The sequence below is a fragment of the Aythya fuligula genome, chromosome 3, assembly GCF_009819795.1.
Source record: "Aythya fuligula isolate bAytFul2 chromosome 3, bAytFul2.pri, whole genome shotgun sequence".
NCBI lineage: Eukaryota > Metazoa > Chordata > Aves > Anseriformes > Anatidae > Aythya > Aythya fuligula.
In genome coordinates, this window is record NC_045561.1 from 31,526,899 (window position 1) to 31,598,987 (window position 72,089).

Genomic DNA, 72,089 nt, shown 5'->3' on the forward strand with positions numbered 1-72,089 from the left:
AGAATGCAAGGAGAGTGAAGGGAAATATCCTCTCTCCCACACATATGTGTAAATGTGAATGTGTCCAGAGAAGGGCTACAAAGCTGGTGGAGGGCCTGGAGCACAAGTGCTGTGAGGAGCGGCTGAGGGAGCTGGGGGTGTTTGGTCTGGAGAAGAGGAGGCTCAGGGGAGACCTCATTGCTCTTTGGAGCTACCTGAAAGGAAGGTGTGGGGAGCTGGGGGTTGGCCACTTCTCGCAGATAACTGGTGATAGGACTAGAGGGAATGGCCTCAAGTCGCACCAGGGGAGGTTCAGGTTGGCAATGAGGAGCCATTTCTGCTCAGAAAGAGCAGCCAGGCACTGGGACGGGTTGCCCAGGGAGGTGGTGGCGTCCCCGTCCCTTGGGGCGTTCAAGGAGAGGTTGGACGTGGTGCTTGGGGACACGGTTCAGTGGGTGCCATTGGTGGTTGGACCAGATGATCCTGGAGCCCCTTAGGGCCCCCGTGACCCCGTTCTTCCACCCGTGCTTCTCAGCCACACGCCGGCTGCCCCACGCGTGCCTCCCTCCGCCGTGGCCCCTGAGCGCCGTGCCGGGGCCCGCCCCGCCTCGCTCCTTGCCGCTCCGCTCCGCTCCGCTCCCTTTCCCTTCCTGCGGGCGGCTCCGCGGCGCCGGGATTTCCCTGCAGCCCGCCGCCAGCGCCGCCTCCCCGCGGCCGCCGCTCGCCGCCCGCGGCCCCGCGCCGCGCCCCCGGCACTCGGCGCCCCGCCGCCGCCCCGCCCGGCCGCCGGCCGCTCGCTCGCAGGTGCCGCCGGGGGCGGAGGGGCGGCCGCAGGGACACGGACAGGAGAGGAGAGGAGAGGAGAGGAGAGCGAGGAGCCGGGCAGCGGCCGTGAGTCGGGGAGCGGGGCCGCGGGGGGCTGCCGGGGGGCGGAGGAGGAGGAGGGAGAGACTGGTGGAGGGCTTGCGGCGGCGGCTGCTGCGCTCCCAAAAGGGGCAGGGGGCTGGTTGGGAAGGGACGGGCTCCCCCCCCCCCCCCCATTATCCTTTGTTGTCCTCTGTGGAGCGCCTGGGGCGGGCAAGGAGCAGCTGTGTGTGTGTGTGTGTGTGTGTGTGTGTGTGCCCACCATTGTTGTCCGCTCACAAGCAGGGGCCCGCGGGCGGGATGCTCGCAGGGCTACCAAAAAAGGCAGCGGGATGCTGGGCACGGGTTTTTTTCCCTTTCCCCTACCGAAAAGGAAAGCGCAGGGGCAGATGTGGCATCATCCCACCGGGCAGCGCGCATCAGCAGGTGTTTGCTGTTCCGTGATGTATTGTTAAGAGGTTTGTGCCCAAAGGGTCCAGGCAGGGATAGCGGTAGCAGGAGGCTTTGCTCCAGCTCTGCGGCATGTTAAAAACAGTTTTTCATCAGGAGAGATCCGCAAAGTATCAGAAAATCCCCACGTCGGAGGCACTCCTCGCTCTGCACATTTGTTTCGTGTTACGGCGCGCGGAGGAGAGGAGCCGAGCAGGTTGCTCGGCCACTGGACTAGCACGGAGAGGGGGGATTTTTCCTGGCCTCGGCGTTTGCCGGCGATATCTGTAGAGGGAAGGAACAATGGGGCCTGTCTCCTGCCCACATTAACCATAATCACAATTACTGGTCACCCAGAGCACCTTGTTTCACGCACAGGAGCGAGGATCAGGCTGCAGAGGCTGCCTCCGTGCCTCTGCCTTCTTCAGCAGTCCTCAGAGCCGGCCAGGATCACCAGGAGGTGGCCTGGGTGCCTTGTGGGAGCCCAGGCGATGGCTCTTGCCCGCCAGGCAGCCCGCAGCCACGCGTCCGTCCCCTGGGGCGGCACGGCTCTGCACCTCGCTGTCGGGCTGCTGGGGCTAAATGTCAGGTCGACTTCAAAGAAATGGTTAAAACTACTCCAAACCACGGATATCGGCTATGCCGTAACCAAAGAAAGCCACGTTTCGTGGCTGAATGTGTTTTCTGCTCAGCTTTTCGTAATGACATACGCTGCTTTGGTTTATCATCTTCTAAGCTGGGTGACTCCTTACAGAAGAAATTCTGGTCCTCTGCCCAAGTCTTGAGAAATAGTTTTGGGGTAGGGGAGGGAACTGTGCTGGCATTTTAAAACAAATTTCCTTCTACCACGCATCCTTCTTGCCTTCAAGCTCTCCTTTGCTTTGTTGATGCTGTGTTCAAGAGGCTCACTGGTCCTCTCTGGCCAGGTCTTCCCGTTGCTCACCCTCGATGACAGAATTGCGGTAGATCTAAGTCACACAGTGTCCGTTTTTTGGCTTTCTGTAATCCTATAAAAACCCACAGGCTTTCACCTTACTGCATGCAAACATAGCTTGAGGGGGGATAAAAGAAAAAAGGAAAAAAACAAAGAAAAAGCATCACTTCTCTACTTCTCTCTTATCATGATCAAGGCAAAATAAATATGTTTCTTCAAGATTCAAACCATCTCAGCAGGAACTGGCTGGCTCTCCCTCCCCACTGGTACAGGCGGACTGACTGGGTGGTCTGTGCCTCAGGGGTGCTGCTGCATCCCCGTTGCTGCAGCTCTTGCAAGGGTAGCGCTTGGCTGAAGGTGTATCCTCTGCTGGCTTCCCTGGGAGGTGTGTGTGATGGAAAGGCGCCTTTCTCAGATAAACTCGGCTCTGAATTTCGATGCAGATGTGGGGAGAATCGTATGTGGGTGTTGGATGGGGGCTGTTTCGAAGTGATTTCTTCTCGCTGCAAAGCAGGCCAGTTACTGGCCAGCGAACACACCTGGCTGCTGCTGGTGGACGAGGCTGGGCAGAGCAGCAGGAGCGGATGCAAAGCACCACCTGCACAGGGGAGGCTTTCCTGTGAAACAGGAGGGCAGAACTGGGTGCAGCTACTGAGTACAAGTTAGGTGATGTTCATGCAGAAGAGATCTGATTCTAGTGCTGTGCTAAATAAGAGGTACTTCTGGATGATGCTCACGAGGGTAATCATTACTTACAGAGTATCTTACGGTATTCTGTGTTTTTTGAACAAAGATATTGATCCAGCATGGTGACTGCAGGGGAAAAGAATGTAATAGGAGTGGCTGGAACAAGATTCTCCATAGTTTAAGGGTTAAATCAAGACACAGAAAAGCTGCAGAAATCGCTCTGCCAAGATGAAGCGAGATGATTACAAGCAGACTGAGCTGGCCAGAGTGACAAGGTATATTTACACCCTCACTTGGGTTTCATTGACACTTATGGAATAGTCAGGTGTAGGAAGAAATGTTTGTCTTACGATTCAGCCACTAGTTAAGTCCACAGAAGCACAGTTAATTAATAATTTTTGTAAGCTAGTGTGAGATTTTTCTTCTGAGAGGGTAGTGAATTGTTGAGTGTGTTTTATTCTTTTTCTGTGTGTGTGTGTGTGGTTTAAAGTGGGGAGATAAGCCGTTTACAGGCTAAGCCTATGTTAGAGTAGCACATTTTAATACTTAAAGCTCTGAAAATGTGAAAATGATAGTTAAATACTCTAGACTAAATTATACTTTCAAAAAAAAATTGGCCTCACATTAAAAGCTACTCTGATCATGAAGATGTGTTTAGCAAAAGTAATTTGAAATATTGTTATACTTATCTTTTGAAATTATGCAAGTTGCACAATACTTTTAAAACACGATGACTAGTATCTGATAAATGCCAAGGAGCCACATGAAGGGTTTCAACTTCACCATGTGTGGTTCAGCAACATGTAGCTCAACTATGTAAATGCCATGGTAATGTTGTGTACTTGCACTGAATAGTAGAAGAAAGTTTGATACACTGCTTTGATTTCTATCATAAACACGGAACAAGTCAGATAAGAAATTAAATGGGATGATGTAGCGAGGTGTTGTGCTGGGGCTCATTCTGAATGATCCAAGTGAACTTTTCTGTGGTTATGTGCAAACAGCAGCTGACCTTCTGTAGAGATAGATGCAAGTGCTGCTGACAGGCTGTGGGCAGTGAAACTAGGGATGGCTTGCTTAGTCAGGGCTCTGCAAAGCTGTCTAGATGTATTTACATGGCAATTTTTATTTATTTATTTTTAAGCAATGCGTAGGGAACTTCCTAAAAATAAATACTTCTTTATATCTTTACCAGGAAGGTCTAAAATTTAGGGCTTGATGTATTTTGATTACTATTTATTCTGTCCCTTTGAAATACCAGATGTGTTGAGTCTGTTTCTCGCTGTTCTGTTGTAGATGTCTTTGTGTATCTGGATATTTGTGTTGTGCCTTAAACAAAGGAAACAGGTTTAAAGTCTTTATTCTAAATGTTTTCTTTCTTGCCTAAAATATTGGATAAAAATAGTAAATAAAAGCAAATGGTTAGTCCGATTTATTTTTTTTCAGTTAACTTTTAAAAAAGTCTTTATGTTATAACAGTGAAGTCAAGCAAACCCAAAAACCTATGTGAAAAGTTAATGATGGTAAAAGCAAGTATCCAGAAGTTGGAAAATGCTTGTGGAAAGTGGCGATAATGTATATAAGGGCATTATACTGATGTGTTACTACTTGTAGCCCTCTTGCCTCAGACAATATGTGAAACAAATGGGGTGAGAAGTGACAAAAGAAAGGATCTGCCTGACATGCTGGGCTGAGGCTGAAGGTCCTGCTCTGGCATAGCGCTTATGGGTTGTGCTGGGCAATGTTTTAATGCAGATGGTGAAGGAACCAAATAATGGTTGCACAATAACATAATCTTGGGATTTCCTAACTTTGCATTCTTTGACTTTGCAAGCTGAGTGTCCCACATAGGATATTTCTAATTACGGGGTTCAGAATTCTCAGTGATACTCTGCAAGGAAGATCAAAGGTGCTTTGTGCCACCACTGTCAGCATCTGTGAAGTATTCCTCCAAAGAAGTTGTGAAACTCGCTTCCTAGCCAGCAGAGATCTCTGTCATGAACCTGAGGAGAACAAACTCTGACACCTGTGAGGATATGAGTAATCTTGCTGCAGATCTTCAGGAGGAAGCAGAGCTGGGGGAAAGGAAAGGCAGGAAGGAGATGGCAGACAAAACTGGAGGCTTAAGCTTTTTAGTCAAACAGTGGCTGATGAATCTTGTTGCTTGACAAACACTTGATCCAGTTCTAGTAGAGCATCTCAGAGTTTTAAGAGCATGGTTTTCTCAAGTAGAATGGTTGTGTTGACTCCTATGTAGTAGACGTTTTCTTTTTCTTTTTTTTCTTTTGATTTTGTTTTTTTTTTTTTTTCATCCTTGAGTGGTGCTCTAATACCAAGTGATGTACAAGAACGTAATGCCAGCGTTGCTGTTTTTGACACACACATCTTTCCATTCTTGCCCTCTTGTTCATCTTTTTTCCCTTTTCATTTATTTTCATGAAGCACATGACAGCACTAATTGATGCTTCTCATTAGGAAAGCTTTTAAATTTTACAAAAATCAATTTGTAAAGTAATTTAGGACCTTAAAAAAATCCTTGTGAAACTAGAACATTTTTTTAAATGTTCCTCTTAATGCTTACTAATCTAACCTTTTAAATTGTATTCACGAGTTTATTGTGATCAGGAAATGCTTCCATTCTTTCTTCCTTGTATGCATATCTGTAGCTCTAGTTATGTAAAGCCTAAATTGCATGTGTATAGATGCATCTACATCTTTTAGAAAATACTTAAGATCTTCATGAAAAAAAAATCAAACTTTACCTTTTTGTCTCATTTAATATGATTTGTTGTATGCTTTGATTTAGTTTAACTTTACTTCTATTTATTCACGAGATCAGATAATTAAGCTCTGAAACTCAGGCCAGGATTAAACCAAGATGCAGTGAGGCTTGAGGTGAATGTCCTGTTTTGCTTTTTCTTCCCTTTCCTGTGCTTGAGATGTACACTGTAAATACCCTGTCTTCAATGTGGCAGGCCACCACTAAGGAAGCACCTTGTTCAGACATTCTTGCCACTGTTTTTCATGATGAATTCTGTTCCAGAACAGCCATATGTATCACTTTTTGGTCTTTATTTTTTGATTATTTGATTAAATTGCCTTTTGGGAACTAAAATATAGATTCAGTTTGTTTAAAAGGTGCCCCCAGACAATGGTTAGGTCAGTCTCAAAGTTTAAGTTTCAAATTACAGCTTAATCGATTTTTTGATTTTACAAGCTCCGTGACATTTAAAGCTTTGATAGGACTCATTGGTTATTTGCGAGTACCTGTTTTTGCAATCATAACCAATAAAACCACAAGCTTCCCTGACACCAAAGCAGAATGCATCACAGAGTGAAGGAAAAAGAAAATGCAGGTTCTGTTTTGTACTTTGGTGCGACAGCCAGCCAGACCATTTCTCCCCAGTGCTGCGGTCCTTGCAAAGAGACGTCCGTTCAGGGTTTGCATGACTTGTCTGTATTCATTTGGAGGATGGTATGGGGCTGTGTAGATTTTGTTGTCTCCCTTGTTTTGAGGATGTGTGGTTCCTAAGAAGAACATTAGGGGTTGGCTCAATGCAGGGAGACATAAACAGTAGGAGAGTGAAATGGGGAAAGGAAGAATAGTGCTATTGATTGTCCCGCATGTCAGATGCAGCTCACATGTTCCTGCCTCAGATGCAAGGGATTATTGCTCTTCATCAAGTGGAAGCTGGTCTTTTGCCTGCTCATTTCTCTGTAGTATAATGACCTTGGAAGAATAACCACAGTTCATAAGAGGGTAAGAGGCAGTGTGTCTGGGGGTGGTGTGTGCATATTCTGTGGGCAACATTTTTCTGCTTGGATATTTAGAAACCAGATGGGAATGTGGAGGTAAAGAATGGTGCGGTGTGTCCACACAGGCTGTGTGGACGTATGGAATTGTATTTTACTTCAGTGCAAACGCTTGGAGTAGAAAGATGGAAAGGGGAGGGGAAGGTGATGCTCACAAGTTTGAAGCTAACAGTGTTCCCTGCCCCAAAAGAGGCCACAACTGAAGAACTGTTTTTTGCGAGATGCTGATGTTGTTGGTTTACATCTGCATGGTTCTTAATATACTAGATATTAGTTCTTAATGTAGTAGATACCTGGCTTGTAATTAGGGCTCCTGATGCTACAATAATACAGATTAGTCATCTTGCGTAGAAGTAAAATGTTGAAAGAAAGAGGGTTCAGATGTCTAGTCAGTTTGAAAAAAAAAACCTTAATTGAACAAGTTGGATTGTTAATGTTACCAGATCTGCTCTTCCTTGTTTCTTCTTAATGATATGCAGAGTAATTAGTGGTACAGATGATATATTGTTAGGAACAAGATAGCTGACAAAGCAGACCAGCAATTTGTGTGGCAGTTACTCTCTTTCCGTATGTCCCTTCTCACTTGCACAATATGACTTGAGCTGGGGAGGGAGGCTGCGTTTCCTTTTGTTTTTCTCTGCAGCTGGTTTTGTCTACATGTCCCCTCAGGCATGATGAATACCCATCTCAGTCTCCAGAATCTGTTAGATAAGATCCAGTAAGGTCAATAGCAAAGACAACAAAGGCATCTGTTTTATAGCAGAGGGCTCTGCAGTTCTCTTCAAAATAGAAAATTCTGGTCCCAAAGAAGAAATGTTACAATAGCAAGAACCCAAGTAGGTTAGGAATCTGTAGGAGTTCCTATAGTTGAGAAGGACCAAAAGAAACCATGGCTCCCCAAATGAAAGTGATAATCAAGTAGCTTATAGTGCAGACAGCTTCCATCGTTTGGCTGAGAATTAACTTCAGTTTTAGTTTAAGTGGTTATTTTACCTTCGCACTACAAACGTGCCTATTTTGGCAGAAGAATGTGCATCATGTCTAAGTTTTTGTGTTACAGTATAGCAGCTGGATTGTTGGGATGTGCTATGATGACCTTATAGAGGGAAGAAACAGGAGTGGCATCTAATGAAGCAACAGCAGAGGATTTGGGAGTTTTTTGGCACTGCTGTTGGGAAGAAGTATATCCACTGAAATGTAAATCTTTAATTGTATTCAAGTAGTCTCTGTCAATGAGAAGACATAGTCTGCATAAAACTGAAGAGTTGTAACGTAAGAAACATGTTTCAATGCCCAAATGAGCAATCTAAACACGGAAATAGTTCCTATTGCTAAGTACTAGCTGATTCTCCTGTATCAAGCCTGCCTGCAGGTCTTTCTCCATTGTATCTGTGCATAAGGGTTGATCCCTTCCCCACTTTGACCATCCTCTGTCTCTTGGTTCCACCTCCTTAGTTCTTCGGCACAGGTTCAGTCCTTCCTGGGTCTGGGCTGATGGCTCTTCCTTTGAGTTGTTTGTGGGGATGCAAGGTGAAGTGTAGGGTGGTATTTTTCGTAGAGAGGTAATCTCAGAACCCTATAGCTGGCAAACACCAGGCTACTGAATCTTGCAGAAATTATGATTTTTAACCACTTTAAAATTGACCGTCCTGAAAATTCACAGACAGGAAAAGACACAATTTTGAATGTCAAGACTAGCTTTAAAAGACGTGCCAGAACTTTTTAGCAAGGCTGTGGATTGTGATGGGAGGTGTATGGATGAGAACAAGGGGCATTAGGTTGCAGCAGGGGAGGGGAAATACCTCATTTTGGTTTTGTCTCATTAGAGAAGCAGATTACCAACTTATGTTAAAATTCTCCTACCTCTTTTAATCCTCCCAATAAATAAACATATACAGATTACTGCAGACAGAAGAGAGAAAACATTGCCTTGAATGGCAAAGTCTGATATTTATCAGCAACTCAGAAATGAGCCTTAAGATGGAAGTTCCTAAGACATCTGAAGGCAGACAAGTTAAAAAGTAGTTATCTGAGAAATGGGGTGCGTGTTCTGGGTAATGAACCTGTTACCTGCTGAAGCAAGGACAGCTTGTGCAGGGAGGGTATACAACAAGGATTCTGGGCTGAAGTGGCACCAGGTGATTTTTGTGGTCCTTCAGTTCAGTGTGATCTTTCAGTCCGTCTGATGAGGGAGTCGTCAGAAGTTACTGGGCTGTCAGAGTTGCCAAGTTTGTAGTTCTTGGGTTAATATCCTTAAATGATAAATGTACTCCTGAAGTCAAATTTTACAGCAGTGACTATATATAGGGGATGTGGCATGAAAATAAATGGTATTTCTGGTGTGTTGTCAAAATTCAAGTCACAGCTCATTTTTCATTGTTATTTTCTCCAGAACTGAGTATCTAAAATTGGATGCTGAATTCTGTTTGGTCACGGATTTGAGAGATCTCTTTTTTGGAAGTTGTACTTCAAGATGTTTCATTTCCCTTATTCACTTTGAATGGGCTAAGCTGTTGTGAAACGTGTGCCCTTCTGCTTGAACGGCATCGGAGGAGAACCAGCTTTTAAAGCCTGCAGATCTCAAACTGTTCATGACAATTTGACAGCAAAGAATTTATTTAATTTTCTGTGCAGGATTTGAAGTAGTGTCAAATGTAGATAGCTATTTTTCTTTTCTGCTTTGTGCTGAAAGACTAGAACTTTCCAAGCACAACAGTTTGAATGAGAACTCTGTTTTGATAACTTTCAGGAAATTCACCCTTTCAGTCTTCGTAATTATCTTTATGGCCAAGAAAACATAATTTGTGGACAAAAGGGCTCTAAAAATTTAGTGTGGCTTTCCTTAGATGAAAATTCTTTCCAAAATATTTAATTCTGAAGAGAAAGTTAATGTGTTCAGTCAAGGGAAAATACTGTTCATACCCTAAATGATAAAAGCCAGACCAATCAGGAGCCTGTCTATCACAGGTTTTAGGCCTTTCTTGAATTGCTACCCAGTTCTGGCTCAGTATGGTTCCTGGATCTGCCTGAATTGTTTGAATTAGACCGTGGACAGTTTTTTTGGGGGGAAAAAAATGTTTAAAAAAGGCCAAATTAACAGAGAATCCACCACAAGCCTTTGATTGCCCTTACTGTTCAGAGAAGATATATTTTCCTTCTTCCCTTGCTTTCTCTAGCTTTATGCTAGCAACTATAAGCAATAGCATGGAAAAATAAAATCATGATTCAGTGGCTGGGAGCAGGATGCCCTCTATGATTATATTTGTTTTCCATATGCAATGTTACAGCCCATGACCAACTCATTGCTTCGTTCTCTAAGTAGCTGAAGAGATTCAATTCTCCATGTGTCTGTTTCTCTAAATTACCTAGTCCATTAATCAGTCTCATGGCCCTTCTGAAACCCCTCCTTTGTTTAGTGACATCCTCCTGGATTTGTGGCTACCGGAGCAGGTCGGATGATGGCCAAATGGGGGAACTTTCCTGTCCCTCGTCAGTGCTCTTATGCAGCAGGGCATTGCACTAGCCCCTTTTGACCTCAGCACAAGAAGATCTGCTTGAGCTGCTTATCTGTTTTGGCCTGCAGAACTCTTATTACTGTTTTTGAGCACATTCTTCTATCCTGAAAGTGTGGCCTGTGTGATTTGGTCTTAAATTTTAGTCTTGAATTTGTGACTTTGGCTACTGTTAAAATTCGAGCATCCTGCTGATGTTCATGTATCAGAGAATCAAGATCCCTCTTCCTCTCACTCTTACTATCTCCCAGTTGATTTTTCTCACCTTTCCCTGCTCTCCCATCCCCCAGTACAGGTCATTTTCATGTGAAATGGATAATTTAAAGGGAAAAGAGTTAAAGAGCAGCCACTGGGAAGGCAGCTTGGAAGTCCTCCCGCTGAGCAGAATGCCCACGCAAGTCAAGACATCCATAGTGCCCTGGGAAATGGAAATGCCCTGGCTCCTATTTGTAACATCTTTAGTCTGACTGCCAGCGACATTACTCTTTACTGTAATGGGCAGAAATTCCTATGAGATCCGACATATAAAGCTGGTATGTAAGAAGTCGTAATTGGTCTGCTCTGAGATACCATGACAGGGGGAGTAAAATATTTTGTACTTTGAGTAGGTGCGCTGGACAGAAGAGCAGCCTTGTTATGTTGGCTGTTACACAGACCTATCCTTTTCCCATTGCAGTTGTATTGGTTTTGTTATCTTGTCATCTATTTAGTGAAACAAAAAGCCCAATTCTGATGTGATTTACTGTGGTTATAGCCTCCAACGATTGCACGCATTTAATTACTGCTAACAGAGAGAGAAGATGTGGACTAAGAGGCTCAAAAAGTCAATCTGGTTGTCTTTCAAGCTATCTGAAAAGTGTCACCAGTAGCTGCCATCTGGTACAGTGTTTCAAAATGCTAATTTGGTTTCCTTGTTGCTTCTTGCATTTGCAAAAAGAACAGAAATAGGAGCTCGTTGTCATTCCTGGGGTGGGGAGCTGTTGCTTTCCAAATGCAGCATGTGAACTAAGATGTTTCTCGTGTTGGTAAGCTCTTCCCCGCGCTCTGCTGAGGATATGAACGCTAGGTCTGAACAAGGAGCATGTGGCTGTTCCCAAATGACCATAAATGTCAGCCTTTTGATGGAAAGTCCAAGAAGAGTATGTTGGTGTCTGGAAAAACACACAGGAAAACTTGCTGTATCTTCTCTGACACGAGAAAGTTAAATAGCAAGAGGTGTAAAGGGAGTTGCATGATTCATTTGGCTTAGTCAAGTTCTAAAACAGCACTTTAGCTCATATTGTTGCATAATTAGTCACTAGAGCACAACAGACAAAATTCAGGTAGATTAAAAGTCTGTCTAGATACAGGTATCCACAGTATTCTTGCTGTTAGAATTGAGATTTAGTTTTAACAAGTAATGCTCTTCCAACCTGTGTTGGCGTGCTGGGCGATATTGCCTGCCCTGGGCATGCAGTTTGAAACACCCAGGGAATCTGTGGCAGGATTTCCCTTTCAAGAAATAGCTATGCTTAATTTGAGTTACTACAGGACAACCTGTATTTAGGGTGTTTTGTGTTCCGAGAGAATTTAAAAACCAAAAGAAAATCCCATTTTCCTGTGTGGAGTAGAAAATATGCTGATGGTAAAGGAGGCATTGGGAAAAAGACATACAGAACATCAATAGCAAAGAGATCTTGGTGATCTGCTGTCTTTCTCTTTTGGATTCAGAACATCCCTTACATTACATTTAATGTTGGAGGATGAGCAGACAGGTATGCATGTTTTCTTTCTTACTTTAGGGCAATATGCTATTCATTAGCCCAATAAAGCAGTAATGGTTATGGATGTAGTTTAATTTAAGAAGCGTAGGAATATAGCAGTAGGGATGTTGATGAACATCCCTAACATCTAACATGGGTCTTGGTAGCTGCTGGCAAACAATTTAATGATTTCCTCCAGTATAAATCAGAGCCTGGTAAATCCAGGTAGTACCCATGTGCAGCCGAAAAGAAGGAATGGCAGCTTTGTTATAACAACTTTCTTGCTGAAGTTACTGTACTTGTCTTTTACTGGCAATGTGTTTCACAGAATTTTGGTTATGGTGTTTCTGTTCCTTCCCACGTGAGCTATATCCAATGGCTCTGTGGACCTGTCTCTACATTATCCGTGGATTTCTTCCTGTCCGGTACTGAAGCAGCAACACTGAGATGTTGATGCTGTCCTCAGAGGGAAGTTTTCTCTTGAATTTCTTCAGTATTCTGTCTCTGTTGGCTGTGTGCTCTTTTGTAATTCAGGGAGCTGAAGTGTGTCAGTTCCCTGTGCTTCTGCAGAGGCTCTATCTGTTAAAAGAAGCAGTATGGACTTTCGCAAGAGAAGAGAGGCACGCTGTGCCTTCAATTAAGGCAATCCTGTTGCATTATTGCAGTATTCAATGAAGGATATCTTGCCTGGATATGGTTTCTGCTTGCTCTCAGGTCAAAGAAATTAACCTCAATTTCTGCTCTGCTTGCATACACTAAAGGAGATCAGGAATACCTGAGCATTTCCTTCTGTGGCTTGGATTGTCACCACCTTTACATTGCTTTTATTTGCTGAGGTTTGTTGTTTTTTTTTTTTCCTCCAGTGTTTGAGCAGCGGTTTTTGTCTGGGTGTCTGTCCTAGGCTCTACAGCGTGTCACGTTTTCTTCAGATGAATGGTAAACCATGCAACTAAGCAACCTATCAGTCCTCCCCCCACGACTTGACTTCTGACTCCCTGGAGCTTGCAAGAGCCATTAGAAATTTCTTTTAAATAGCTGTCAGTAAAAGCAGAAGTTCACCTTACCTACTTATTAAAGGATTAAGCAAATAAAAGTGCCCTTTACATGGTAAAGCAGGTCTCGGAATAATATTCTTTTATTTGTCTGTCTACACCCCGCTGCCTTCCATGCCAGGCGTGTGAATTGGTACATGGACTGCTTGCAGCGTGTGGCAATATCTCAGGCTTGGTTGAAGAGAGAGGTGCATCCATGCCCACGGGGATCGCTGCTCCTCTCCTCACTTGGGTGCTGTTACAGCTGTCTAAACGAGACGCCTGATGACCAAGCAGAGTTATAACAGTCTCCCAGCAAGTGTCGCAACGCCGTGTGAGGCCTTGGTGTATGTGTGCTCTGCTTCAGAACGAGCTCCTCTCAACTCTGAACTAATTAGCGCAACCTAGATAAAGCATAGGTTAGTATATATAGCTGGTGTTTGCTTCGCCAGACCTAAATGTAACTTCTGCCTTGTGCAACTGACCGATTTTCTGCGACCTGTCAGCACAGAGCTCTGCATCCTGCCAGGAGCAAGCTGATGGGTACTTGCGAGAGGCAAGCCGAGGCATTAAGAAAAGCAGGGCACTGTTTAATTCAGGTGGAATTTGGCTGTCAGAAACCTGGTACAAGCCTTTTCGACATGCTGGAAGCTGGGGTGCCCCTGCTGCTCAGGCTTGATTCTACAGACAGTGGTTTTGGCAGTGGATGGTACAATTAATGGTCAGCTTCAGACTCTGTCCCCTTCGATATCCTTTGCTTGAAGCTGCGTAAGGAACATGGGGGCTGGCGCTTAGGAGAATATTTAGCAGAGTTGGCATTTAGAGTTGGCATTTGTAAAGGGGAGCGATTTACCTGCAAATGCTGGGCTCTGCCTCTGAGGTGGGAGGGAGGGAGAGAGAAGAGGGAACTCGGCCCCGCTTGGCCTAGGAGGACTGCTGGGTGGTGTCATTGGTGCTACCTGAAGTCTAGCCTCGTTTCTATGGAAACAGATGATTAATTTGGGGTTTTTCATTAATGTGGGTTTTGAACAAATTAAATGTGACCAAGGTCCCAACGAGGATCTGAAATTTGTTTTCAACTGAAGGGCTCTTTATATAAACGAAGCCCAATTTACATAATTAAGGGCACGCTTCATTCATGCTGCTCAACAGGACTGGGCCTTGAGACAGGGATCGCTTCTTGCAGGGCCTCTCTTAAAAGGTGAGAGCTGCTCGTGCCCAGCTCGTGCTTTGGCTTCATATGTGTGTGTGTTCGTGCACAGCCTTTCTGGGGAGGTGGTAGCTGTTTTATAGCAGTCTTGAGTTTGTTGTGATCCTCATCAAAAGGGCTGCGCATCGTGTATTTCCTTGCAGGCTAGCAAACAACTGGGTGTTCCCCTCCCTCTCCCTGTGCACCCAAAGGATTTGCAGTCTTTTAAGGTGTGTGAGAAGCTTGGTATAGATAAAGCTCATCATAAAAAGTTGTAACTTGTTTCTCGCAACAAAGGCAAGTTGTTGTTTTGGTTGAGCACGGAGTTACGCCACTGCATTTGTCAGTGTCAATTTACGCCAGGCTTTAAATAGGATCCTCTGCAACGAGTTTGTTTGCTGGTAGTCTGTAATCCTTTCAGGCTAGCTAACATTAACGAGAGGCTGCATTGCTGTGGCTGGCTTTCTTTTGATCATGCACAACCCTAGTCAGGAAATGGGTGAGGAGCATGAGTCATGATTACATTACCCTAATGCGACTGCCTACTAGAAGTTTGCTTTTTGCCGCCAATACTCCTTCCCTTGACGTTACTTCTAAAAACAACATGTGCATTTTGGAGCACTTTGAAATACTGACCTTTAAACACGGAGATTTATGTTCTCGTACAGTCTCAAGGCAGAACTCTGAGCAGGAGCCCCTGCAGAGTGCAGAGAGAACAGGAACGTGTTCAAAATGCTTTTCCAGAAAGCTGCAGAGGACAGGACTTGACTTGCAGTACATTAGGTCTGCTCGGGTTCAGTGGATACGGCATCTTTCCCTGACCCGTTTAATTATTCCGTCACGCTGCCTGCACGCGCAAGCTTGAGGTCCAGGCTTCTCTCTGTACAGATGCTGTCATCCCATACACCATTTGGCTTAAGCTGTGCCATACATCTGTGCTTATCTCTTGAAATACGGCTGCAGTAATGGGAAGATAGGTGCTGAGTAGTGGCTGAGGTAAAACCCTGAGTGTCGAGAAGGCATTTTGACTGGGACCTGAGACTGCAGTATTTTAGCGTAATTAAATGCCTGGGGGTTAGTGATTGAAAGAAATATCAGCTGTTAATCAGTAAACTAGTTTCAGTACTGAACTGCCACTGTGCCACTCTGAATATTGTCAGTATACCTCTGCAGTGCTTCCAAACGTGAAAAAAGCAAGTGCTGAGTATATTTGTTCCTCTCAAATCTGTTTGAGACTGTTCAGCCCTGCCAGGTTTGAAGAGCAGTATGTGAAGCACAGCTGTTGGCACAGAGAGCGAACGCACTCCAATAGTATTCGATATATTCCAGTGGGGGGAAAAAAAAAAAGCCTGATCAATGCATTATAAGCAACCCAAGCTGACAGAACTGAGCGCCTGTCAAAAAGAGATGGCAGGAGGAAGTGGGGAGCACCGAACTGCCCCACGGTGTGATGCAGCCCTGTCAGCTGGGGCAAGCCGCAGGTGTCACTGACAAGCTGCAGAGCTGGAATATGACACGTCTTTTGGCTGTAACTTACTCTGCCAGACCCCTACCTCTGCTGAAATGCTGCCTCCAAGTAGAGGAGCTGTATTGTTAGGAGCATAGCTTAAACTCATAGTGAAGATGTCATTTTCACGTTTTCCTTCTGTTTCGTATAAGAATGGTAAAACAAAAGCACTCACTTCAGTTGTGTTAACAATCTCCTTCAAACCGCATATGGATAATCAATTTTTAAAAGTCCTATTTACTCCATGATTTCTCCCCCATCCGTTAAAGAGGGCATGAGGTGGACCAAAAAAAAGGAAATTCAATGAAGACTTTTGTAATTAATTCACTGACAAATTTCCTTCCTTCCATCTACTCCAGCCCCAAGCTCTTTCATAGAATCATAGAATCATAGAATATCCTGAGTTGGAAGGGACCCTTAAGGATCATCAAGTCCAACTCTCGACACCGCACAGGTCTACCCAAAAGTTCAGACCATGTGCCTAAGTTCACAGTCCAATCTCTTCTTAAATTCAGACAGGCTCGGTGCAGTGACCACTTCCCTGGGGAGCCTGTTCCAGTGTGCAACCACCCTCTCTGTGAAGAACCCCCTCCTGACGTCCAGCCTAAATTTCCCCTGCCTCAGCTTAACCCCGTTCCCGCGGGTCCTGTCACTAGTGTTAATGGAGAAAAGGTCTCCTGCCTCTTGACAACCCCTTACGAGGAAGTTGTAGACTGCGATGAGGTCTCCCCTCAGCCTCCTCTTCTCCAGGCTGAACAGGCCCAGTGACCTCAGCCGTTCCTCGTACGTCTTCCCCTCAAGGCCTTTCACCATCTTCGTAGCCCTCCTCTGGACACTTTCCAACAGTTTCATGTCCTTTTTATACTGTGGTGCCCAGAACTGCACACAGTACTCGAGGTGAGGCCGCACCAGCGCAGAGTAGAGCGGGACAATCACCTCCCTTGACCTACTAGCGATGCCATGCTTGATGCACCCCAGGATACGATTGGCCCTCCTGGCTGCCAGGGCACACTGCTGGCTCATATTCAACTTGCTATTCAACAACTTTGATCTCATCTTGATGACCATGCAGCTCTCTGGAGGAGGCCTAAGAAGTGCAGCAGAGCAGAGGATTCATCCTTCTCTAGGCGATAAAACAAACAAGGCCTGTGAAGTTGATATTCTTCTGTAGCTCTGTGCCTCTACCTCATCATTAGCCTTTGCATATAGAGGGTTCTCTGGCCTTCAAGTTCAGCTGAAACTAGTTTATCAGCCATTTCAAGATGGTAAATACTTATTTCACGTGAAACACTTTGAGAATTGAATAACAGCAGAACCGGTGATTATAATATGCCTACGTCACTCATGTGTTTCAAGGAGATGATAAAGAGTATTTGACTTGGAGAAGAAGGGTATTTGAGAATTGGAGGAGGAGTGGGTTAAGGGTTGGAGTTTGAGTGGGATCTTGCAAGATGCTTTTATTTTAGGTTGTCTTTTGTCAGGAGCTGCTAGTTAAGGAAATAGTAAAATAGGGACTTTTTTTTTTAAAAAAAAAGAGTGACAATGAACTCTTGATTATCTATGGAAAAAAACTCATTTTGAGATGATACCAACCATGGGAACTTTAAGCCAGGAGCTAGTGAAGCTAGCAAGCCATTTTTGCATCAGAAGTGAATGAAATCTGTATGCAATTCCACAGAAACTTTGTCTTGCAGAAGAGTTAAGAATTGCCCGTCCCTTCTGCCAGAACTCTGCGCTCTGAGCTGCTCAGATGATTTGCTGCAGCTGAAAGTAGCAGTCCCACTCCTAGCCGTGTGACCTTGAACCCTTTTCCTAGTTAGTTTTCACCCAGTTCGGTGTGCTGAACTGGCTTAGGAGGGGGTCAAGTGAGTGCGCACAGAAGGGGGGCAGGGGAGAATGCCTTTCTGACAGCAATAGTTATATTGGGCTTGAACTCTCTCTGGAAGTGTTACCAGCGGTCACGCTGCAGCTGTTTGTAAGCCCTTGCTGTAAACTGAGTCAGCGGGGAGAGCTGCAGCCATGACCAGCTCGCAGTGTGGCTTGCAGGTCTGCCTGCTGCGGAGAGTACGAGGAACCGCAGCGCAGAACTGGGAACAGCAGCGAGGAGTGGGGAATCGAGGGGGGGGGAACTTATAAAACCAGCTCCGAGAGCACAGCTTGGCTGGGGAACTACACCCTGTGTGTTAAAAGAGAAAGCTCTCCGTGTAACCTGCTTAAAATTAGAAAGGGTGTGGATTCATAAGCCTTAAACTGATACCGACGCTGGCTGACATCAGAAGGGGCAGTTCTGCCGGCCTCAGTCCACCTGCCCTAATAATTCTCCTGCGTGGCAATGCCAGCACTTACCTGAGCATGTCTCAGGCTGCATCAGGGAGCTGATCTGGCTCAAGACTAATCCTTCCTTCTCCGTTTGCAGGTGAGGTTTTAGCTAGAGCAGTAACCCCATCTTTATAAGCAGCATCTCGACTTGGGTTGTAGGGGTGGGTTGCTTTTTTTGCTTTTTTATCTGTGTTTTTTGTTTGTTTTTTATCCCATTTCACCATGGGGTTTTGTAGTTCTCGGTGAACTGACGGACAAGTTTTTAAGCTGCTTCATCTTGTGGTGTATGAGTTGGTCATTCCCAGCTGTTTGCTCATCAAGTGTGCTGGCTTTGTAGGATGAAATGTGCTTCAGTGCGCAATCTGGCTGATTTAGCACAACCTCACCTTCACAGGCTGTGCGAGTTAAGGTGCTAGGCTTTGTACTGATGCATACCTGTGTCTAGATCTGCGTGGTCTTGCACATGCCCGGTTTTTGAAATCTAATGATGAAATCAAACTGTATGGTATTAAATCCGTGTATATGATTGTACCAGCCAGCAAAGCTAAGGAGACAATAAAGAGAGACCTGCTTCAGTCCGTGGAGCTGAACAACAGAATACAGTGAGCTCATTAAACACCTGTCTCTGGTGAAGAAAACACAAAAGGCTTTTATTGTTCTCAAAAAGATGCAAATGTCTCCAAGTTAAAAGAAGGCTGTGGCTAAAGCTTGTTGGAAGGTAAAAAACAATTGCTTAGCAAAAAAGAATTGGTATTATTTAAAACATTCAAATGAGTGGTCAAAAGCACAACTGCAAAAACAGACTGTATAAGGTATTCGATTTCATGTTGCCTCAGCCAAATTTTTAGAACATTACTCCTCTGTAGTGTCAACAAAACACACATTAAACACGTTGAGAATCTCAGAGTAAATGTCAGAAGGACATTGGCATCAAAGAGGAATATATTTCTATTGAAATTATGCAAAGATCTTTTTATACAGCACTGGGCTTTATAGTGTTTCCATGAGCAGCCTGCAAATAAGCATAAAATTGGTGTGGTACAAATTTGCAGGTGATGGAGGGGGAGGAAGTATAGTGATGAGCAAGATGCTTGAGCACGCTCAAATAAAATGTTTTCTCTTTCTGAACCATGGCCTTGCATTTTATCCTAAAGCACATAAATCCAGCTTATTTGCTGGAGAACAATAGCTCGGAAAGTCATAGGGTTTTTTTCTAAAGCGTAGAGCCATACTGGACAAATCATGTAATATGAGCATTGCCATCGGCTGTGCTGTAGAATTTGTTGATTAGATGAGTATATGCATAACAAATTTCTAGTTCTGCTAATACAGATTATTCTGCTTGGAGAACTGGTTTTTGTTATACTAGCATGAGCTCTTAAAGGGTTGGTGATAAAACGCTACATCAAACAGCCTGTAAATACAGAAAAAACTATTCTAAAGATGGTGAGGATAAAAGCAGAAATACGATCTTGTTTATAAACAAGGAGCAATGATGGGAAGGAAGAAGTGATTTTTATCTTAGTGTATGCTGTTAGGGAGAACGATATCAGAATGTTGTCACTAATTCTGATCTGATCTGAAAAGGATGTTGGAAGATTGGAGAGGGTTCAAAGGAGAGTAAGTGCAATACTTCAAGGCTTAAAATTACTCCCCCACCATCACCACATGAGGAATTCCCCCTGCTCACTTCGATCAAAAAAACCTACTGAGAAATGACTTGGTTAATATTCAAGTACCTTAACAGGGATGAAGGTTTCTGGTTGATAAAGGGCCTTTGTGATCTCAGACTGATACATAACAAAATAGTAACTGGGGCCAGTTGCTTAAATTAGAGAACAGCCCCAAACTAGGTGACTTCAGCAGCCCCTTCTAGCTGTGCTGGTACAGCTGTTTGTTTTCACACTTCATTGTACCCTTCAGTTATTTCAAGGCAGGTTGGCTTTGTTTATTTCTTTTTCTTACAAGATGAAATAAAAACTCTTAAACATGAAATACCTCACCCATTTTGATATTATGGTTTAAAGTTGAAGGTGCCTCCTGCTTAATATGATTTACTCTGGCTTGATCCATTTGAAAGGATATTATGCGGGGAATAGTTGCAAGATTTGAGGCAGTCAACAACTGAAAATATTGAGTTCTTTTCATTCATAAAGATGGGCAGTGGGGGGGCGACACTGGAGAAAAGGAAGATACCTGGAGGAAAAGACATAGTATTCAGCCTGCACCATCGGTGTTTACATTACATGACAATCCCTACCTCTTCAGGTGGGCTGCTCATTGTGAGTGTGTTATTTATTCTTACATGGGGAGAAGTGTTTATAGAAAGGGAGATGAAAATGTGTACTCCTGTGAGTTTCTTCCCTTTGAAAGGGGAAGTGAGAGGGAACCTATGGCTGATAATAAATTCCTCTGCTTTTTTAATATTTATTTTTATAGCTGAAGTTTTCCAAGCCTTCCTTGTCATTCATTAGTAGATGTGTATAATGGAACATACTCCTATTTCCTCACCCACCCCGCCCTCTTCACTTACCCCTGAGGAGACATTTGTTTCAAAAATTCAAACTACTTCAAGTAGTAGTAATTTGGATTATTGAACCACTACTAACCTGCCAAGATGTACCAGGTGGAACTCTAGGACTATCTTTGACTATCTTCCATCTCTGTTGCAACACTGTGTTTTCATGAATGATTTGAATATATGCTTATTATATCTGTAGGTGATGCTAAACCCACATGCTGAAGAGGCCAAGATTAAAATTCAAAATGATCCTGATGGTTTAAAGTGTTTGCAATTAATAAAATGCAGCGCAGTGAGTGTGAAGGCTGTGCTGCAGTGGCAGTAGTCATGAACGAGATGTAGAATAACTGGCTAGGCAACAGCTCTTCACTAAAGGAGCTAGGTCTTTAGTGGACCACAAACTAAACATAAGCCAACAGCGTTGTGATGCTGAAAGAAAAACGCAGCCACTCTGTTAAGAGAGAACTTGAAATTGCAGCTTGAATATTGCGTCTACTTTTGGGCACGTTGAAAGTGCTGCCCTTCCAAGGAAAGAAGAGCATTAAAAGGAGGTTGAGGGAAAGCTATCCTAGCTGCAGAAAACATGACCTGTGTTGGAAGACTGAAATATTTGTGGTGTTTAGCCTGTAGAAAACAAGGCTGAAGGAGTTGCAGGACATAAAAGAATGAACTGTATTTAGGGCACAAATTAGAGCAGGGAAGACTGGAGGTGCATTTTCCCCTGAGGACTTGCCTGTGTAGAGTAAATTAATGTGGGCAGTCTGCACTTGTAGGGATTTTTAAGGGATGGTGGACAAACATCTTCCGGGAGTAGCAGAAGGGCATCTTGGCCTTTGCAGGAGGATGGAGAAATGAAGGAACTGCACAGGGGGGTCCCCTCTTGACCCGTGTGTCTGCAGGTCTGGGCAGAACTGCTGTTGTCCTTTTCCCTTCAGTTTCTAAAAAGTGGATGTGCAGATGAGATAAAATAGGTTAGATTTGATCTGGGAAACTAGGGTGAGTACAGTTTGAGAAGATTAGTTGTACTGAAGGGCGATTAGCCTCATTGTTTTTATAGAGTAATTAAATCTGTAGCTTTAATCAGAAAGGCGCAAATTCTTTGAAGGAGGGAGAAACAAAGGGGTGATGACTTTTAATCCAATCAGGGAGGATGGCTATAATACAGATGAATTCAAAGGCTGGGCCTCTAATAAACAAGGTAGACTTGGATGAACAATCTGTAGGGGAAGTGTTACCACCACCTGATTTGGTTAAAGCCACTCAGAAAGTGGTGGCTGTAGAAGCAGACGGACTCGTGGCCTCACCTGGAGAGGCTGCCAGTTGGCACAGGCGCCCGAGTCTGTAGGAACGTGAGAGGTAAGGTTCTCCTGCGCACCATCTGTTGCTTTTCTTGTATCTGAAGCCTTAGTTATACTGGGAGTTGGTTTCACTCACATTCGGGAATTGCGACTGCATGAATTCAAGCCTCTGTTTAAAAAAAAAAAAAATGTGGTTTGCACTGATGTCATTTCAGGAGTATTGGAAGTATCAGCATTGCCAGGAGGTTCTCAACAGTTTGTGCTGGTGATGGCTACTGATAGCTAAAATCCAAAATGAACCCCTAAAGCCTGATTGGCTTATGCTTGCAGATACTGTGTTGGGTAGAAAAGTTTCACCAGTTTATTGCATAGTGTCTCTCTCTTTTGCTGTGTTACCGTCTTCTTATTTGGATATGTAAATAATAAACAGATCGCCTTTTCTCATGGTGACTTGCTCTGCGAGATAATTTGCTGCTTTTGTATGATATGCTGGAGATGGGTTCCTGTAAAGTTTAAATGTTTTTAACCAGTGATGCATAAGGCAGAATACTTGCAAGGGATTGTCCTGTAGAAAGCCTGTAGTCTTCCAAGAGCACACGCTTGCTTCTTGTCCTGCTCTGTGGAAACAGGATTTTTTTTTTATCATTTCTTTGCCTGGGACACTGCTTGAGGATCTTGGGATTTGTGCACAAAGAAAATTTTGTACCTCGACCTTTATTTATCTCTGGCTTTGTAAGCTTAGCTGTTGATATACTTGCAGATAGTCTGTGGAATAAACTGAGGCATCCATTGAAAACTTCGAGCTGTGTGGAAGGTGATGATTGCAGAGTGGACATGTTCATGAGGCAGACTGAGAAGTGCCCCTGAAAACATCAGCCTTTGTTACCAAGCAAAACACTTACATGAGAGTGTGAAGTGACAGGAATGAAGAAGAGCGTGAGCTGCAGCCAGACTAAAACTAATTTTCACTGGGCTGGAGTTGCTGTCTTAGCTCATCTCAGATCTTGTTTTCTTCCCTAAACTGGAAGAAAAATCCTCTCACATTATTCTCGTAAGTGAAGGTCTTCCACTGCAGGCTGTCAGTCAGGGACTGTAGCTTTTTGGTTATTCATCTGTTTTTCTGGTAACTTCTTATTCAGCTTTTAAGTTTGGCTAAGCAGTCACTTAGTTTCTGAAATTAATTTAGTCAAAAACAGGCTCTTCTAAAACAGCTAGATCAGAAGAAGGTGCAACTTTACCGTGTAGCCTGGTATCAGGATTGGAGCATGTTCTGTCCCTTCTCCAAACCGGCGTGTACAGGTGATTTCATTAACCCTTGTTGAATGCAGGGAGTGTGTGAGGTTCTTGTGAAAATTTGTGGACTGATTTTCTTTTTTTAATTTTTCAGGAGTTGGGTTGGAAGCTTGGTCTCTTTAAGCCTTTCTTCGTTTGCTAAAGTCTAATTTTAAACTTCTTTTTTTAACCAAAGACGACTTTTTTTTTTTTTTTTAAACACATGTTAAATACTGATATAGGTTCTTCCTTATTTAACTATAAAGGAGATATGAGTGACAGCAGTATTTTAAGATGAATGTTTCCAGATTGATGATGTATTTCAGCTGTTCAGAGGCTTAAAATCTGTACTGCTTTGGGCAGTAGCTGACTAAGAGGATAGGTATGCAGAAAGGAAGTGCAGTTGCTCTGAAGCCTACGTTATGCTGTATGGTGAAGGACCCTCTGTTGGGAAGGGAGCCCTAACCTTGTATTTACCAATTGTAATCTTGGGTTTTTCAGTAGGGTGGCTAGTGAAATTTGCAGCAAGGGTAGCCTTTGCTTTTAGCAGACCAAATGATGCTTGCAGTAAGCACAAAATTTTGAATGTTCTCCTCTTCATATGCAAAACCTTTTTGGCACTGTCCAAATGGATGGCAAGGCCTTCACAAGTGCAGGGGCTGCAGTACTGGAGGGGGGATTATAATTCCTGGCACAGGAGTCTCTTGCAGCATCCTCTGAAGCAGTGTGGTTTTACACTGCCCCTTACTGGGACTCTCTCATAGTGCAAGAACTAAAAGCTACTGGATGCCCAAGAGTTTGCTCTATTTCAGGGGTTTGGGTTGTGTTTTTTTTGTTGTTGTTTTGGGGTTCTGTTGCATTTTTTCCCCAAGGTATGAGTTAAATAACATGTAGTACTCTCCTGTGTATCAAGATGCATTATTTATAATAGTTGTTTTACAGTTCATTTTAATTTTTCTTGATGTTTCATTGTGTTCTTAGGGTTTGTTTGAAAACTTGCGGAGTTTGGTGATAATGGCCTTTGATACAGATCCAAACTGGTGGAAGCTTTGAATGGCCTAGGAATTGGTCTTTGATTTTTGAACTAGGGACCATTAGGCTTGATTTTCAACCACAGGAGCACTGGATTCCATGTATTAAAACTACGTTCCACGGATTAAAAAAAAAATAATCTGAAAGAATGGGTGATTAGGACTAGAGGCAATTCTCTGTTATTCCTGGAGAGTGAGAGAGAGCTGAGTTCTCTGGCTAAGCATAAAGCAACCTCACCATTCAGCTTTGTTTGCCAAGAATAAAACTGTTGAGTTGAGGATGTGTGCCACAAGCAGAGATCTTCATTTTGGTATTGTAAGATACAAAAGGGAGTTAAGTCAATGAACTTTTGATACGTAATGGGAATCTCCTAGCATTCTGTAGATCCTGATGAGTTACCAGTTTGCTGTGTAGAAATGCAAGCAACTGTAGTTTCAAAATTGAGCTTAAAAGTATGGACTGTCTTCTTAATTTATAGAACATTGAGCTTATTTTGTGTGACAGCTATAGCTGTTGTACTTTTGTGGGGAGTGATTTTGAGTAATATCTGAAGTACAGTGGGTATCTTGTGGGAATCAAAAACCAAAATGCTAACCTGGCTAGATTCCCAGCGCCCCTTGTGACACACAGTTAAGCACCCCACTGAAGAAACTAATTATTCAGGTTAAAGGATTTGTGAAAATGCTTAAATACTTCTTGGCAATCTGGCTGTATAGCCAGTACAAAGCTTTAAAACTGATGGTTCTTGCTGAGCTTAATTTGATCAAGGAATATCTCTACAGGGGCATGCATAAAAGGAAGCCAAAGTACAGACAGCTTTCCTTGGTGTATTGCACACAGCATTTTTCTGTGCAAAAACTGCCAGCTGAGTTACAGAAGGAGCATGGAAGAGGACAGTGTGAGGCATTTGGGACTGAATATTCTGGTGTGAATAATTCAGGAATGACCTGTGATGCTCTGCTCCATGGATTGAGTAGGGGAAGTTACAAAGTTGGCCAGGATAAAAATGCTTTTATTCTGAGATTGCTCAGGAAACAGGAACTGGTACATTAAGAATGAAACACATCAGTAAGGCATTAATAGGGAGTATTTTTCCATAACTTGTTGACTCACTAGCCTGTTAGCCTTCGTGGGCTGGTTATCTAAATTTTCAGAGACCACATTCAACAAGGAAGCCTTAGTTTTAAAATGTTTCATTTGGGTGCACAGAGCAGCTCCAAGTCACCACAGCCTCACGGCTAACACAGTTCATGAGCTCCTAATTGCTATGAAGAATCCCTGTAGTTCAAACACTGTAGTCACAAGAACTAGTCTCTTCTAAAACACCTACATTTGGATATTTCTAAGTAGAGACCTGGCCCGATACTTTCTTCAGATGCCTAAAATTGTCCTTTTTAGTGGGCACATTGATCAGAAAAGTTATTTTTGACAGCGTGTTCCAGCACTAAATGAGGATACATGAAGTTCTCAAATCCAAGGTGGTCTCCTTCATTTCAAAAAAGGTTGCCTGAATGATTTAGTCTTCCTGGGTCTACCAAAATCTTAATGTTGTTGAACGGTATAGTTTTATTTCTGCATATGCTCTTGAAGAAAAACATTCAGATTGCCAGAATAAGGAGAAAGATTCAGATCGTGATGTTTATCACATGAACTGTGCTCAGCAACCATGTCTAAGAAACTCTGACTTCAAAACAAGCTATGAAGTCAGAGAAAGGTTAGCTAGCCTTTGTTAATCTAAGCCCTTTCATCCTGCTTAATGAAGGGAAGCAACATCATAAAGCTAATCTGCAGGCTGGAACTGTCAGTACCATTACTAATTTTATTATTTTTTTGTAAAAAACAGGGCTGAATGAACCATAAAAAAATAATAACCTGATTTTGTATCCCATGCAGGTTTTCTGAAGTTCTGGAAGTAGCAGGACGTTTGGTTGCTAGCTGACCTGGAATTTTTGCTCCACCTTGGAAAGATCTGCAGTGGGAGCCGTTCACCTTCACAGACCCTGTAGTTTTCTGCCTCAGAAGAAAAGGAGTTGACGTGCAAGAGTGGTACAAGGTGACAATGTAACATAGGTGACGCTGAAGGTCTCCTGAGAAGAACTGACCTTGTAAGAGGCTTCTCCTTCATCTTCCTCTGCCTCTTTTTTTTTTCTTTTTTTGATAACTCCCCCTTTAGTATCTACAAGCAAGATGCCAGCCAAGACACCCATCTACTTGAAAGCCGCTAACAACAAGAAAGGGAAGAAATTCAAACTAAGGGATATCTTGTCTCCAGATATGATCAGCCCGCCACTTGGAGATTTTCGACACACCATACACATTGGAAAAGAGGGACAACATGATGTTTTTGGAGACATCTCCTTTTTGCAGGGCAACTATGAGCTATTGCCTGGAAATGAAGGAGAAACCAGAGTTAGCCAATCTGATGGCCACAGTGAATTCTTAAGGGCAAACAGCACTTCTGAATCCATGTTTACAGAAACTCCATCACCAGTGCTCAAAAATGCTATTTCCCTGCCTGCCATCGGGGGTTCTCAAGCTCTGACGTTGCCCTTACTGTCCCCAGTGACATTTAATTCAAAACAAGAATCCATCAAGTCATCAAGAAATCCTAGGCTTAGCTGTGAGCCAGTAATTGAAGAAAAGTTGCAGGAGAAAAGTAAACAGATGGAGGATGGAGAATCGTACAAAGATGACTTATGGGAGCAAAATGGTTCTTCATCACATTTTTCTAATGGTAGAGACAGTCACTCATCCAGCTTTTCTGAACGATGCACTGATTGGCAAACAGTTGATTTATTTGATGACAGTCAACTTTCGTGTGAACTAACCAAGACAAAGTCAGAAGAATCCCTTTCAGATCTTGCAGGCTCTCTTCTCTCCTTACAACTTGACTTGGGACCTTCACTTTTGGATGAGGTCCTCAATGTAATGGACAAGAATAAATCTTAGAGCTGGTACTCCTTGCTTTCTTGTAAGTGATTCAGTTAAACAAAACCACCACCAACAAAAAAACACCATTCAAGAGTAGAGACACTTAAAAATCAGCTGTATTTGCAGTTGTTTGACGGGTTTTCTAAAAATATTCATAAAGTACTATTTTTTTACCTATTGTTTTTCATGATTTTTATTACACTAAATTCTCCTATCAGGAAGGTAAATTTTAATAACAATTTTCAGCAAACATAAAATGTTTTTAAGTACCAGTATAATGATCAGAAACTTCAGAAACAGAGTTTGAGGATGATACTGATTGTGACATTTGGTTAGTTCACTTCTACAGGCTTCTGGATACATGAGACTCTAAGTGTCAGAGAGGAGATGGGTATTATTCACTCTTACAAACTATTACAACAGCACGTTACATGTAGGCCTCTTTCTAGAACCTTGTGTGGGGTCTTGATTGTTGTTATTTTTTTTCTCCCTAGTTCCATTTCTGTTACACCTTCACAGTAACTATTTCTGCAGCCTTATACTACCGCTCTATATTCAGATGTGAACAATTTGAAGGCTTTTTTTCAGCTTGAACACCTGGTCCAGAGTCATGGCTGTTTTAAATGAGTATGCACAAATTTACACAAGTTGAGGCTTTGGGCCTGATATTGTATATGAAATGATATGTTGTAAACAGGTGACACATGCAAGATATTATGGTTAAATTATTTTAAAAGTTAAAATATATTTTTTGCGTGTATCTTGGCTTTTTACTGCAGAGCCTACACATACAGTATCTCATCAAAATAGTTGCTTGACATTATTGGTGCTCTTCTGAAAATTGTATATTTGTGTGTTTGAAAAGAAATATGTATTGATATTCCTTGCTTTTTTTCTTCATTTATTGCCACACATGCTTAAACTTGCAACCGATTATTTTAACTCTTCAAGAAGGCACTGGTTATTCACAACGCTTGTGATGTGTGCTGCAACAGCCGCTGTTTTGGGAAATGTGGATCCTTTAATACAGTACATGGATTGCATAGATATCTTGTGCAATACAATAAAAAAAATGAAATCGCTATGGCTTTGTGATTCAGTACATAGCCTCACCAAAACACAAAGTTTTGTTTTCTGCTGTAACAAACAGACTGCAGTAGAGTTGCAAAAATATGGCATCAAGGGGCAGATCAGATTGAAATACTATCCCAATTAATTTGACATCTGCAATCCAGTATGCTTCCTGGGGTTATAAGGGCAAACTCGGTGCAGGTAGGACCTTCTGGGATATAGGTTGATTTTTTTTGTTAAATAACAGGAAAGCAAAGAGCAATACTTGGGTATCACTTTGGCACAGTGAAGTTAATGGCATGGTTCCCGCAGCTTTCAGTGAAGCCTTTAGGTAAAAATCCTGATGCAGTTTGTGAACCCGTCCTGGGTCAATAACCACATGGCATCTCTATCATCTGATCAGAGCACATAAGTCATGGAGGATTTAGTATGTATTATCTTCATCATCAAAATTTCTAGGGAGTCAAAGGTCAACTAATTCCGGTACTTCCATGTGTTTTAGGAATAATTTTGCCCATGACAGTAACTATTCCTGCTTCTGCTCAAGCAGTTGTATTAGTGTGTATTGATGAGACATCTGCCTCCCATGTTACACATATAAATGAGGAACTGTGATGTACAATGCCTAAAAGCTGTGCTTATTTTTAAGATAATTTTTAATTTTTGACATCATATTCTGTGTATAAGCCTGCATTAATTTTTGAGTGCATTCATGGTACAGGAAAGGTGCTTCTGTGACTATAGTGGGTTTTGTATTTTAGAAAGGAGGCTCAAGGATCTGCTTGGCCACTTGTTTCTAATAGGATCTGGGGTTTAGGACCTAATGAGAATTTAGGCCAAAACTTTCACTGGAATAAACCTGTCAGTCATTAGCATAGGGGAAATTTGGGTAATAGGTAATTTACAAATAGGTAATTAGGCATTTTCTATGTAGACTAGCTTCAGTATCATGAACAGAACAAAGTAGTTGTTGAATTAAGATCAGTATCTTGCAGGACTCCTCCAAGTATTTCCAGGAAAGCAGAAACAGATTCTTACAGCTGCTATTGCAGTTGTGTTATTTTTGCTTTGTCTTTTTTCACATGTGATTTCCTGGTTCCTGAAAAATGACTCGACATTTCAGGAGTTTTCAGTTTCTATCACCCTTTCTATGTAATTGCTCTTCTAAATTTGTAAATCCTTAGCTCTTACTATGACGGTGGGTGGTCTGAGTTAAATGATTATCACTCCAGGCAGAAAGAACCACTGTGGTGTGGAGGAGCCTTTGCTCGAGTAAGAGCAGGAATTTCACACTGGCAACGTCAACTTCATCTTTCTTAAAGCATTTTTGTCACTGCCTTCAGAAGCTGAATCCCTGATTTTTTTGCATCTGATCAGTCTTCCACATAAAGCTTGAGGAGAGACAGTGTCAAAATGTGCCCACCTTCTGTCTTGACATGGTCTTCTGTAAAACAGTGCTCTGTGTAATCTGATCCAGCATCTCCCTTGTTACAATACAGGTTGCCAGATGCCAGATCAAAGCCTTGGATTTCTGGTGTGTGAGAAATTCTGCCTTCCTGAAGCCTTGATACAATTATACGTGGAAAGCTGACTATCCAAGGCAGCATTACTCTGGTTTCCTTAAAACTGAGATACTGCTGCAAATTGGCCTTGGAACAAGGGACTGGCAGGAGTTGCCTTGGATAGCACATCAATTCTTTGTGACCACTACCCTAAAAAATCCAGTGAAGTCCTAAAGATGTAATCTAAATGTGCCCAAGGAAGAAAGCAAGCCACCCAGATATGCTTGGTTCCTGCAGCAGTGTTAGCTGAGTTCCACATTTGTGCAATCCTACAAACTGGGCTATGCACCATGCCATACACAGACATACCAGCAAGTCCAATATCGTCTAAATCAACCTCCCATGTCACAGTTCCCCTGCCAACCTAACTGGGGTGATCAGTATTGTGCTGAGAATGTCATGTAACAAGTCAAATGCTGAGCCCACATTGATCCCTTTTTCTTTTCTTTCCTTTTTTTTTTTTTTCCCTAATGAGAACCAAATCCAAAGCTTTAGAGGAAACTGAAAAGCAAAATAAACCTCCAACCCAAATCAGAAATCAAAGGATGGAAAACAGCCTGATGAGGGTGCCAGAAAACTCAAGACAGGGGTTTGATGCAGTCTAAGCAGTGTTTTTTTTGTTGTTTTTTTTTTTTTTTCAAAGTCCATTGTATAGGTAAAAGAAACTAATGACTTCCACAGCAACCTTACTTTCTTCCCCACATTGACAAGCTCTACATTAGGAAAATTTGCCAGTCATTGGCATTTGCTTGCATTCATGCTCCTCAAACTTAAACACACAGAAGGTCCCCACTTTGCTTCACCTGTTTCCCCATAGCACTACAAAGTGTATATGCAACAGAGCCATCTGGATTTGCTGGGAAAGGGGTATAAATAACTGCACAATATGTGAACACGACAGAAAAGGGGAGAAAACATAAAGAAAAGTCTCAAGAGTGACAAACAATACATCGTTTAAGAATCCCTTCCTTCCTTCCTAGGCCTTTTTCCATTTCTTGGTGTTAACAAGGAAGCTAGCTATCAGGGGTAGGGCTGAAAGGACGTTCTCTAATTTGTGCAGGAAATTCTCAACAAGAATAGTTTGAGGCCAAGTTTCAGGAAAACGCAGGAGGACTTAACTCCTAGAAGGCGTATTAGCTCAACATTTTTTCATTCCTGCTCGAATCAGTGAGAGAAGGGACGCTTCAGATGGCCGCCTCTGCGAGAATGTCAGTCGTGACCAGAATCGGCAGCAGCTGTTTGATGTGACACATAAATAACCCAGATGCAAGCCTAGCAGGAAAGCTGTTGGACCCTGCAAAATGAGGCCAAATAAAGTTCAGATGATACAAGGGGAAGCGAAGATACACACTAGACTTTATTCTAAGGAAAGAAATTAACAGTTGTTATAGGCGATTTAATTAAATTAGCAGCGACCTAATTCTGTTCTGCTGGCATTCATTGGCTTTTCCTAGGAGCACAAAGTACAGCTGTTTCCTACAAATGCTTTCATTTGGTGTGTTTTGAAGGGGGTTCCTGAGTCCCAATGTAGGGCTGGATCCATCTCTAACTGCTTCTCTCTACTTAGCATTTTACAAGTGCTAGGAAATCAACAAAGCACCTCATACGTTGCTTACTTTTTAATATTGTTATCTATTATGTTCTCTATAATGATTATAAAAGGGCTGATTTTCTCCTGGTATAAATTAGCATCATTCAAAGTCATGAATTCAGATTTCCACCAGAGAGAAATAAATTTCCCAGAATATTTACGCGAAATAATATTCTTTTTCACAATAATACTGCAGTATGACCCTACACATCCTTCAGGCCATTTCTTTTCATCATTGTCTAAGACCATTCTTTTTTAGCTTGTGCACAATGAAATTAGTACTTCAGCTTCGTGGATGGGCAACATTTAGCCTGTGCTATGTTTTCTTTTTTTCTTAAGAAATTTATATATCGAGGAACCTTTCTTCTAGGAGAACGTCCTGTCAGGGTGCCACAGGAGCTGTGACAGAGGTGGAGACTGGAGCTCCACCTCTCCGTGGAGCTCAAGCATCGCTGGGGCAGGGACTGAAGGTGCTGGGCTGAGCTGGAAGGGGGCCCCCAAACCCATGGACAGGGCTGGGGGCCCCCATGTGAAGTCCCGCATGAATCAGAGCATGCTGAGCTGAGCTTGAAGGGGTCTCGGGCATCACGGGACACTGAGAAGATCCAAGGGACACTGAGAAGATTCAAGGCACATAGGTCTCAAAAAGGAGGGAAGACTGAGCCTAGGCAGGTGATGAGAAGTAAGGTGCAACTCACTCAGCAGCCTCTGCAACTGCTTCCTGCCCACTTCTACAGTTCACTCTCTGTACATGCCTTCAGTACGCTCAGATACTTCCAGAAAACTCAATGAGTAAAAACATACTATTTCTTGCATTGTTTTTTTTTCCTTTACATTTTTTTTTTCATTCTTCAGACAAGCATTGTTTGCATTTCTGTGGAAATAAGGGGCTGAGTTGCTAGGGCAGAAGACGACCTTAGGCAAGCAATGAAAAGCAGTCAAGAGAGGCAGACAACATTTTTTTTTTTTTGTTTCCCTTCAAAACAATAATATATGTCAGCCTAGTAAACAGTGGCCAGGAATATTGCAAAATACTCTACCTGAATTTTATATATATAGGATGAGCTTTATGTTACTCATTAGCTGCCTACACATGTGGTGAATACCTAAAATTTGCACCAAGAATAATATACAAGAAACCCATGCTAACTTCTATATGTTTAGGCAACTGGAAGGAAAAAACACAAATTAACTGAAAATGTTTACTTCCAGCTCTTTAGGCACATGTCTAGTGGCAATATCAGACTCCAAAGATAGAAATTTATACGCTTGGAGTCCCAAACAGCTATCATTGCCATCTATTTTACAGTGCTATAGCTGGTGTTTGTTTTCTAATATTTATTTATATGAAACAGAATTCCAGCCATTACATTCTGTTTCTGAATGACACTGTAGGATGTCAGCTGTGTCTCCCAGGGCTTCCACCTATTCCTTTTTGGCAAAGCAGTCTGCTACAGGAACATCTGGATAGAAAAATTTCTGAGGACAGATTTTCTTTCTCCACCTTAATTTGTAGTGAACCATATCTGGTGGGTTGGAAAAACTGTGCGAATGGACTTACTCATGATATTTCTATTTCCTCTCCTGGCAGATAACTTGCACATATCATCCATTCATGGTTTACATATTTATATTTAATCATCAAGCATTTTCTAAATTCAGAGGAGCTTCACGTCACTTGTTGTTTTATCCAAACTCTAGCTCGCACTAGAAAAATGCAGATGGATACAGCAACTTAATAAGCTGACTGTAAATGGTGACCTTCTACATCCACATGATTGGAACAGCTTTCACTGTGTTTGGCTCGTGAAATGAGTTTTGAATGTAAGCCACAATTATGTTAAACAGGATTCTATAGCGAGCCCTAACTCCTTGTGATAGCATTGGGGAAATCCTAACTGCACTGAGGACGTGCACGCTGAGGAATGCCACTTCTCCTACTGGAAGCGACGTGCTTTCCAACACTGATAGCCACGTTTGCACTGGTGCAGTGAAGAGAGTCCAGGGCAGACAAACAACCTAATAAGAAGGAAAAAAACAGCAAGGGAAAGGTTCCTTTTTGACTACAGCACTAACGTGAACTTCTAGGCTCTCTTGGCTCCAGCACAGACTTCAGCTGTGGGCCTGGACTTTGGCAAATCATTTAATCTCTCCATACTGCTGAGTCTTCCATCTCTAGAATAAGATAGATAACATGGTACTTCTACCAACTTTTGTCTGTTCTGTCTGCTCAGATTAAAAAAAAAAAAAAAAAAAAGTAGGCAAATTGTTCTGAGGACAGTGCTTAGCCTACAAGGCATGAGGTGGTTTACCTAAGTACTGTTATATGGAACTAAGAATGCTTTACACTGTAGACAGCATGATATTGTAAATATGTATGCTCAATAAATTTTATAATTTTTTAGTGATAGATGCCTCAAAATCACATTTGCTTTAAATGCCCATATAAAAGCCCATGTAAAAAAAATGCTCCTTAATAGCATTTGAAGAAAAAAATCTAGGCTTTTCTCTCAGCTTGAAATATGATCAGTCATAAGGCAATATGATTACATGACTTGGAAAAGAGGGCAAGTGATGACTTCAGGAAATCTAGTATTCAGGGATTGTCAGCAAGGCTTCTAATTTATTTGTTTCCTTATTATTATCTTTTCAGAACTGTGCTGGGGAGCAAGGAGTGTCTTTTCCCATGCCTGCAAAGCACTTAGTACAATCCGGCTGTCACCACAGTCCAAGAAATAGTGTAACACATGGCCAGCAGCAGAGGTTCACTGTGCCTTGACATAGTCAGCAGAGAGGTCAAATCTGTGCAGATCCAGTTAAGTGTGAACAGGTGTGACCAGACCACCATGAAACACCTACCTGGTTAAGTCCTAAATATAGCAGGAGACACTCAACCCCAGAGATATTTGTAACCTTAAACCACCCTGTAGCCACAGAGTATCTGACATTATTCCCTAGAGCAAGCAAGCAAGAGAAAGAGACATCTTTCTTTAATCTTTGCCACATCATGAAAAATATTTTATGCTGTCAATATTGCGGATTGCTCCCTGATGTGTCAGTAATCAAAGGATATTTTCCTTCCCTACTGTTATTGAATTAAAGGAGGAAAACTATACGTAGTCTGCATAGGGGGTAGCATTCTTTTACCAGATCACTTTATCAGAGTGAAGGAGTCATAGCAAGTGCACTTGCACTTTGCACCTCACGTGACAAGTAATGGCTGAAGCCCAACATGTGGCTGTGCCTCAGTCTGCAGGATTACCAAGTGCTGCTGCTTGCTAAGTCTCCATGTCTTCGTACCGAGACCCCCGTAGGCTTTTCCACTTACCTCAGCAATTCATTCATTCAGACCGTGTTGGCACTGGGCTTATGGAGGTGCACGCTGAGGCTAAGCTCCTTCAGTGGAATAACACAAAGATGTAGCTAGAGCATGCCTACCTTGTATCATACACTCACAGAGCCACCTAGGTTGGAATCGACCTCCCAGATCATCACGTCCAACCATGAGCCAGACCTACTGAGTCTCATCACCAAACCACGTCCCTTAGTGCCACGTTTACACATCTCTTAAATACCTCTGGGGGCACAGGGACTCCACCACTTGCCTGGGCAGCCCATTCCCAAAATTTGTCCACCCTCCCCATGAAGAAACTCTTTCTGGTATCCAATCTAAACCTTTCCTGGCACAACTCAAGGCCATATGTTCAGTTCCTTCTCCTGAAAACTGAACATAAGAATGGAAAATGGATGTGTGCTGGACCACGCACCTTGCAAGTTGTCACTCGAATGAGTGTTTCCACTGTGCCTTGCTTTCTGTATATCATATAACATGACAGGAAGCAAAATATAAATTACACGCTTTTCCATTTGTAGTTCTCCTCCTGCAGTTATGAAAACTGAATTTGGATTTAAAAACCACTCTCTCCACTGTTAACTTGGATTTCCAAGGTGCAATCTGAAAGCTTCCTTACTACATCAAATCATAACTGTTTAGCCCTCAGCATGCTAGAAGATGCATCATGGCTAGAAGATGCAGGGGGTAAATCTAAGAAAAGAACATAAATTAGTGGCTGACCCACTGGGTAACACATCTTTTTCTGATATAGGATAAAACTCAATCTATAACTTTATGGGAATAGTAAGACATAAGTATGCACAATCATAGAAATAAAGCAGAACTGTAATGCATCATTGTTTCTAAGAACTTCTATGTCTTTGGGACAAAGGGGAAATCCTGTTTTGTGGATTCCCTCAGATCTTAGCCTCAGAAGGCTCCTTTCCTGATACAGGCTTTTTTGCATTTTATGCATACAGGCATACTACACAAGGGTCTTTCTCTGCTCCCTAGCTGCTTATTTTCACCATGTTTGTGGCAAACAAACTTGTGTTTGCGGCAAAAAGCCAAACTAATAGTGTACTATGTTGTATTCCACACTGCAGTCTATGAAGTCAGGTAAAGTGGAAATTGATGCTGAACTCAATGTTGTGTTTTGAGATCCAGATATGTGGTAAGTTCAAATAAGTTTAAACACTATGCAGTCCAATTTTGGACTGTTTGTTCATTATTTCTTAACACATCTTCTGTGGACGATTCTATCTCTTCCTTTTTAGGAAATGTCTAAAAGATAGCATTTCAACTATCTCATAAAAACTTGATCATTGTCAGGCAGAGATATGCACAATTGTACTTGTGCATGGCAATTTTTTGGGTTCTGTAAACTGTTTCCTTTTAGGGGAGAATCTATTGATGAGAAACTTCCATTAGTATTCATTCAAGGGAGGCAGATATATACTATTGATTGCATTCTATACCTGCTTGTTCATATACATTGTGTTTCCTACCAACAGTAATTTATATTAAAATAATTACCTAATACATGCCAGCTTTTCAGATCAACCAGATCTTTTCATTTGTGTATGCAAAAAGTCTGCACAGGATGGAGTCAGAATAGGAAGGACATGAATTAATCTGAAATATTGAACTCTAACATTTTCTTTTAAAAACTCATGGAATATTCCATCCAGACACATTTCTTGATTCAGTCTGCCTTTCTTTTGTACTTATTTTCCTGCCCAGTTAAAGTGGTTTTCTAGTTATGAATGTGCATATGATGTAAGAGACTTCAAAAATATTAAAAGTTTTTTTTTTGCAGTTAGTCAGAAAACTGTGTCATGGGGAAATCTGCTTAGATACTCTATTTGAATAAACCAAGTGTTCATCACTCCAACTGCAAAAGAATACCTTAAGAAAAAAAAAAGACAGTTTTGTGGGTTTCCTTCTTTCCACAATGTAAGATGTTGCTTTAAATAGGATTTCATGTACGTTCGTTACTCAGTAATGTCTGGGCTAGATAAAGAAGAAAAGAAACAAAGGGATCTCAAATCCAACCATAAAGCTGTAACCATTTACACGGTACTGTCCAAATCCCTAACATACAATTATTCTTGATAAATTTAGTATTTCTTTACTATAAAGTTGCTTAACAAACAAAGCTGTAGATCTGACCTGAGGATAAGTGAAGTCCATCATATTCCATGAAGTTTTCTTGTTGAATATTCTTCAAATCATTTTTATAGTGAAGCAGGGTTTAGTTCCTGTGAAATAAAGGAAGAATTTTCACTTTAAAATTGCCTCATAGGTCTGAGTGCTTGTCAGAAAATAAACAAAAAATAGAGCTCTCTGCAGGAAGCTATATGAGTTCATAACACTCCAGTGGTTCTGGGTTTGGCCCCTTCCTCCTCCTCCCAGTCCCAGGCAACAAGGCCACAACAAAGTATTCAGAGACCTTCTTCTGGCCATCAACCCTTGACCACCGTAGAGACTAACAGATGTATGCAGAAATTAATACTGAGTTGGGAAATCCTCCACAGAATCACCAATTACATTTCCAGTAATACAAAGGTGGCCTTGGAAGCTTCCCAATCAGCCCAGTTTAGACCATGGATCTGAAAAATAACCATTACAGAATCCTACTCTGGAATAATATAATTCAATATTCCTCAGAAACAAGCAGGTATCTCTTGAAATTGTGGATAGTCACCACTTGTTTTCTGTGGTAACTTATTCCTGATGTTTATCTTGGGGGAATTTCAAGATGATCTCATAAATCTTTTCGATCTCATCCATTTATAGGATTGTTTTCCCTTTCTCTTATTTGCAGTGCTAGATCCAACTGGCCCAAATCCTCCTTACAGTAACTGCTTTACACCAGAGATCATTTTTTTTATTGCGTTTTATAAATAAATAGTTCAGATCTTTGGGTAAGATTACCCACTAGCTGAATATGCTGAAAGAGAGACTAACTGATACTTTTATAGGCTGCCTGCAAGCACTTACTGTACTAGATGAACAGTTTCTTCTCATCAGACAAAATGCAGTGAGGAATTTTAAAAAAGCAAATCTAAACCTGATTGTAAAGAGACTTGGCTCGAATGCTTTGCTTCTAACTCTCTGGTTAAGAGTTGTGAAGAGGAGTCAGTCCTTTTAAGACAGACCAAGGCCATCCAAGGAAGGCCTCTCTGCTGCACATGGAAATGCTGCAGCCCCATGGGGAACTCGGAGTCTCCCTTCAGCAATAGGGCAGAAAAAAAGCAGACTTTATTTAGACACTTTTTTTGACCTATTCTGAATAGATTTTTAGAAGAAATGTCATCAATAGCATGAGAACTCAAGGCCATGAAGAGAGTCTGGGCTGTTATGTACCGTCTCTGGATGTTGTACAACACTAAATTCTAGGAACAGTCATAAGCTCGCTCATATGTAAAGGCAAAGCCTCTTTTTACCAAGTTATTTATTAATAGATCATAGCAAAACTCAAATAGCTCTGAAAGTATTTTTCTAAGTTCCTAAGATGTCTAGGAGCATATATCCTAGAAGAAGCTGCTCTAATGAAATGGTGAAGAATCCTTCATTAAAGCTAAGACACCTGCCTACGCTTCTCAAAAATAGTTTAAAACAATCATTTTATAGCAGTAATGACAATCATGACCACACCTTCTCCCCACTCACTCTCTTTCCCCATTATATATACAATTATATATATATTGTGTATATCCGTAGCAATAAGTAAAAAGCCATTGAAGTCTGAATGTGACTATGTGCCTATAAAGCTTACTGTAGGCAATCAAGCAAATTATTTTTACATTTAGTCACGAATGCAGTGAGTTCTGAAGATTATCCCTAGTTCTACAAGGGAGACTTTCCAACTGCATTAAAGCCAAGTCCCTGTCTCTCGTGCTCGTGAGGGAGCCTGGACTCGTTTCATTGTTCTCGTGGAATGCAGCTGCTGTGTGAAGGTCCTGCTGGCAGCTGGAGAGGCAATGGATGGAGTTATTTCAGTACATGTTTGGAGACTAGGTCTTAAAAAGATAAAACTGCATTAAAGTATCACAGTTATCAAGCCCCATCTCCCACATCACAGCTAGTCACGTTATATAGTCCCTTTTATAGATATGTCAAGCTCCATCTTAAGCTCTTTGTTTCCACTGCTGCTGTCATAACTCCAGCATTTCACTCTTAGAGCAATCTCTCCCTTGCTTTTCCAGACAAAAATCATTACGGGTCAGTTTGTACCCTCGTGCCAGTGCTGTCTTTCACCCTAAATAGCTTTTCCTCCTAGTGTTTACCCCTCTTCAGCAGTGTATTTGTCGACAGCATTCATTTTCTCCCTCGATCTTCATTTTGCTAGACTAAACAAGCTGCTCTACTTAAATCTCTTAAAAGGCCTTTCATTCCCTAATGACCCTCCCAGCTCCTTTCTGCAAACATTCCAGTTTCAGTTCATCCTTCCCGTACGTGGATGCTCACGCAGTTTCCGAAAAGTGATTCCACCAGAACCTGGACTTTCCAGTCTGTACTGGAAGGCTCTGCTAGAGTCTGGGGAGTGGATCAGCAGTACCAATTCCCTGCATCCTGCACAGGCTGGGAAGCTGCTACGGACAGCAAAGCAGTGAAGCAAGATGCTAGGGCTTACTTTTGGTCCTAAGCAGAAAGCCTGCAAGGCAGTGAACCTGTTAGGGGCTACATCACCCTACCTGTTCTTATTCCTAGCTAAATATTACAGTAACACAGTACTGAACTCCTGAACTTCCAGATCACTGTGGTCAGGCCTGCTTCTGATGGGGAAATTCAATCTTAGGCATAAGCAGACATTATCTGGATACCTAATAGCACTGAAAATCTTAAAAGAATGTAAGAGTTATTATGAAGCACTTGTGTGAATTAGATGTTTTTTTCCACAATACCTTCCTCTTGCTACAAGGTCATCTTTGTGCCCCCATCACTTCCAGCTGGCTGTTCTCAACCCAGCAGCTGATTTGGCTTTGGTAGAAAGCTGGAGGGTCGTGCTGCATGCATTTGAAAGGAAAACCCCACAGACCTGGATCCTACCCACCCACTATTAGCACTGCATGCTGCCTACCCTCCTGCAGCCACAGTTGATTCTCTGCTGGTCTGTTACGGAGCACAAAGCTGCTGCCACCAGGAAAACCTCAGGTAAAAAGATGGAACTGAACTACAGCATGAATGCTGGCATGAAATCTCCAAGGTTTTTCTCGCATCTCATCCTTTATTAATAAGATGCTGCAGTAATGGCAAAACCCTTGTTGGCTTTCCTGGGGCCCAGATAGCGTGGATGTTAAACCATAAGGTATAGTATCACTGCTTCTATTTGTTTTTCTTTTTGGCTAAGCCAAAAAATCTGCACAAGGTTTATTTTCTAACAGATTTTAATAGTTGTAGTGCAAATATTATTGCAGAGAATGTGAATTATAGCAATATGTGACAACTGAGTAAGAGGTCCTCAGCTGCTGAAAATTGTCACAGCTTAGCTGAAATTACATTATGTTAGCATAGAAAGCTCCCCACACATTTAAAACACAGGAATAGCTAAGGTGTTAGGAACTTTAATCGTGTGGGAAACAACTTAATGACTCAATTTGATTTAGTGGTGGGAAGCCCCTAGCTTCATGTATTGCAGAAGTTCTCCAGACTACACTAAACTGAGTAACATACCCAGAATGTAAAACATATCAACTCTGAAAGAAATGAAGCCATTGTTATGTATTACTGGCTGCAAGCACAGACCCACAAGTGCAGAAATAATGTGGAAAAATTACTGGAAATTCTTATTTAAAATATTTTACCTTCCAAAATAATTTCTACAAGTTGTAAGAACTAATGCATCGTGAACAAAACAGTGCTTTCACTATAAACCTTTAAAAAGGAAAAAGCTTCAGCACAGAAAGCCTGCAGTTAAATCTCTGATGATTTAGGCTTTTTCCTTTGCTAAGTGTTCATAATTTATCAGAAAACTCAAGGGTTTTCAGAAGAATAACTTCATGTTCAGTCATTTTGAAGCAACTTTGGGTTTTTCCTTTTGTTTTCAATTTGTTATAGTTGCATTCCTTCTGAGTGTGAAAAATAAAGCAAGTATTTCTAAGATATAAATAGTTTAGGATGAGATGAGTAATTAACTGAGAAGAAACCAGAGTTGATTGGTGATAGATCTAAGTGACATGACAATAAAATTTCATTCTTTCCTCCTAGCTTAGCACTGAGGAGGTGATGATTTTATGAAACAATGCTCCATAAAAATACAATGTATTGCAGAACATGATTATACCTCCCAAAAAATATAAAGTAACAACAGAAAATAAAGAGGAAAATTACCTCTTACTTTACAAGAGACAAAAGACATGCAAATGTTGTTACATTAGGTCATTTGAAGAGTTTTTCCTGGTTTTCTTGCTACAGTTTTGGAGCTTGGGAAACTAGACACCCCCGCAGTGAGAATGCCTTACATTTTCTCCAGCTGTCACCAGCTCTCTCACTCACCTGCCAGCTCTGGAACCTGCTCCTTCTCAGAGGTAGGAATAGTAGCTGGTAAGGAGGTGGCACATTTTTCAAAGTTTGACACCCTTCTTATTACACCTCCAATATTTTGGTTTTCTTCTCTCAAAGTAAAGGAGTGCAAAGCAAAATACCATAAGGGACTCAAGGTATAAAATAGTTTACGCCTCCTTTTTAGACCAAGATTAATAATGCCTACATTGCAGTAATAGAACTAGTAAAGAGATGTAACTTCATGTAAAATGTAAATATAAATAAAACAAATACATGTATTTTTTTTAATGAAAATGGTTATTTAGAGAAGTTACTTTCATCTCTCTTCAAAGAATTATAAATAGATGGTTGAAACAAAGCACGTCGGTTCTACATTATCTTGCCATATTCCATTCTTACTTTTACTTCTCTGTAGATCGAGTGTTAAAGAATATTTGAGTATCAATGTCCCAATTGTACTGAAATAAAAGCTTAAATTAATTGAAAAGAAATAAGACTTCCTGGATCCTCTCTTACCATTCATCCAATTAAAAAGCTTAAACTTCCCTTAAATGTCAAAGATCTGTGACATTCAAATACCTATTGCAAGCCACTTTATATCTTTGATTTAAAGCAGCAGCTGCCAAGTGAAAAATATAACTTTGACTTCACCTTGTAAGACAATGAAGATCATTGATGAAAATTGCATGCCTACCCTCTGTATTATACAACAGTTTTATAAAGTCAGGTTCAGGGAGAAGGGAAAGGGAATCACTGTTATTACTAGATAAGCCACAAGTCACTAGAAGGGTCTACCCACGTTAGTTTTACTGCCATGAAGTTTTACAGAAGTTCCTTACTGCAGATGAACATGTTTATCCAAAAGCAGCTTGTTCTAGAAGCTGCAGTAGCTATTTCGGTGTAACACATTTACATATGGGTATCCACCCAACAGCCTTTCCTGTATACAACTATTTTGGTAAAACAGTACACTAATCAAAACAGTTATAATAGTAAACCTGTTTAAAGTATAGATATCAGATTTGAATGACCTTTTAATTCTTCATAATCCAGTGGAAACTTCTTTTTCTTCCATTTTAGGAAATGTCCTTCAAGATTAATTTATCTGGCAGAAAGATCGTCGCAGGGAAACAATAGATGGGACAATTGAGGTCTTCTGACCTCAGTTTTCCTGCTGATGTTGCGCAACTGATGTGAATGTCAAATTTGTTGGTACAAAAGTCAATGTGAAGGAACCCAAAATTATCAAAGCTGGGAATGCTGGAAGGTTAAATGTAAAAATAGTCATTTTAAGCTCTTAAGTGAGCCAATTATTTGTGTTACTTAGAATCACCACTGAAACTATTTAGTAATGCAGTAGCACTATCTGGGGTAAAGCAAGCTCAGGTTCATCTGTACTACCTACTGCTGTTATTGCTAGAGAATACTGTTAGAGAATATACAGCTGGTGTCAATTTTAGAATGATTATCAGCTGAAATAGCAATGGTAGGGTTATGCCTGCCTGGAGAGCCATTCTGATGAAAAGCTTGTGCTTGGATTTCTGCTGCTAGGATCCATCTCCTTTGCCATTTTCCTTCTCATCTTCAATGAAGATGACTGTGAAGGAAAGGGAAAAAATGGTAAGGTTGCTGACTCTTTTTAATAGCAAGTATAGTTGTTGAAAAGGACATTGCAAATGGAGTTCTGTGCTCTGTCCTGACAAAGACTCCACAGCTTGTTCTTCTCTTTCGCCTTAGGAGCAGAAGTGTTGCATATATGTCAACTGGACCATCCCACAGGCTTCCTGAGGCAAAAGTGGTCTCCTTAGCAACAGCCTTTGAAAGACAAGGAGGAAATTCCCCAGTCTCTTCAACCTGGAGCCCTCCCTCTGGGGACCAGCTGCTGTCTTTTGTCTCTAGCTTCATTTTTAAAACATTTTAGCTTTGATCTGTGTTTATATTGACAAAAAGAATCTGTATAAAATAAAAGAGGAAAGATCAGCTGTATAAACCTGCAGGCTGCCTCAGCAAGAGCTGGAAGCAACAACACTGAAGATAGAGATCTTCAGTATATTCCATTAACGTACAGAGGCAAGTAACCTGGCATTATTGATGTCTTCAGTAGTTCTTGCAAACAAAGTGAAGTAGGTTTTTCCACATGGATAGATAGCAGAGGCTGCTTACATTCCCTCTTCGCTGCAGACCACATAGCTTTATGGGACCTGGCTTCAACAACAGTCCTGAAAATGTTGTGTTTCATTTCAACCATGTGAGAACTCTATTGATGCTAGGTAAAAATAAACACATTCATAAAACATTGTAAGCCCAGGTTATCTGAGATCTGTCTGTTACATCCATGTCAGCCTACTGCAATACGAGGAACTACTCTAACACTAACATGTTGCTGGCTTTTTATGTGGAAAATGTTAGTAGGTCATTGAATTACAGCTTTTGTGCAGCTGCAGTGCACAAACAGCTTGAGAAAGCAAGTATAAATCAAAAAATTCATGCTGTCATGCTCTAGGAAAACCTTTTAAGGAACAGGGCTGAATCCCACCTGTATCTATTCAGTAACTTACTAGCTGCTTAAAAAAAAAAAAAAAAAGCTCCACTCGAAGCAGCATTAAGAGCTGGTGATGCCACTACTCATGGAACAGCTCCAGTCTGAGGAGTATGGATAAGGTTAGAGTCCTGGCCAGGTCAACAAACTGGCTTCGGGTATCTCCTAACGAAGCAGTGGTAGAGGTTGAGACATGGGGTCCTAGCTGTTGCCTTGAGCTACTACTTCCCCCAATGTGGTACTTCAGAAATGTACTTCAGAAAAGGAATGATATGCTATCTCTAGACAGAGTGTTGAAGATGCATGGTACTGGCTGGCTTACATAGCAGTGAGTAAGCCTGGTCCAATGCCAGGCTTAATGCAAAACTCTTCTGCATATACATGTTTATACTCTGGCTCCCTTTCTGCCCCAACAAGTGACTGAGTGAGCCAATGCCTAAGATTGAGTTTGTTTCACTTGGTGGAAGCACAGCAGTAACACTCAGTGTGCTTCTCTGCCTGGGAAGACTACAGAACATGCAAGCTTTGTGGACACGATTTTACCTCCACTTCTTCCTACACCATTATTCATGAGGTGGGAACACAAGGTGGCTTATGCAAATATGCCGCTGTGTAAATCAGTCACGCCCTAAAACTGAACACTTCAATGTAACTTGTAAGCAAGCCCATCTAAAACTGATATTGAAGTGAAGTTTCTGCTTTGCTATGAAATCATTTTGTTAAGAATACAAACAAATAGTGTTAGCTTGAGACATTTTCTTCCGTGATTTCATTTGTAAGAAAAAGAAAACAAGCTAGTAGTGCTAGCAAACATCAGAGCTAAGAAATTTCATAGGGTGGTTATATGGCAGAGTTCTGGAAAACTTCTGTCTACTGCAACTCGTAGATATTAACACAAGCAGCAGACTAAACATTTGTACCCTGTTTGTACTGCCAGCTGACAAATGAAGGTAATTAATGAGCAGCTATAAGGTGGAAGAGTCTGGAAAATAGCAAAGCTTGTCATCTCAAAATGCATAGCACTGATGCCATAGTATTGATTTAACTGCATTACTGTTGCTAAGCAATCTTACATAGTTTCATATTATGTATTGGCATTTGTAGCTAATTATTTTTTCCTATTTCTTTAGGATCAAATTATCCTCCTCAATATTTATTGTTAGCTGGACATTAAACAAAAGAAATATCCCATACCAATGTAACTATTAGAGTCAAGTGTTAATAGGATTAGACAGTTGTCAGGTTATTTTGAAGTTACATTTCTTTTTTTTTTTTTTCCAATATAGACTCTGCTAGTGGATAATTATAGCGAACTTGCTTAGTGAAATTAAAATCAATGACATCTGTTTCATTGTACATTGGGGAAATTGCCAATATTGACAAAAAATAGATTTTCCAAACGCCCTTTATAAGTGACCGATTCTAAATAAAACAGGAAAGCAAAGATGCATGACTGTACACCACTTGTCTTACCCTGTTTCTCTATTTTTCCCTGTTTTCTCTATCTGTTTACTGATTTCTCTAAAATCAGTAGTCATGTAAGGTGAGTTAGCTGTATTTGCCATTAAGTAAATTGTAGAGTAAACTCCAAACTCGCAGCCCTCTGCAGGCTCTTGGGGCATCTGATCCTCAGTGTAATGAGGGAAGGCACACTCTAGACTCAGCTTTCAAGTCAGCTTTGTTAGAAAATGTACTCCTCGTCTGGAAGGCTATCAGCCTAAGGCCTGATACAATCTGAGGATGATAATCGTGCTTTGTAATAAAATGGGAACAATCACAATGGCCTGGCCAGACCTGACCTACTGCCTACGCTATGCAGAATTTCCATGGTTACCCCCAAAAACTTCATTAGAAAGCATGTTTTTATAAAGACAGCTAATTCAAATTTAAGGAGTGCAAAATATGCTGAGTTTTCCATACCTGTGGTAAACTGCTCCTGTAGTTATTTCTATCAGTGTTTAAAGTGTTTTATTTTTCCTATTTAAAATTTGCTGACTTAAACTTCAACCGCTGCATTTTGTTATGCCTGTGTCTTCATAGTAGAAACTGTTCAATCTACCTTCAGCATTGACAAAAAATATTCTCTCTAGGGGATGAGAAGGGGGTTAGAATTCAGGCCAGAAAGCAATAGATCGGCTCTCTGGTTTTCCAAGAGAAGAATAAAAAGGTATGTTTCATTACTTTCTAAATTTTAATCATACCCAAGAGCACTTGCCAAGATTACGCCAATAGGAACATGTTATCAGATCAATCCATACGCAAATTATAATGCTTTCTTTTGCACAGCTTTTTACTCACGTGTGATTTTTTGGAAAAATATTCACATTCCACTTCAGGAAAGCCGCAGGCATTTGTACAAGCACATTAGCCTGCATAGAGGAATATTATTTTCTTAGAGGAATATTATTTTTTTTTTTTGTCATAGAAAGAAGGAAACTCATTGCTGATAGCCCACGTGAGCAGGGAGGGTCACAGTGCTGGCTGCTTGAGCAGGCCCCAAAATGGCGGCAGCACTTCACTGGTAGCTACCAGTAACTGAGGGGAAAGAGCTAACAATGCCAGAGAGCTTCTGCCTTTCTCATACTCTTGAGTTTGAATTTAAAATAAAACAAAGATTGAAATTCAATAAACAGATCAAATATGGACAAAAAGAGGCTCCATCTCCCCTCCTTCCTCAAACCATCCCTCCTGTTCTCAGCTGCTGACCTCCTTTCTCGCACCAGCTCTGGCACACTTTGGAGCCTTCTGTGATCTAATTTCACTCATTAATACGGCAAGGAGATATTCAAATTTTTCTTTGCAGGTTTGGGGGTTTTTGGTTATGTTTTTCTGGTTTTTGCTAATAAAATTGGCACAAAGGAAGGGCTCTGGCAGGGCCAACACCATCCTGAGGGTAAGGAGAGAAGCTGAGGCAGGTGGATGCGCACACTCCATTTGGCAGCAAGAAGCTTTAGATCAGCCAGCTGAGCATTTTGAAACCATACACTTAAGTTCTAACCAGAGTATCATAAATATTTGCGATACCTTTAGACAAAGGTAGAAAAGTCTGTCAGTGATCCAGGAGGCAGCATGGTGGCAGGAGCTCAGGCTGCTGGAGACCTGCCTGCAGCTAAGAGATATTGAGAGCAGAAGGCTTCCTTTCAGACCTCCTGCTTTCATGGTTTTGTTTCAGTGAGGGCCTGTATTTATCACTTGCCTCACCCTAAATACTGAGGTCAAGCAGGGACAGCTGTGAAGCAGCCTGGCTAAGAGAGGTAGCTGAGGCTCTGGGAGCTTTGGGCTGGGCCTGCCCAGATCTAGGGGTTGCCTACAGCAAGCCATGGCTGAGGGAGAAGAATGAAACTGGAAGTCCTAGCAACCTCTGGAGGAGAAGCAGGAGCCCACGCAGGGACATACTTTTGGTGAGAGCTGTTTTAAATACACACTATGTTCCCCTTTCCTTCACCTGCTTTTAAACGCAGTGACTATTCACCAGCTATGGAGGCAGTGAAGGGTAGTCACAGAAGGTTGTCATCTAGGTTGGAAGAGACCTCCAACATCACGGAGTCCAACCTCTGACACTAACAAGTCCTCCACTAAACCATGTCACTAAGCTCTAGTGGCTGGGTGGCCTGCGTGGCCCTGCACAGCACAGACACCTCTTGGGCATAATAACTGTCTGTAATAGCTGTGTATATGCTGAACCATCAAATTAGATTGAGAAAAACAGAAAGTATTTACACAAATTTTAGTGTGCTTTGTCAGCGTGTCTATTGATTTTGTTCTGCTGCTGCTGTGTGTTTAGTTGAAGATCTGCATTCTCAGGCATTTTTATTTTCTCCACGCTGTATTTGGTGCTGTTACTTACTCTGTATCAGTCTGTTGCTACCATTCACTTAATGTTTTTGAGGTAAAAAAAATAAATAAAAAATCAGAGTTACTTGATATATATATGTAATTCTGTCATTAGGCATATTAAGATTGAGTAATCACATTTAAAAGTGTCCATAACCGTGATTTTGCTGTAGCAGAGGAAAAATCCTAATTATAATATATTTCGTAAATACTTCGATATAGTACAGTAGCTCTAAGTCACTTGTAAAATGGCTGCTACTCTGTTGTGAGTGTCTGGTGGTGAAATAAAACATGAAAATAATGTTGACTAAAACCAGAAAAGAGAGAAAATGGTATTCTTATGCCAATTCAGATAAGGTTGACAAAAAGATATGCTTTTGCTTGTAAAATTCAGTCTTTACCCTTCCTTATTTCCTGATGTACTTAGTGGCCTTTTCACCAGACTGCTGCTGCTCTCACAGTGCGTGTTGCAGTAGTATTTGCAAACCAGCTCCATATGGTTTCCAACAATTTTTAAAAATAGAAATACTGGAGCATGTTGCTTTAAATCCAAATTTATCTCTATTGAATAAAAAATGAGCATTATAAACCCAAGAGCTACTGGTGAGCAGTCGGAGACTTACTAACATTTATTTTAAATGTCATTTTCAAAGTATTGGCTTTTTTTTTTTTTTTCTTTTTTAACTGAATTGAAGAGTAAGTGATATCTCACATAATAACTTAAGGATGTTTTCTATTGTATAAGTAATGACAGCATCCTTGGCTGGACAGATACGGAAAAGAAAGAAAAGGTTAATGCCGAGCGGGGGCTGTTGCAGCAAACAACCTTAGTAGATGTTGTCAAGTGCCCCTGACCAAGAATCACGTCAACTAGAATTGACATGGGAGTTAAAAATTGGTGGTTCTTTTTATTTGTTCAGTTATGTTCTTAACCTTCAGAGTATATGTTTCCAAGGTTTTCTGTGTAATCCTGGGGATATAAATATAAGGGAAAGGGAAGTAAAAGTGATATTATGATATATCAAATGACTCCAGGACTTAAGGGGCTTAAAGCACTCCTTGTATACAGAAGGGCTTACAGGTAAAATTATGAGAGTTGGCAGTGCTGGTGAACAGTCTGTTAATTAAAAATGTGCTGCGATGACAGGAAAGTCTGCCCAGTTAACACTTCTTACCTATCTGTTGGTCATAGCTATGGTTGCTGTCACCAGGTGGGTGATGTAGTATAGAAAAGAATTCTAAATAATTTCTGCTTGTAAATAGCTGCTGCTTCTACAAATACTGCTATAGGAACAATACATATGCATGAAGTCCTGGACATATTTCAGTTTCCAGGCTGGGGCACAAATCCTTGGTGTTTATTCTTAACAAGGTTTTTTAGCCTTTTCCATGTGCTGAGTGTGTTTCTAGTATATTCGTCTTTCACAACCTGAGTCTTAATTTACTATTCACTTGCTCTTCTAATTCTTTTGAAACAAAATGTGGTCTTCGGGGTAGATATTTTAAAGCTATATACTTTTATACTGACTTTGTGTTTTTAAAAAGTTCAGTAAATTATTTGGACCTTTCAAGTAGTGTCTGATTCCCACCTCTGATTTGTGCCCTTTTGTTCACAGATGTCCCTTGAGTGCAGTGTGCAACTAGAGAGACTATGATTTATTTCTAGCTGTTAGTGAAGAGAATAAAGGATCGAACTCTTTGCAGTCTAACCACTTCATAAACATCTGCTTTTTAAAAAACAAAAAACAAAAAGGCATAGGCACCTCCTTAAGTCAAGGAAGTTCCTCAGCTGCAGCTTGAAGGAACTGAGGGAGGGCAGAAAGACTATAGCAGAGGATTCCTCATGTCACTCCTGTCCTCCTTTTGTGGTCTTCTGTAGGAATCCACTACCCAGTCCTGGCAGAGACAGCTTTCTGTGCTAAGGGGACAGTGGATCTGGCCCAATATGGCCATTCTTGTGCTTCAAGACGGAGGGCATTCTGGCCTCAGCAAGACATTTCACAGTACCATAATAAATACTGACTGCACAGTTAAAGAGTTAAGTTTAATTTATCTTCTTTCACAAACTGCTTCTTAAAGGCTTTTCTGTTTGCTCATCTCCACTGGATCTTAAACAGAGACATTGTGTTGCTATGGAAAGCGGTGAGCAAGCAATAACAAATGCTTCCACAGAAAGAAGCAAAGCACCCTGTTAACCATCAGCCATGCAGATATGACTGGGAGTGGAAAAGGAAATATGGGAGAAAATACAAAACCATTTCCAGCTTTCATTCTCTCTTTATGTGAAATACGACCTGATTTTCTTCTTTCAGCACTGTATGGTGACATTCGTGTGATCCTGGAGAAGAGGGTCATTTGCTGATAGCAATTTCATTATTATATACCTGCCACAGTCACAAATAGCAGTTTGAAACAAGAGATGTTGAAAAGCCTTGCCTGAGTTACACTTCACATATGTGTATCTTACACTAAGCCAGAAAGAATAAGGGATTTTTCCTTCTATGATTTTCTTGGTCCCAAGAAATTTCTTCACGAGACATATGTGGGAATATAATACCCACAATCCAGTCAGACTTTGTCTTGCCTCCAGACTCTGAAAGCATTGGAGAAATGTAAATTAGAAAAATTTGACATTGGCCTTGATCTTTGCTTTGCCACCTAGGATGCTTTCCAGGGTCAGCCTTGAAATTCAACACAACACCATTCTGTTGGACGAAAGCAAAAGTTGCACAGTAGAGCTATTTTATTTTTAAAAATATGACTGTAAGAGCTTTTTTTTTTTAAATGGTCACATAGGACCCAAGTCATTTTAAACAACTGAGCCCTTTCATTCTGAAGTCTCTGCATTTTTTTTTTCCAGTTTTGTTTTTATAATGTTCTTGACTAAGCAAAGTTAAAGTCAATGCTCATGCAGGGTACAGCAGTTGACATTGTAGGTCTTTGTTTGTAGAGGTGGGTTGTGTTGTGACAGGCTAGGACCAGACCGTGGTTACGTTGTTCTTACTGAAGACAGACATTACTAGGCCAAATTCTGTAGGATTTGCACAAAACTGTGAAAGAAACTTTCCCAAAATACATGTAAGAACAGTCAGAAATGGAGTTTAGCAGCTCTGTGTTTTTCACACCGTAACTTTAAATCCCAGATCATCCTTTTTTTGCAACTGCTGCTCATGCATGGCTCAAAAATGTCTCATTAAAATGTAATGCAAATGTAAAAACTCAGCTAAAAATAGACATCAGAATTTCCTTCCATACAAAGTTCTAATTAGATGTGAGGTGAAGCCTCGTAAACAGCAAATTCCTGATTAGCTGAAATCAAGCTAATTTCTGTCAACAAGGAATGGTGGGAAAGTCTGAGAAATGCTCGCTGCCTTTGAACTTAATCTGCAGCAGCAGTTGCACCCTGTTAGTCTCCCTGAATCAGCAACACATCTATTTGTCAGAAGAATTAAATCATGACTTGGTTTTTATGATTTGTCCATCTGTTCCAGGCTATAAAATGCAGAGTCCTTTGTTACATCTTTTTCAGTAGTCTTTTTGCAGTTGTCGATGCTCATGCAAATGAGGGGCTGCCTTTCTTCTCTCAGGAGACAGCTTTGCTTTGTAAGGAGTGCAGTAATCCACCCGTGCACATCAACTTTTTTTTTTTTTTAGTTACGCATCCTCATTTTATCTGCGTTTTTGAAGAATTTTGAAGTTGTTCAAAGAACACTCAGGCTGGATGTGGTACGTAGCACTCCACAATGCTTCATTTCTTAACCTCATTTCTAGCCGGATTGCCTGAAGCAGATGAGGGCTTGGGATATGCCCATGATTACATTTTGAGTCAGTGTATGAAACGGGATTAATGAAAGACTTTTTTACTAAGCTTTAGTCACCGCTCTGTCTGAAAAGAGAAATGTTTTCCAGTGAGTGATTTCGGCTGAGTCCAAGTTTGTAAATTTGACTCTTTTAATTAGGTTTCCCGCACCAGAAAATGCATTAATCTGCGTTACTTGTCAGGAAGGTAATATACCTGCAACATGACAAGATGATCCTGCAGAGAAAGTAACGTAGACGTCTCTGGACATCAAAAACATGCAATAGTGTTTCGCTTCTCCCTTGGTAGGGAATCAAAGAAGTCTTGGGTGCTCCAGTTCAAACCACATCACAGCTGAAGCGTCCAAAGAGAATCTAACGTTTCAGATAGAGCCACTGCTATGGAAAACAACGCCACAAGAACATTCCCATGTCAAAACCACAATTTTTGTAGCCAGCTGAATAGCTCTTTCAAGCAATAAGCAATCAGTTCATGCATAAACCTTCTTCCAACTAAAACAGAGATCCGCTGTGTATCTGTTCAAGGAGAGTGCTTAGCCTAGACTCTAATCTCCAGAAATTGGCATAATTTGAAGGCACTCAAGAGAACAAACACTCAAATTACACACTGTTAAAATAGGAAATGTGCTAGAGTTCTTCTACTGACATGCTTTGTTGGACATTTCTCCAGTTGTGCTGCTGTCCAAATATAACTGCTTTGTGTATTAGCTTGAAAGGCATTATGAGGGTCATGTTTTCTATACTGGACCGAGATGAAGGCTGCAGATCTAACTTAGAAAAATTAAAAAAGATGGCAGAGTCTGGCCCCCAGTATGGAAAGCTCTTCTATGGTTATACCATGATGGCTATGGGGGGAGAGCTGGCTTCACCTGGAAGAGGGGTAGAGATCAGGTCTGTCTTCTGCTGGTGTCTCCAGCTGCTTCCTGCTTTTCCTCTGTTTATAGCCCAGTGCCCCAGGGCATTGTCCTAGTTATACCCCCCAAGAAACACAGTTCAGCCTCATATGGCAACAGAGCAGGCCGGAATAATGGTGCTGTTTCCTCCAGTCCCTGGAAAAGCTGGGTGCATGCGAAGACAGCTCATACAAGCTTGCTCCCTTTTTCTCTCTTCCCCTATTGCAAGAAGAAAGTTCTCCAGACTGCAAAGCAGGATAAATATCAAAGCATCCTGTGACTGATGGCTCTCTCCTCCAGTTACCTGAGCTCTGGTCGCAGCTGAATTAAGAAAATGTTTGTTCTCAGGGTTGTTGCTCTGCAAGGAACTGGAGCTTCTCATGCCAACGCTCTTCTGAATCAGTAGAGCAAGTTTCTGTGGAGCTGAGAGTATCAAGGTGAGGAGAAAAAAAATAAGTTGACCTTTGAAGTTTTATGTTTTCCTCAAGATAAGTAAGAAGGGAAAGGCCCCATTTCTCACATTCTTCAGTACTACTTTGTGTTTTAAAAGATTATTTCTAGCTCTCTCAAACAAAAGTGTCCCTGGCCTCTGGGTACCAGGGAAGAAATTATGGGTTTACTTTCCTTCATATAAAGCTGCACTCTCTCCAAAACGTCTACTGCTAGAAAAAAGCTATTTCAATGCTGTTTCAGTAATTTTGAATAATTCAGTCCCTGTACCTGGGCTCCAGCACATTTTGAAGGGACATTGCAGTTAGAAAAACATAAATGAAATGGTACACGTGACCTTTCAGGATCTGGAAGCCTGCTGCCCTCCCGGTTCCTTGCTTATTCAGGAAATTATCTTTTTTATAATGTTGACGTTCACATACACGAATGGAAATCTGTTCTGTTTCCTGGCCCTGGCACTAAAACCCCCACAAAAGGGAGCATCAGACTCAGAATGAAGTGAAGTGCTAAAGGAAATAAGAATAATAATCTTGAATTTCATTTATTGGTCTTTTTTAAATCTTCGCTTGGCAAGGTTTCTATGAAAGGACTGAAGTTTAGTGTTTCACATATATTTAACACCTGGTTAAACACCATGTGAGTCCATAGCAGTGGCCAAGTACACCTCATTAAGGAAAACTTGTGACTACTGTCCTAATTAAGTCCCAGACATTTCTATGTACTATCGTGAATTAATTCTCTAAAAGCTTTTTCAATAAAGCTTCTGTCCCAGCTGTGTGTCCAAATTAAGTGAAATACATTTTATTGAAATAACCACCTCCAGCTGTGCTTCTTTATATCGCTTGGAAATGGGTTTTTAAGAATGCTGTTTGCAGTACAGCAAAGATACAGATGTTTTTACAAAGCAAAACAAAACTATTGACACTGTAAAAGAGAATTCCTCTTGACACCTGCCAGTGTCTGGTCCTGTGGCTGACATGTCCCTTACTTTTTTGACTTGTTTACGTACCAACTAACTAGCATCTTGGCAACTTTCTGGCTTCCGATCTTCTGCTGAGTGCTACAGGCCAGGTACCTTTTACTCCCTTCTTTCACCTTCCTCTTTCACCCCCAGAGGCCAGAAGTTCATTTTACATCTCTTTGGAGCAGCCAGCTTCACCAACAATACGTGGAACAAGATTATGTTAAAGAAAGCACTGTTGATTACATTAAAAACTAGAGAGAAGAATTAGATGAAACAGAAGTTGAACAGAACAAACTGCCCTGGATCTGGCAGCTACCCGAAGTCTGGCTCACCAGTTCACAATCTCATAGTTATTACTGATACATTCAAGCACACTAGGAAAATGTATCAGTGCTTATCTGACCTTTCTTCTCATAATATGCTCCACAGATCTGTTAGAAGGAGAACTTCAGCCAGGAAGCAGCTGCAGGGAAGAACAGTTCTGGCAGTCCTGTACAGCAGGGAAGTGCTTCACTTTTGAAGGTCCCATCAGCTGAGAAAAGTCTCCCTTGCTAGGACAACTGGAATGCCCTTTTAAATTTGGCAGGTGATGTTAAATGTATTTTGAGGACACAAAAAAAACAAGCAACAGTTTCACCTACTGCAGAACATGACCACTTCTACCCACTAATATCAGTGTTTCCAAGCCACTGTGTGGCAATTCCAGCTTTCTGCTAGACGTGTCTAAGATGGGCAGAATATGTTGTCCTCATTAACTGATAACAGGAAATCTTTAGCTGTGACTATGCACACTTCGGCATTTCTCTTTATAGAAAGCTCACAGACCTGTCACCAGGGAAATACTTTGTTTCTCAAAGAAGAGAAACAGAATTATTATTTAAAGATGGTAATTCAAAATTAGGTAATTTGTATTTAAGTAAGTCTTCTGCAAGCAAAAGCTCCTGCCAAAAGACAGGAAACTGCACAGGCTAAGCCTGGCTTGTCAATGTGCAGAATCTGATGTGTGAGTTGGTACAACATAGTCCTTAAAATAAAAGGCAATGATACCCTGCCTTCAGATTGTCTTTGTTTTCAAGGATGTACCTTAGATGCTTTGCCAAGAGGTTGATATTTCTTGAATCGCTTGAGTTAAGGACTGCCAGAAGGTTTGAAAAAAATTGCTTGTCTGAACAATGACTGTAATAGTTGGTCTCACTAGAGAAATCTGTCAACTTAAAGTTCAGAAACCTGTAGCCCTATAGAAACAAGCAGTCATTCAGAAGCATAATTCATGGATAGGAAGCATGAGGACACCTACTGCAGTGTTTCAGTGTGCACCTGGCTTAGATTCTGTTCTGAAATTTTGCAGGATTGGAGTAAGGATGGTGGCTTAGGAAATTCTTTAATGCCGATGCATTGACAAAACCGTTCAGAACAGGGAAATAAAGCACTAACATACCAGTGCGTTCATGGGATGTGTTCCTGTGCTTCTCAGTTATTAAATCAAGCTGCCACGTCCAGCCCAGGTCTCTTATCCACTGGAGGAGCTGTGCTCTCTTTCCAATCCCTGTTCTCTGCATCAAGTTGCGGCAGTCTCTACAGAACGTCTCAGTTTCCACATGTGCCAGCTGTGAGAGCACACAATATGTAACCAGAACTGACAGGAGATGACAGCCACGCAGAGAGAGTGTAAGATACAGAGCTTTTTGAAAGGATGGAAGGGAGGACCAGAAGTGAGAGCAAGGAAGAGCAGGGCAGAACAGACATGACAGCCTAAAGACAGCTTAAAAGAAAGGAGAACCATGGAAACAATGTCGGATAAGGAAAAGGAAACTGAAAACAAGAGACAGAAACTATTCACTATTTCAGAGGAGGAAGGGAGATTTCAAAGACAGTAGAACCAGGACAAAAAGGGAAAGGGGGAGGGCTATTAAAGTGAGGTTAGAACTGGTATAATAGAAAACAGGAGAAAGTAGGGACAGGTATAGGAGGTTAGAAATTGAGCAAATGTCCATAAATATGAGGAATGGGGAAGGAAGGGAGAGTTGACTTGAGACTTGAATTAACTGTTGATGAAAGCAATAAGAAATAGGAACAGAGAATGAAGAAAACATTTTGGGAATGCTAAGAAAAAGGAGGCATGTGAAGACATTGGGACAAAGGGGAGAAGAACAGACAAGTGTCATCTATGCAGAAGAGAAATGTAGATTAAAAAATAAATAAATAAATAAATAAATAAATAAAAATGAAATCCTATCTTGTCTTAAGCTGTCAAGCTAGGAGAAAGTGATGAGGTGATCCATATCCTATTACAGTCGTACGGGACTGTAGACTCTTTGCATATTATAGAAGTAGCAAAGCAACTTCCGTATTATAGAAATAGCAAAAGCAACTTTTTTTTTCTCTTTTTAACCTGCTGCAAAACTACTCCTCTTCTAGATGCCCATGTTAATTCCTCCAGAGATGACTTTGTTGTGCACAAATACACTGAAGTGTCAATGTAAATGCATCCAAATGTATTAGAAGTTTTCCATTTATCCTCCTAATCTAGTTAGGTTATACCTTGAGTTGCAGTGACTGACACTTATGTTCTGTGTGAACCTATTCACACTGAACCACTCCTTCAGGAAAGCACTCACCAAATGCATGTGAGCACACACCAGTATTAAGTGGCACAGTTACAGGAAGAGACACAAGGCACAATATAATCCTTGCTTTGTAAAGCAATCCTCAGTGTTAGAGATGAACAAACTGACTTAGAAGGGCATTTGGGGACAAAAGAGTTTTATTATAGCCTTGAGATTTAGGCGGATGTCTGTACTGCTTCTGATTATGATTTTGCTCTCAATTGGATTCATTGCCCCAGGAAAATTACTTTGCATTTGAGTTTAGTGGATATTTTTTAATTTCTATATATTTCTTAAGGATGTTGCAAATCTTTCTTAACTAGTGGCTTTACCCCACAACACGCTAATAAACTGCAATGCTTAAATGAAATAAGAGGACGATTAAATTGAGTGGTGCTGTAAAGAACTTTCTAGGGTTTCTGTATATTCATTGCCTATTCAGGTCCCTCAAGCTCTCTCCTTTGAAAACAGGCGATGAATGAAACTGTAAGTGTAAAACTAGACTGAAGCATTAATGCAGAAAAATTGTAACATTGCAATAAGGCCAAAAAAAGGTAACTTGCAACAGGTATCAGATGTTTTTGGAGACAACTGTGGTGATTTCAGACCAGTTTAATGGAGCAGCCATTTCATGAAGTGGTTAACCAGCCGCCATGCATACCTACTGCACTCATCTTACAAAATTGTTCAAATATTCATTGAGTTCTCTGCTACCTATGCACAGGAGCACACTTTCAAATGGTGATGCCTTGTCTGTATTTAATTCACTCTTTCCTCTAATGTGCAGACACATGGTGCATACTGCAGGATGCTACAATGTAGGAGGCCACAGAATGTGCAGTGAAACAGCCTGAAACCCAATCTGTGCAAACGCAGTAATATTATCTATAAAAAAGTAAACTGTGAAATGACAAGTGAAAGAGAATGACTGTAGGCTGTGTGAGTATATAAACTGTAGATCAGGACTGAGGGAAAACAGGCTCAAATCCCCCCTCACTAAGCTCTGCTGAGCACAGAGAAGTAACTCAGCAAGGTAAATTTAAATAATTCAGTTCCTAGCTGAAGAGCCATCTCCTATTGTTATTCATTCGATCTTGGTATGAAGCCCATTTATTTTTTCCCCACTGGACCATTTAGGAAACCACAAAGTTATCGAGTTAGTGATCAAGACTTAATGAGATTATTTACATGCAAAAATACCCCAGTCACTGGTTTGAACCACATGAACTTCACATAATTCACGGGGAAATCAGAGGCACTGAAACCAGCTCCCCCTCTCATGGCCGGGAGAGCAGCTGCCTGGAGGATCGCGGTCGTGCCAAGGATACTTTACGCTCTGCAGATGGTTCCCTTCCCTCTCGAGTCTGAAGATAGAGATGTGCTGAGCAAGGCCTTTGTAACATTCCTGTTGAAAAGATAATAGCCAGAAATCAAGTCTGAGCAAAAAAGGGTAGCGGAATAGTTCCCCTAAATACAAAAACCTATCGATGGCCTTTTAGCAACAGCAACTAATTTGGTATTTCCTAAGCAGGGGCTTGATTGATGATAGTTGGAAGGGATAATGTTTTTAAATGTTAGAACTGGAATGAAATTATATCATTGTTGATTGTAGTGCATGCCTGCTCACACCAGTTATCATCCTCTGCCTGTCTGAAGATTAATACTCTGTATATATACTAGGAGGGGAGAAAGTGGGAGCAAATTCCTTTCCAGCATTTTTTTAGTTCAGACAGACTTTTTCCCCTGGTCAGAAAATCTTATTCCCAGCATTTTATACGCAGCAACTGCAGGAAAATGCATTGAAAAGCCTTGGTCCAGAAAGAGTCACACCGTTACTGACGGAGCTGTGAGCGGTGACAGCCTGGTTGTTCTACTGCCAGATCAATACCATTTTCTGTAAGGTTAGTGCCCAGGGCTGCACTCGCATGTGGAGGTTTCTGATGGACACCTCCCAGAGGTATCTGTCGCTGCAGACAGCCTGGTGTGTGCCTTATGCAACCAAAACCTTCCAGGAATGGGGTGTAAGTACCCTAAGAAGGCATGCCAACAGCATGACCTTTCCCTAAGGAACTGAGAATTATCGTGCCCTGAAGCAAGAAGGGGAATTTTACAGCTGTCGGTGCAGCTTAACTTTTGTCTGCTTCTCGCATAGCTATTTACAAGCAGGTGTCATCATGTGCCACCAGTACTATATATGGCTTCAAAATAAAGCAAATTTTCCTTTACTGATGAGAAACACGCCAAAACCACAAAATGCCACTGCAGGTCTTGCCAGCAGAAACAGAGAAATGTTCCTTCTGCGTCAACAAGAACTGGCTCTGTGAAGTAATTTGTGCTTTGTTTAACATCAGCATCGTAGCTGGCTTTAAATTGCTAACAGGAATGAAAGACACCGAGGAGTTGGTAAGAGAGGGACAGAAGGAATGGAGTCTGAGGAGGTTTCGTGTTATTAGAAGTTGCTCCACACCACAGTCATTTGTCAACCCACAAAGAAATTAATGGAGCCCATAAACCACAGGACTCCCAACCATAAAGGCCTGCAGTTTGTACCTTATTTTGTGCACGTTGAAGTGGTATCCTGATGTGTGTTCTTAGTAAATTAAAACAGGATTTTACGGATAACATGCAAATACAGCGGTCACAGCTCCTCTGCAACTTGGAGGCCCAACTACTTTGGTGTTAAATGGATTCAATCCGTATAAAAGCAAGTGATAGAGTGATGGCAGGATTTCAACTTTTTTGCTTTGGTGGTCTTTTCCAGTGTTTTTTGGATAACCACTTATCAATTATCCCTCCAGTATTATTGCTGAGGGCACTGTCTCTGACAGATCTGCCTGTACTGCAAGCTTTCATGGAATTGCCAAAATTACTTCATTCACCATTTGAGCTTTCCTTCACTCAATTTAGGAAAGATAAAGGCATCTGTGTTCTCGTCTGCATATATACATACAGAATTTTTTTCATTATTTCTAACAAGGAATCCTGTTTTTTTGGACTAGTTTTTAAAAAGTCTTCTTTCAGACCTTAAAGCAACTGAAAATGTAGATATAAACTGACAGACACCGACATGTTTTTTCCAAATTGAGGCATAACAAAATGCTATTTTTTGTTTTACATTAGCTTCTTAACCTTTATATATCTCATAATTTCACTAAGCCTAAAAGGCTTAGCACCTACTAAGGCTTCTGTCAGCGATTTCGACTCCTTACGCTCCGTGTATAGTTGCAACAATTGTTATGTGCATTCCTGTCAGATATCATGTACCTTGTCTCACATAAGAAACAGGCTCCGTTTTTAAAATATAATAATATGCAAAGCAATGTCTTGTCATAGTATTTGAATACAGGTATGTAAACTGCTCCCTTTCTCTCTGCCGTAACACAGAACCTCTCCTAATTGCTTTAAAAGTCCTAAGAGAGACTTCTGCTAATAGCTCCCTGAAACAAAAGGGATAGGAGGAGTATGACCCCAAATCCATGAATAAAGAGCTAACATATTTTGTATCTATTCTACAGAGTAGACCTCTAAGGTTAACATAAATTTTAATTACTGTTCTTTGTGACCTAAGACTGTTGATATTACTACCAGTCAAGCTCTTAGTATCTGAGTGTAAAGTAGCACCTTTTTCTTTAACAGTACTGTTTTTTTAAGCCAAACAGAAACTTTGGTTCTGCTTCTTTTAAAAACCAATTTAGCTCCATACCTATGGATGGCTTTCTCAAGTGACTGCCTTGTGAGAAGTGAGTAATGAGTTGTGTGCCTCAGGCTTTGCAGGCAGTTGTTCAACTATGTAAGTCTCTCAGTTTTCCATTTCCAAAATGATAAAGAAAGAAGAGAAGGCAACAATGGTTGTTGCTCCAAATTTACACCGTTTAGACAAGATAAGACAGCTTCTCATTTTATTTCAGGCTGTTTACCTGTGTTTAGGATGGCACATGGTGGTGGGGGAAAAGGTTCGTAATAAGTTACATTCTTCACAGAACAAGGCAAAAACATCGTTTTCTTATTTGTAATTTGTGCTCATGTCTTATTGGCAAAAGCCCATCTCTGTGATGTTATGCAACTACATATTTCTAGTGCTTACACTGCTGAATGCTGGATAGAGCACTCACCAAATCAGTCATCTATAAAGATACTTGGCAATCACTAAAAATCAGAATAGAACCCCCAAAGGGTGAACATGCTCCAATTTAGATTAATATTTCGTATTAAGAAACACATTCCTGCTCTGTTTTGGTTTTCAAGATGCCAAAGAACATGTTCTGGGCATGATTTGTACTGAAACCCCCCCAAAATCCATTTTTTTCCTATCCCATAAACCTGCTAATCATTTATAGATAAGATCAGTACAGTAAGCTCAAATTAGAGTGGAGGATCTAAATCTTTGTATCGTTAGTCAATCATTTCTGAAAATATTTTTTAAAGATCTGTCATAAATACCATCAGTTCTACCAATGTGTCCTTGTTTTCTTTATTTTTTCTTAAAAAAAAAAAAAATCCAATGAAAAGGAAGGTTAAATAAAATCCAATTATTTATGGACATAGAACTACTTTCTAAACAACGCTTATCGCACAAGAAATATTCCAGAAGACTGATTTGTGATAATTATGTAAAAGTCAGCTTGCACAGAGCTCCCTGCAAATATCTCCCCCAGTCTGCAGAACAACAGAAATGATTAAGTAGCTAAAGAGACTTTGCTATGAAAAACTCAGTAACTTTTGTCTGTACAATATATATACGTATGCACACACATCCACAAACGCAAGCACAAGGAAAAGGATGTCCAGCATTTGTGGTTTTATCCTGTGTTTGAGATAGAAATCTCTGATTTAATTTATTGGGAGTACTAGCCTAAATTTTTGAAAGAGGCTGATTAGCCAAATTCAAGGCACTTAAGAAGACTTTTAGAGGGAAGTTCATTTTGAAAATTAAGCTCTTTTTTCATTACAGGCACCTCTTCAAAGTGCAAACACCTAAAATCCATCTGGATCAGGTATTAAAAATAGGGTCAGTAACTGAAATCTCTGGAATTTTAGCATAGCATAGGAGACAAATAACGCACTGTAGGTACTTTGACGCCACAGAGAATTAGCAAAATACCATTAAAATGTTACGAATACAAAAATAATTTCTCATCTGAAATCCAGCTAAAATGAAAATGTAGCTGTAAAAAGTGCTAAAGTAATCCTTTGCCTCATTTTAAAGTGGTTCTTAATAATAATTAAGGTTCTCTGAAAGATCTTTAGATTAAAAAAATAAATGAAAAATAAAAGAGGAGATAGTGGTTTTACCCAGTCAGTACCCATACAATTATTTTTTCCATTGCCTCCTCTTGATTCATGCACTTGCTGTCCATTAAACAGAACTTCTTCCCGTCTTCTTATTTCTTTTCAGCAGCTGAAACCAAAACAAAATCAGAGCATACAACCCGAGTAATATATAGTGAGTTTCCATTCTTCTGTTCTCCAGGCTACGGCGTTCCTGACAGCACGGTCTGGCCCTACCAGCTGCTGCAAACTAACAGCTCAGCCATCGCTGAGGAATACTGGCTGTTTCCATACCTCTGCACAGGTATTTTCGGGGAAAAGGGGCTTACACATGTCTCCTGCATCTTTGTTCTTAACTAGCTTGCTGCCTGCCTGGTCTGGCGATTCTGTGCCTGTTGCGGGCTCTCAGTGCCACGAGCGCTGCCTTCATCCCAAGGCTGCTTTTCCCTTCTGTACCAATGGACAAAAAGCTTTTCACATGAAGATAGCTGATCAAGGATTCTTTTAAGAGAACTTTTGAATAAAGAGTGATATTCTGTGCCTTTCTCCAAATACCACAGAATTCGTGCAGCACTGAAGGTTAATTTTCATATAGGTCCTGTGTAAAAATTGTGCGCTGTTTGGAGGATAAAAGCCAAAGTCTGATCTCACTGATGTCAGATGAGATACCCCAGTGATGAATGTGGTTCTTGGCTTCCCAGGCAGCCGTCAGAGTCAATGTGTTTCTAATAAGATGGAGACTCAGAAGGGGCCAGGTGCTATATTAGTTTAAATTGTTAGGGTGGCAGGAATTGTGTAGGTTAGTAGATGGAAAACGCTTGCTGCCTTCCCTAAATTTGTGATCCTGGTCCAGTTTGGACTGGCTGAGGCTCTGACTGAGGCTTCCTTTATAAGTCCTTTATGTAATAGTAATAAAGCAAATACTTGATGCTGTATGCTTGTGAGAGACCTTAGTTTCAACACTTCAATTTCTTGGTTAGTTTGTTTTTGAGCAGAATTCTACGTGTCTCCCTCTAGGTAATTATTTTCTTTGTATTTTCAAAGCAGCTCTTATGCCTGCTATTTACATAAATCTTCAGTTCAAAGGTAGCTGATGTTCATTAAGTGTACTGCTGTACAAAATTCTTCATGCAAGCTAAACACAAAACCTGTGGCTCGATAATAATGCTGTAATGGAACAAAATGTTATATTGCAAAATGACGGTTACGCAAAGCTTCACCTAGACCAGAGTAATTTCAGACCACAGAGTTGTAAAGAGGCTGGCAAGGAGTGGAGTGAATGCTCCTGTTGGAGAGAGCCCCATCACAGCTTGCAGTCACTCCAGGAGCACTTCTGGCAGCACCTCGAGGAGCATTTCTGGGGTGTCCACAGCATCACCTTCCTGGCCCTGGGCTCTTTTTCCAGAACAAGGGAGCTGCTCACCAGTGGCTGCAGTGCATCAGGATACCCCGTGTACCTGCAGCTTGGCACAGCCATGTGTATTTTTCTGTTCTAACAGCACCTGCAGCAGCGTTCAGCGCCTCCACCCCCTCACCTGCCCTCCCGAGAAGCAAGGCTATGCTTGTTAGCAGTGCTATGGCCCCAAGCTCCTCCTGCCTTCATAAATCCTGCATGTTTTCAGGGACCCAGGACAGAGATGTTGAGGAGAAAGTTGCAAGCACACCCACAGATAACAGAGCTTGAAAGAATTCCGGGTACCAGTAATGTCTTCTTTTTTTTTTCTTTGAGTGCTTATCTGGGCACGTGTTTACAAAGTATGTGACTGCACACAGTACCTCCAACATACCACGGCACAACTGGAGAAGTGCCCTGCTGTCCCTTAAATCCTTCAAAACAGAAGGACTCTTTTTCTCAGGACAGAGCAGTCTCATGCCTGAAAGTATCCATATTTGTGTAGTGCAATTAAAAAGGGTGAATGAAGTCCAGATGGCAGCTCTGCAATTGCAGAGATGAAAACCTCCTACAGGGGAGGTCACTAGTACCATCTGAGCTGTGAGGGAGGCTCAGATCGTACTGTCCTGCCCTGCCGTACAGGGGCTTAACAGGTTATAACATCATCTGTGACCACTAAGACCATCTGTGTGGAGGTGACTGACCCTTTATGAGCTACAAATTTCAAAAAACAGGAGAAAAACCCTGTGTATTTCATCCTGTCAAGATTTTTTAAAAACACGCAAGAATAGTTTAGGCAGAAAAAAATCATAGATTATTTTTTCTGCTAGGACCTCCTCTCAGAGAGATGCCCAGGAGGACGCCTAAGTATGCCTTAGTCAGAAAAAAAAGGCCATTTTCACTGCGATGAAGGAGGGAGCTCAGTGCTGACCTATTGGGGAGTTAGGAACAGGTTCAGTTCCTTGAAGGACTAGGACTGATATCTGGTAGAGAACCTCACTAACACATAAGTGAATTCATTGGTAGCAGAGCAAGAAAGGTCAGTACAGCCTCTTGCTCTGAGAGCCTCAAATTAGCAGCATCCACCACACTAACAGATACAGTGCTTTTCTTTTGTAGGTTACTCCAAGTCTACTTGAAATGTTGTTCCTCTTAATTAGTTCTACGTCATGAAAGAGAAATTAGCTGCCTTCCAAAACAGTCAGTTTTGATGCCAAAAAAAAAAAGAAAAAAAAAAAAAGGCAAAAGCAGGAGCAATACATATATTTTTCTTGGGGCAGCATAGTAACATTTTCCAGTCCACAAGTGTTAAGAGTGAAAGCAAGCAGGTATTTATTTTGCACACACTATATTGAATTCACCCCTTGCAGAAGTGGGAGCACTGGCTGGGGCAGACAAGTTGCTGTGTCTGCCAGCTGTGTGTGCCAGCTGGTACAAAGGGAGAGACCAAGGGGAATTGTCCGGTAAATAAAAACCTCCATTCAGGGGCTGCATGGCTGTAAATGTAACCAGCAGCCTCCACTTTGTGGGAGCAGCCCAGCAGAGCAGGCTGCTTGAGAAGTTTTCATCTTTTTCTTAGCACAACATGCAATCAGTTATCAGTGATGTCAACCCAGTCGTAGCACCTTGGCTTGTTATAACAGTGTAGCAATACTGAAAAAAGCTCAATAAGGGAAAAACGAGGTTGAAATATTTTATTACATTCATAGAGCTAAGAAAATGAAAATGTTGTTTTGTTTTACCTCTGCTGCTTAACACTGAGGTAAAGTCAGACAACATACCAGTATGCAGACATTCAGCATTGGATGTACAAGTGTTAGAGTCAGCACGGAAGAAACTGCCTGCAAAGACTGTGTTCAACACATTACAGTCGATGCAGGCTTGTATTTATTTATTTTCCTGATCCATGTATATTTTATATTTAGAAAAAAGAACTGAGATACTTGAGTGAAATCAGTCAGTGTCAGAAAAGAGTCTTCCAATCCCAAAACTTGGAACTGAAAATAGATACTCCTAATTCCAAGTTAGTATACAAAGCATAAGGCTGTTTTCCTCTCTTTGCTTCTGAACAGAAGGAAAGTAGGAAATAATTTCAGTTTTTCATGTGATGTTCAGCTTGATAAATCCTAGGAACAGAGAACCCATATATTGAACAAACTTCAAACCCCATCTTACTGAAAAATCCAACAGTAATTTCCTGCTCGTGATAACCAATTTTCTGAAGGAACTAACTTTTAGATATGGCTCACAGAGGACATGCATGAAATTAATAAAAGAAATTAAAATTACTTTATTTGTGTATCTCAAGTGGCTACTTATGGGCATGGAGAACACAAGAATAAGAATAAGAGAGCATTAATTAGTTTTACTCCATAAAATACTGTTTGCTTTGGCAAGAGAATTTCTATTCTTTTAATATCTTAGAATCATTTCTCTTTAGCTGTATTTCTATTACATCTGTACATGAACATTACTATACACTGCTGTACACTTTGCAGCTCTTCTAATTTCATACTTGCATATAAATTCTAATGTCTTTTCTTGATTTGAAAATGTGTTACAGTATTAATATTCCATGGTTACGTACAACTGTGGGCTTTGGAAGGTGTTTTTTTTTCACCAGTACAATTTGATTCTCTGTAAATGGAAGTGGAAATTGTTCAGTCAATTGAAGCCAAGAAGCTGAAAATCACAAAAATAAAAGGGCCAGGCCTTGTGAACAACACTGTTATTAACTTCAGTTGAAAGACTTTATATAGAATGGTATATTTTCCCTGTGGAAAAGGGCAATATGATTAAAATTTGGGAGGAACCAAGGCCTAAATCAGAAGAAAAATATCTACCCTGATACATCTTCTTACCCAGTATGTTTTTATCTATCACACTACCAACACATTATAAAATGGGACAAATTCACTTGCACTTCCTGATGGACCTGGTATGAAGTAAGGAAAGCCTGTCCAATATAAATGTCCAGGAAAGAACTTAGAGAAAGCAACATCTCTGTGCTGAATGGCGTTACAGGGGTTAGGGTGCCAAAGATTTCAGAAGTAGCTGAGGCTGAAAAACAAGTGCATCTGGAGATGTTTAAGGGAGAGGTCAGCTATAGGTTTCCAGATGGCTGAAAAAAAAAGAGCTGCAGTAGAGAGCACAAGAGCTAGCAAGAGGCATCGTCTAAATTAATCACAACCCTGTTAAAGTTCAAGTTTAAGTTGGAGAAGGTGTTCAGTTCAGGGCTGGTTCCCACTTCATTGAAATGCCTCTCAAACTTTAAGCTGCAAACAACAGATATTGCTCTTAGGCTTTCTTAAAATCACAGAGATGACTGTATGTCAAGATCACACAAGCACTTTCTGTTGAGGAAAAACAATTGTCCATTTGTCCAGCTCATGCAGATAGGGTCAGGGTTGTTCAGCACCTGCTTTAGAAAAACACGCTCAACAGTTACCACATTTTGCTGCAACAGGTGCTGAACACATCTAACCTTGGGCATGCTAGAAGGGCAGCTGTTTTCAACGCTATCTGATGGGATGAGGAAGCTCTGGCATGTTTATTAGCAATAGTTGTACCTTCTTCTGGTTGTGAGTAGCTGACAGCTATAGTTCACAATTGCAGTCTCTTCAGAGGAACTTCCTTCAGCCTAAAATCTTTTTGTTCCTTCAAGATGGGTGAATGAAGCTGATATTTGTCACTACTTGTGGAAAACAATTCCTGAAACTATCTGAGAAAATGGTCCTTCATATGAAACAGCAAAAGGTAAATCTTGTTTTGTAGCATGGCACTCTAACCTGTAGTGGCACAGCACTGTAAATTGCTTAGTCCCATAAGAAACAAGTCATAAAAAAAAAAAAAAAAAAAAAAGGTTGTGAATAAGATCACTGAATTACAATTAAATGCTGTTACAACCGAATAGCTCATGTACAACTTCATAAACACTTCAGCTGGTGCTCTTAAATTTCCAGATATATTTACTTTACTCCTTTAAGGCACATTAAAGGAAAAGTGTTCTTTGTTGTCTGGGAATATTTTGAATCTTTAGCAGTTCACTTAACACATCATAGTGGCTGTTGTAGGTTTTCCTAAAACACCAGAGAAAAAATGCATACCTCAGGAGAGGAATAAATCTCTTATAAGGTATTAGTGTAATTAAGTAGGTCACCCTACAAAGATGAAGTCCCTGTTAGTATCACTGGATTTCAGTCCTGATTCAGCAAAGTTCTAAAGCAAGTTCCACCAAAATCTGTATGCATATACAGATGCTAATTCTTTTCTGAGTCATATTCTTTAATAGTTCTGGTTCAGGTGGATTTTGCCTTTCACTTCCTGATGGAGAGTCAGCCCTACAGCACGTGACAGAGCCAGATGTCCAAACATAAATTATAATCGTGTCTTTCAAGTTTATTACTCTTCTTCTCCTGACTTGTCTCTGTGTAAACCCATCCTATCCCAAACATGCCCGCTCGAGAGTTGCATTCAAACCCTTGTGTCCTGTGGCAAATCTGCAAGAAAGCAGAACGGTGAGGTTAGCATTTTCAAAGCTGCGGATGTTCACAGAAAAGCACACAGAAGGGCTGAGATTGGAAGGAACTGACTGTCTAGTCCAGCCCTACCTGCTCAGAGCTGAAGCAGGTTGCTCAGGCTCATGTCTAGCTGGGTTTTGAATTATCTCTAAGAGCAGAGACTCCACGGCCCGCATCAGCAACCTGTTCCTGTGTTTCGCACTTAAAATTAAATATATATATATATTTTTTTTTTTCTGATGTTTAAATGGAATTTCCTGTATTTCAACATGTGCCCATTGTGTTTTGTCCTTCCACTGGGCACTACTGAGAAGTCTGGCTCTGTTTTATTTCCTCCCCACCATCACAGGGTTACGCACACTGAGAAGACCCCCTCTGAGCCTCTCCTTTTCCAGGCTGAAGAGCCCAACCACCAGCCTCTCCCTGTTTGTTGCTGCAGGAATTGCGATTAGGTCCCTGCTGTCCTCTAAGAGGACGAATGTTTGCCTGAGGGGCCTGCCCTGGAAGCAGGTGGCAGTCCTGCTGAGAAAGGTTTCAGTGAAAGCTCCCGGCATGTGGAGGCAGGCTCTCGAGGGAAGCAGCCCCTTTTTTCCAAGGAAAGCTCATTTAGGATATGGACTACGTCATCCTGCAAGAGGAATTCAAGGAGTGGCCACCTGAGGCAGAACATATGATCTGTCTTTTATGCTGTATTCTTCTTGTAGGGGTTTTTGTCTGTGTGTTTCGGTCATGGTGGTGGTGATGGTGGTGGTTTTCTTTTTTTTTAATTAAAGGCAAACACCAAGAAGATGATGAGCCAATAATTTTCACATTGTAGGAGAACACGAGAAGATTGAATTGTCTTTCAGGTACAGAACTGAATACTGAAAGATTGTTTGCAAAGTATGTCTGTCTGAAGCATTATTCTGAAGCGTTTCATTTCAGTAAAAGCTTTGGAAACAAAGCACTGATAAATGGAAGCAAGTTTTGTGCAGCACATAAAGCACAACCCATCAAAAGAATTGGATTGTATATTGCAGTTTTAGCTCCTAGATTTGAGGTTGTTCACTTCTCTGACTCATGACAGTCCTTCGATGGAGGCTTACAGACAGCACACATCTCCTGTCTCTGACATTCCCTCTACGTTCAGTCTTTAGGTCCTCCCTGGCCCATGGCAGATCTTTATTTGCTACTTGTCATTGCTTAATCTGTCTTATATTGGGGAAATTTTGAAAACAGGGAGGCATCTGGCTTTGTCATTAGGCATTAAGTTAATTTGCCTGCCTGGTACTACACTACAAAAACCATGATGCTTCCTTTAGCTTTCTGTGTTCTCACTCCTCTTGGACATAGCCGAGGGATTGATTGGTGTTTCTGATGCCCCTGAGGTAGGAATAGCCTGACATGAACGATGGATCCCAAAGGACTGAATAAACAAACCAGATGGTCAAAGGAGCTGACAGACCAGCTGTCAATGCATAGAAGCCAGTGAAGGAGAAGGGATGTGAACTCCTCACTAGGCTGCAGAGTTCTCATAGCTGTTCAGACAAGCAAACTCTTTCCTTTTCTGATCCTAAAGATGAATTCATAACTACTTAGATGCAAATGCAAGCATTTTATGTTTTAGTTGTTCCAGAAGTGGCTGAAGACCAGCTTTGCCATCATACAAATATGTGATCCCTATTAGGCATGCAGTTTTCAACTTCCTGCTCTCCCAGCACCTCAGAGCCACTGTTCAGGTAGCAGCGATGGTCCTGTGTGCTGAGTCACATCTTCGCAGGGTGTTTGCAAAGTGCTTCATGGGCTGGAAGTGGCCCAGTGACAAGAGGGATCTCATGCAGTTGCAGTTGCATGTTGCAGTTGAGGAATGTGCCTTTTGGTGGGCCTGTTTCTAAAAAGACTTCACAAAACTGAGTGGACAAAAAAAATGTCTAATTAGCTTTGGCATTAAAAAAAATAATAATAAAAAAGTGAAGTAATTCACCTTAGAAAAATAGTCTAAAGTGTGCTTGTAGGATGCTGAGCTTGAAATTGGCAGGTACAGCTCAGGGAAGAGACCTTGCAGCCATCACTCACAATACTCTGAAATCATCACCTTAAGATACAGTATCAGCCCCAGAGTGCACACACACATACACACACGAACAAGTCAAGTATCATCAGAAAGGGCATTGAGAACATAACAGAAAGCATCATTTTGCTGCAGTACAAAATCTTGTACTCACATCTTGGGTACTGTGTGCAGTTTGATCTCACATTGCAAAAGGCACAGTAACGTTTGAAAAGGTGCAGAAAAAGATGAGAAATTATTAAGATTATCAAGCAGCTGCATTGCAAGGAAAGACTTAAAGGTCTAAGTCTTTGATTTTGAGTGGGGATTGGTCGGTTAGAAATGTGAAGGCATTCAATTAGGTGGATGTGGAGCTGTTAACTCAACAAACCCCTCAGTATAAAACCAGGTGTCACCCCTTAAAACTAGTAGAAAAGGGCTTTAAAACAGGTAGAGGTTTATATTTTTTCAGGCAGCAGGCAGTCAAGTTCTGACTTCTGTTGCCACAAATTTTGGAGGCTGATAGCAGATGCTAAAAGGAATTGGAAGTGCCTGGAAAACCAGGCATGAATTGCTTAACCGGTGACTATGGACACAGGAGCAGTAGTAGGGGGATCGTGGCCAACAGTGCAAGCTCTTCCAGTTATCATTTCCTGGAGCCACTGGTGGGGGCAGAATACTGGTCCAGCACAGTAGGGTAGATCTTACATTCTTATTTTCAATACTGAGCTCTGCTGAGATGTAATTCGCATTTGCTTCCCTGCATCGTGTACAGGAGCCAGCTGGTCTGCAGATTACAGATCAGTAGATCAGATCCTAATACTTCTGGCGTGCGGAGTCACAGAGTGGCAGAAAGACTGCAACAGCATGTAGTAAGTCCATGAGAATCCCAGGCAACATCTGGAGAGCGTGACACGTGGTCGAATGATTAAGTCATCTGCTCCACAGCACTCCTGGCTGTTTAAGGACTTCTGTCAGAGGAAAGCATTGAGAACATCAGGATGATAGACAGTAATAATGAAAAGTATAAATTATTCCTTCTGATTCCTTCTGTTCCTCTTCTGGCTCCTACTACAGGACTTGCTGAGAGTAGGATTATGGGAGGCCATGAACAAGCTTAAAATCTGTGCACTACTTAACCACCTCCTATTTTGTATGTGGGAAGGAAGTGGCCTAAATCTGACCCATCTAATATATATAATATATTCCACAGCATGTAATGTTTTGACAGCTTAAGTAGATATACGAGCGCTGAATTGGTAACTCGTTCAAATCAAAATTGGTATGCCTCCTATCTCAGTATTGCAAGTTCTGGTTTTATTCAGATAATTGTGTTTATTTTTTCTTTTCCAACAAGATAATTGTGCGTATTACTTCAGCCTCTGGTATTTGTTAATCTTGTCCAGGTTTTTTCTAATGCACTTCCATGAAATTTTAGATACAGATATCATCTGTGTTGGAAATGGGGAATGTAGGCACTTGACAGGAGTAGAGGGCTGAGAATCTGTTTTGCTGGCCTCACAGAGATGTTGGTTAGGGTCAGAATTTTCCCCCCAAAGTACAACACTATGTGGACTGTGTGAGCACATCACAAATGGGCTGATCTTTCCAATGTGCCTGTTCAGAACATTCCTTTTCTACAAATGAGGGGTTAAGGCACTGAGAAATTTGTGTTTTGTGAGAAGTCAGTGACAGAGATAAGCTGGAGTGCCTTAACCACAAAGCTGCTGGAGGCCAGTTGAAATGACGGGCCGTGGGGCGAGTCTTTTGTGAGTCTGACATGATCACAGGGCACTTCCAGGGACACTGTCTAACAGAGAAGGATGAGTTTCCTCTGCGACATTTAGTCTCCTCTAATAATGATAATATTTGGCACACATCAGATACTTTCCTTGCAACTGTTTAAAGCCCTTTGGAGTGCCTGTTATACAGGTAAGTGGTATAATGGGAGTTAAAGCACTGAGAATCTGCACAGATACAAGGGGGGAGAGGCTGGGTTGGTCATCAGGAAAGCTTTCAATAGATCCCGTAAGTGTGAACCACCAGGCATTTGCTTTAGTCACATGAAGATTCATGACTTGCTTTTCCTTCAGTGCTCCTCTCCCCTCACCTTCTTCTCTTTTTGTGTTTCTTTCCTCAGCATCGTTTTTCCTTTGTCCAGCTTGGCTGGTTGTTCTTGATGGCTCAGTCTCTAAGTCTTAAATCATTCTACACCCCCAATAATGTCTCTTCTGGCTCTTGAGCCCCTGCTTGTGCACTGACTCTCTGGAAAAACTGTATTAGCACTCAAGAACAGGGCTCTCATACTTACACAGAGAAAGAAATGAGAGAATTGGGAGTGTCTCCTGATCATGCTTTATTCACAAGGAAGTCTCACAGGCACATAGTTGTTGGCATTGCTCACAGACAATAAATTAACAGCTTGGAAAGCTTGGAGCTTCCCTCATCCCCTCACCTTGTCCTTGAACCTGAGATCAGCAAGAATCATGAGCAAATGTGCTTCCAAGTAGTCTATTCTTGTATCAATTCATGTTCTGCAGTAGTGCTGTGGTCTCTAATTATTTTATTTTTTTTTTTGGGGGGGGGGGGGGGGTAGGGGGGTGGGTAGGGGAGAATTACTGTAAGTATGTTGCGTATACCTCTCTG

At 41.3% G+C, this 72,089-nt stretch overlaps 1 protein-coding gene across 1 annotated transcript; it reads left to right on the plus strand.

Moving 5' to 3' along the window:
• Window positions 1-832: 832 nt before the first annotated feature.
• On the plus strand, window positions 833-28,142 carry CDC42EP3 (CDC42 effector protein 3). Its single transcript, XM_032185795.1, has 2 exons — window positions 833-870; window positions 26,023-28,142. The coding sequence occupies exon 2, from the start codon at window positions 26,317-26,319 to the stop codon at window positions 27,076-27,078; it is 762 nt and encodes a 253-aa protein (XP_032041686.1). The 5' UTR covers window positions 833-870; window positions 26,023-26,316; the 3' UTR covers window positions 27,079-28,142.
• Window positions 28,143-72,089: the final 43,947 nt, after the last annotated feature.

Coding starts and splice junctions, on each gene's coding strand:
- CDC42EP3 (XM_032185795.1), top strand. CDS start 26,317: ATGCCAGCCAAGACACCCATCTACTTGAAAGCCGCTAACAACAAGAAA.